The sequence below is a fragment of the Papaver somniferum genome, unplaced genomic scaffold, assembly GCF_003573695.1.
Source record: "Papaver somniferum cultivar HN1 unplaced genomic scaffold, ASM357369v1 unplaced-scaffold_133, whole genome shotgun sequence".
Classification (NCBI taxonomy): Eukaryota; Viridiplantae; Streptophyta; class Magnoliopsida; order Ranunculales; family Papaveraceae; genus Papaver; species Papaver somniferum.
Window position 1 is genome coordinate 13,391,831 of NW_020622492.1, and position 72,089 is coordinate 13,463,919.

Sequence of the window (72,089 nt, forward strand, 5' to 3'; positions counted from 1 at the left end):
TCTCAGAAAAAACCACTTCCAGTCAAGGATGTAATTTGAGACATTTTTCAAGAAAAATCTTACATAAGACTTATCTTCGTAGATCAAAGAACTCAACAAGAGATATTCATCACAGAAAGAAAGAAGACTAGAAACTCTTGGAAGTGGATGCCAAAGAAGACTATGGAGCTAAACATAAAGGAGTATGACAAATTTTCAACTTCGTCAATACATAAGGTAATACCTAAATATCTTGATGATAGTCATTTCTATGATAAGTTTGGGTTGTCCACCAAAAAGAGTAAGATCCTTAAGAGAACAGACAAAGGAAAATTCTCTACTAAGATGGATGAGAATAATCTGTTTCAACTTTCAACCAAATACTTAGTAGTTTGGCTGAATACACTGTCTCATAAAGTGCCCAAACAATTTTTTGATGAGTTCAGTGTATATTGCACAATGGTTTTAAAACTTGAAAGATCTATGGAAATATTCACAGAAAGGCACTTTCTTAAAACTTTAATATTGATAAAATTTCGGTTTTTCATATTAAAGGAGAATATTTGATTTCCATAATCGATGACCAAGTTTTTGAAACTATTGGTTTATAAAACTTCGGTAATCTTTAAGAAAAATTCTTGTATTCCTCTGGAACAAAGAATCATGTACAATACAGATTACCATGCAAAACTTTCTGCAAGGGTTTCGAAAAGGTATGCTGAAAAGATATCATGTGATCCTTTCGGGTTTCAGAATTTCAAAGGGAATGGAACCATCTCCTACATGAATGTGAATCATTCATCTCACAAGATGGTCCGAACTTGTGCTGAAACTAAGTTGGAAGTATTAATGTTGAAACGTAGTCTTGAAAAATCTTTACTTGTTCAAGCTCATATCCTCAAACAACTAGATTTACTCTCCAAAAGAGTAAACGAAGAGGAACCCAACTTCCACAAGGTTGAGGAATTATTCTTCAATCAAGGATCTCTTCAAGGAATTCGGAGAATTATTCATATCAAGCGAAATAGATCCCAAGATCATGAAGGGTTCTAATTACAACAAAATAGACATTAGTTTTTGATTATTTCAATTATTGTATAAGGTCTATTTCTGAATAAAACTATCTATTATTTGTTGAATAAAATTATTATCTTATAATTTTTCTTGTGATAGTTTTTCCGATTACATAGCATGTGCTTTAATGCTTTATATTATTGCTATATTTTCATGGAATGATTGATTTCGGTGTTCTTAACCTTAATATTCGATCTCATATGTGTGAACCCTTATGGTTTATGTGGCTTTTTGATTTTGATGGATTAAGTTCTAACCCATGTTGGTAGGCTTTATCAAAGGATCACAAGGTGTTCCGATTTAGAGTCATATGTAAAAAGTCACAATGTGTTGAATCAATTTGTTTACATGAGTTTTGTTTAAAATAAACAAATGTGTTTCGGGTTTTTAACTTTTCCTATTGGCACGCATTAGTTAAAACCGATTCAACCTTTCTCTGGTAATGGCTGCTTTTTGTTGTTGTTCTTTTGTTCTTGCGAGAGGATGACAACATAATGAGGGAGAGTTCTAACTTGAACTTGTGCTTAATGATATATCTTTCTGAGGAGAAGAGGATGCGGAATCTGAGGTAACGAATTTTTTAGTTAATTGTTTTCCTGTTTAAGAAAAGCCTGATTTTATATCATATATTTTTCTTTTGCTTAATAAAATTCGGTACAATTGATGTTTATTCCATTATGTGTCTGTATGTGATTTAATTATCTCCGGTCAAGAAAATTTGGTTTGATATTTTTCATTATTGCTTGGTATCAATTGTTTTTGGCTTAACGAAATTTTGGTGCAATTGCTTACGGTTAAGAGAAATAATTGTGCAAGTCAATTTATTTGGTTTCTATGTATTGTTTATGGCTTAAAAAATACATGATCATTTGTTTAGTCCAATTCGATTCCGGATAAGAGAAACTAAGTTAATTCTGATCTTACTTAGACTTATACAAGTAAAGGATTCAGTTATTCAAGTCTAATCGAATGCCTTAACAAGAAATACTAGTTAACTAACCTAGTACTTGTCTTGTCTAAAGTGTAAGGTCTAAGTTTTTGTCTGAATAATTAGAGCCTGATGAGAAAAATAAAGTTAATTCTGATCTTTATTTTGGTCTTATCGAAATAAGAAATTGTATTTGTGTAATCGGTTTAGCAAGGGAACTAAGTTTCTTAGTCAATTTATTAAACTATTAGGGAAAATTTCTTCCGGAAATTGTTTCCTTGATAACATATTAAACCAAATTACTTGTAGTTTTGGTTTTGATATTGGTTATCTAAAATGGTATGTGAAACCTTCGTGCTTAACTCTTATAGGTTGTACAATTATTTTAGGTTTGTAAGATCCTTTAGGTTTGACCTTTATTTGCTCGAACCTTTGTCATTTTGTGACAAAAAGGGGGAGAAATATATGGAGTAAACAAGTGATTTGTAATCACTAAGGAAAGGACAATTGTGCTTAAACGTTATATCTAACGAAAGAGTAAAGCATTGACTAACGGGAAGCAACATATCATATTGCTATTGTAGTTATCTTGACTACAAAAGGGGAATAACAAAGATGTTCTGATTGAAAATCTACCTATCTTTCCTTTAGGGGGAGTATTAGCTTTATTATTCAAATGTCAACAACGACATTTATGGATTGAATATATGCAAGGTATGGTGTTGCTGAAACTTAGAATCAAGCGTATGTGTAATGAATTCTTGTAATTTTTTTATCTATATTTATTAAGAGTTTTGTCACTAAAATTGACAAAGGGGGAGATTGTTAGAGCATAGCTCGGTTGAACCCACCAAGCGTTGGTATGTCAAGATTGGTTTTCATATTTTAGTGAATCAAAACTCAATTAAAGAGTCGCTTGATTATGTAACTAGAGACAACTTCGTATAGGTTAGACTAGAATGACTAGGATTATGAGACATACAAGTATTACTCGAAGACTTGAAGAATGTGAAGAAGTAACAAGCTACAATGATGACATCATCCTTCCTCTTGAGGTTAGTAATATTTTGACTTGAACTGTTTCATTCCTAACATATCTGTCAAGTTGTGCTATATTGAAAACATAACTGCGAAGCTGTGAATGATTATACTCTAGTAGTGAGAAATGATTACATGATCATAGTGTTAAGGAATTAGAATACGAAGTATAACGCTTATCTTTTGAACTTCGTATATAAGACATCGACATAATCGTATGAATGCTATTATAATTATGTGTACGGGTAAAGGTGAAGATTTCGTCCTAGGAAACAATGTTTACATTTGTTTAAAGGAAGTACATTCATGAACTTATTTTATGAATCGAAAGGGAAATCTCTAGGCTTATTGGTATTGTTATTCATTGCATATCTTTGGATTACCAATATGTGTGAGGTAGTAGAACCGATCATAATTTGTTATTTATCTTGGTAAAACTAGTCACAGTGCCTGACTTATGTATTGGTATGACTTTTATCAGTGTAACCGATCCTAAGTAATCACTTAAGATGGTATTATCGATATTTGTAATTGGTGTAACCGATTCTAGTAATTGGTATGACCAATCAAAAAAGAGTTGTGTAGTCGATCCTTGTAATTGGCGTAACCGGTCCTGGTAATTGGTGTAATCGATCCTAGTGACTTGTGTAACCGATCACAAGTAATACCATGAGAATATGGTAACCTGTCCTTGTAATTAACGTAACCGATCCTGGTAACTGATGTAACCGGTCCCAGTAACCATATTAAGGTAGAACCGATGCTTGTGTTTGGTAGAACCGTAAACCCATGATTAGTGTATTGATATTCGATCAATCACACATTTGTTCTTGGAATACAGGTGAACCAATTCTAAAATTGTTTGGAAGTGTGGTATAATCGATTCCAAGATTGTAAATATGAAAAAGGATTTACAAAGAAAAGATGTCGACATACTTTGAACATTTTTAGTAACTCTTATCTTTTATTGTTCAAAGATATTCCTTAATTACTCAAGGAGATCCAGGACCGAAATAAATTGGGAATCTTTTAATTAAGGTTGTTAGTTTTATATGCTTTTAATTACCATCAATTAAATGCATATCTCTGGAAAATAAAAAATTGGTAATATGCATTTACTAATTAGAGATTTTCTAGTGAGATTTCAGAAATATTGGACAAAGCATTTCCAGGAATTATGAAAACCGATTTGGGAATTTATTGCATATCTTAAGAATAATTCGGTTTTGGAAATTCCTTGGTGTCCAAACATCCTTGGTCTATAAATACCCAAGTTTGCATTTCGAGCAAACTATCCTAAGAGCCAGGCAAACTTAATCTTTTTGTTGTTTCTGGCGGAGCCGTCTATTCGGAGAGGAAAGTACCCTAATTAGGCGAAATCTCTTACAAACGCTCGTTTAAAGACTTCTGTGGGATCAAGAAGCGATCTACGAGTACCGTTGGATAATTGCAGTTTTATTTTAGTTTTCGATTGATTTGATTGACTAACGGTTGTTGAACTTTGATTGCACCTAGTTTGTTTATTCTTGAGATTCTTCTCTTCTGATATAAGATTCATTCAAACTAGACCGAAGTGTCGACGGGATCTTTATAACTGTTTGTAGATCTAAAGACGTCTTGTGACAATCCATTGTTAACAGACTTCATTCTTTGTGTGATTGATCACAAGAGATTCAAGTGGTGTTGTGCATATGTTTATTGAAGATTAAAGAAGATTTGAAGACAAAGAAGATTTCTGATTTGGTTTTTATATCTTTGGGTGTGCACAAACCTTGATCGACTGGGATCCAACTAGAATCAGATTTATTCGATTGATTAGTTGTGTAAGTCGGCATCACCTTATAGTTTTTTGTTTGATTCTATATTGATTGATTGCAAATCTAAACTCTTCTACTTCAGTATTTGTTGGATAGATTGATCTAACTAGGCAAAGGAGTTTATTGGTTAAAGAGAAAAGCCTTTGATTATGACTTAAGAAATCGTCATATGAAAGAATCAAGAGAGTTGTTACCAAACAGATTTGTTGTTCCTTTACTGTTTGGAATACGATCCAAAGGAATTGTTCCAGTGCGTGCACTTATTGAATGTCGGAAGCGCAGGGATACTGAAGAAACCAGGTGAACTATAGGTTTAGTTGCTTGGTCTCAACCATACGAAGTTTGTTAGATTTTGTATAGTGGCTTAATTCTGAGAGTATTCAATTTCGGACTAGGTCCCGGGGGTTTTCTGCATTTGCGGTTTCCTCGTTAACAAAATCTTGCTGTGTCATTTACTTTTATTTTCCGCAATTATAATTGATGTTATTATAATTTAAAGTAAATTACACAAACGTTAACTCTGTATTACTTGATAGTGATCTTATAGAGTTTGGTTAAGTCTGAACCTATGATTAAGTAATCACAGTTTGATTGTTGTATTTTCTCGATCTCGTATCCATAGACGATCACACAAAGTGTGAATACCGATTTGTAGTATTGTCCCGACTTTGTGCATAGACAATCACTTTCAGTAAGAGGACTTATCCGTTGATAATTTAAAGATTGTGGTGTATTTGGGTACCCTCGTCTTTTCAAACACATATTTCGAGAAATATATAAACGAGATAAACTCAACTCAAAGTATCAAATTGTATAATATAAAATTCTATATATATGACTTAGTCTCATTAGAAGATGGAATAAAATAGATTTCTGAGTGATATATAAGTTTTAATCACCACATACATTTTGTTTATGAAGTTCCTTCAAGCTCTCCTCATTAGATCTTCGTCATCAATCGATGAACGTCATGAAGTCTAAAGCTCAACTACACATTCTATCATAATCCGAGACATAGCTATAAGTAAACTAGAAATCAATACTATAGTTTTGATCAACTAAACTTGACAAACAAGCTTGAGATAACAACGCTTGCGAGTTCGAATGAGCACTGTTCTAACAACTTTGATCATAATGTTATGACCAAGTCTAATCACTAGAGTGTCATAAATATAGATTCCCATGTTATATTTTAAGTATAAAGCGACTTGAAAGATAGATTAGGAATGGAAACAAGTCAAGTCAGTTTTACTAACCTCAATTGGAAGGATGATGTCTTCGTTGTGGTCGTTACCTCTTCGCATTCTTCAGACTAATACTTGTAAGTTTCAACATTCCTAGACTTTCTAGTCTAACCTAAACGAAGTTGACTCTAGTAATTAATCAAGCGACTCTAGATGAGTTTTGATAATAAAATATGACAACCATACTTGACATACCAACCCTTGGTGGGTTCAATTGTGTTAAAGCCTTACAAGGTTCAAGAGAGGTAAGAAGCGCGACTGTAACTGAATCACATATGGTAGATTCGGTCTCAACTATATTCCAATACGAAATATGATAGTAAGATAGGTTCCATAGAGGCTTAATACAGTTTGGTGTTGAAATCTGGACGAGGTCCCGGGATTTTTCTTCAGTTGCGGCTTTCTCGTTAATGAAACTTTTGGTGTCTTGTGTTTTTTCTTTTCCGCATTATGTTTTTTATCTTTATAATTGGATTTATGCAAGTTGTACATATTCAATATTAGTAGATACGTCCATCTAATTATGATCGATTACGAGACTAGTTTCTTGTATAATTCGTATATTGAGGGATAAATAACAAGTTTTATTTTTTGGCAGAATTCCGGTTTGATCATTTGGATACTGAAAATGCAGAGGATACCAACTTGTTGATGGTAGATTTTTGACGAAGGTCATATTCGTAAAATCACATCGGAAATTATTTATCATTGATCAATATCGGAATCATAAGAAATTTACTTCTTCACAAGGAGTGAATTTCAGTTCTATAACATCATGATGATAATAATAATAATATATGACGGCGATATTAGGGTTTCTAAGGAAAAACTTTTATAATATTCCATATATTTCATGATTAAAGCTGAAAGACTCATCGCATTTTGTTGAAGTCAAAATTCATCTCTAGATAATGACCCAAATTAATATTCATAATAAATATGATGCTGATCACATCATATCTGAAGCTATCAAAGGTTCCTAGACATGCGGCATGCTAGTGCATACCAACCAATTAATTAATTATAATGTTGAATTCATCAGTTGAACTCCTAGAAAAAATAGGTTAATTAAACCCTAATATTCAATCACTTAGATCCTTGGATTTTCTCTGCTGAATTCCATGGAATAGTAATGAATATTCACCTTTCGGGCATTTAGGGAACCCCGAGTAAGCCTCGAGCAAGAGGCACGAGTGTATTTAGTAATAATTCTCAAAGGAGCATCCAAAAACATGGAAAAACTAGGATTAGAAATCTGATCAAAGAAGGAAAGGGAAAACACGGCTAGCCGGCCGACCACGACTAGAATAAAATAGATTTCTGAGTGATATATAAGTTTTAATCACCACATACCTTTTGTTGATGAAGTTCCTTCAAGCTCTCCTCATTAGATCCTCGTCTTCAATCGATGAACGTCATGAAGTCTAAAGCTCAACTGCACATTCTATCATAATCCGGGACATAGCTATAAGTAAACTAGAAATCAACACTATAGTTTTGATCAACTAAACTTGACAAACAAGCTTGAGATAACAACGCTTGCGAGTTCGAAGGAGCACTGTTCTAACAACTTTGATCATTATGTTATGACCAAGTCTAATCACTAGAGTGTCATAAATATAGATTCCCATGTTATATTTTAACTATAAAGCGACTTGAAAGATAGATTAGGAATGGAAACAAGTCAAGTCAGTTTTACTAACCTCAATTGGAAGGATGATGTCTTCGTTGTAGTCGTTACCTCTTCGCATTCTTCAGACTAGTACTTGTAAGTTTCAACATTCCTAGACTTTCTAGTCTAACCTAAACGAAGTTGACTCTATTAATTAATCAAGCGACTCTAGATGAGTTTTGATAATAAAATATGACAACCATACTTGACATACCAACCCTTGGTGGGTTCAATTGTGTTAAAGCCTTACAAGGTTCAAGAGAGGTAAGAAGCGCGACTGTAACTGAATCACATAGGGTAGATTCGGTCTCAACTATATTCCAATACGAAATATGATAGTAAGATAGGTTCCGTAGAGGCTTAATACAGTTTGGTGTTGAAATCTGGACGAGGTCCCGGGATTTTTCTTCAGTTGCGGCTTTCTCGTTAATGAAACTTTTGGTGTCTTGTGTTTTTTCTTTTCCGCATTATGTTTTTTATCTTTATAATTGGATTTATGCAAGTTGTACATATTCAATATTAGTAGATACGTCCATCTAATTGTGATCGATTACGAGACTAGTTTCTTGTATAATTCGTATCTTGAGGGATAAATAACAAGTTTTATTTTTTGGCAGAATTCCGGTTTGATCATTTGGATACTGAAAATGCAGAGGATACCAACTTGTTGATGGTATATTTTGACGAAGGTCATATTCATAAAATCACATAGGAAATTATTTATCATTGATCAATATCGGAATCATAAGAAATTTACTTCTTCACAAGGAGTGAATTTCAGTTCTATAACATCATGATAATAATAATAATATATGACGGCGATATTAGGGTTTCTAAGAAAAACTTTTATAATATTCCATATATTTCATGATTAAAGCTGAAAGACTCATCGCATTTTGTTGAAGTCAAAATTCATCTCTAGATAATGACCCAAATTAATATTCATAATAAATATGATGCTGATCACATCATATCTGAAGCTATCAAAGGTTCCTAGACATGCGGCATGCTAGTGCATAACAACCAATTAATTAATTATAATGTTGAATTCATCAGTTGAACTCCTAGAAAAAATAGGTTAATTAAACCCTAATATTCAATCACTTAGATCCTTGGATTTTCTCTGCTGAATTCCATGGAATAGTAATGAATATTCACCTTTCGGGTATTTAGGGAACCCCGAGTAAGCCTCGAGCAAGAGGCACGAGTGTATTTAGTAATAATTTTCAAAGGAGCATCCAAAAACATGGAAAAACTAGGATTGGAAATCTGATCAAAGAAGGAAAGGGAAAACACGGCTAGCCGGCCGACCACGGCTAGAATAAAATAGATTTCTGAGTGATATATAAGTTTTAATCACCACATACCTTTTGTTGATGAAGTTCCTTCAATCTCTCCTCATTAGATTTCGTCTTCAATCGATGAACGTCATGAAGTCTAAAGCTCAACTGCACATTCTATCATAATCCGAGACATAGCTATAAGTAAACTAGAAATCAATATTATAGTTTTGATCAACTAAACTTGACAAACAAGCTTGAGATAACAATGCTTGCGAGTTCCAATGAGCACTGTTCTAACAACTTTGATCATAATGTTATGACCAAGTCTAATCACTAGAGTGTCATAAATATAGATTCCCATGTTATATTTTAAGTATAAAGCGACTTGAAAGATAGATTAGGAATGGAAACAAGTCAAGTCAGTTTTACTAACCTCAATTGGAAGGATGATGTCTTCGTTGTAGTCGTTACCTCTTCGCATTCTTCAGACTAATACTTGTAAGTTTCAACATTCCTAGACTTTCTAGTCTAACCTAAACGAAGTTGACTCTATTAATTAATCAAGCGACTCTAGATGAGTTTTGATAATAAAATATGACAACCATACTTGACATACCAACCCTTGGTGGGTTCAATTGTGTTAAAGCCTTACAAGGTTCAAGAGAGGTAAGAAGCGCGACTGTAACTGAATCACATAGGGTAGATTCGGTCTCAACTATATTCCAATACGAAATATGATAGTAAGATAGGTTCCGTAGAGGCTTAATACAGTTTGGTGTTGAAATATGGACGAGGTCCCGGGATTTTTCTTCAGTTGCGGCTTTCTCGTTAATGAAACTTTTGGTGTCTTGTGTTTTTTCTTTTCCGCATTATGTTTTTTATCTTTATAATTGGATTTATGCAAGTTGTACATATTCAATATTAGTAGATACGTCCATCTAATTGTGATCGATTACGAGACTAGTTTCTTGTATAATTCGTATCTTGAGGGATAAATAACAAGTTTTATTTTTTGGCAGAATTCCGGTTTGATCATTTGGATACTGAAAATGCAGAGGACACCAACTTGTTGATGGTATATTTTTGACGAAGGTCATATTCATAAAATCACATCACAAATTATTTATCATTGATCAATATCGGAATCATAAGAAATTTACTTCTTCACAAGGAGTGAATTTCAGTTCTATAACATCATGATAATAATAATAATATATGACGGCGATATTAGGGTTTCTAAGGAAAAACTTTTATAATATTCCATATATTTCATGATTAAAGCTGAAAGACTCATCGCATTTTGTTGAAGTCAAAATTCATCTCTAGATAATGACCCAAATTAATATTCATAATAAATATGATGCTGATCACATCATATCTGAAGCTATCAAAGGTTCCTAGACATGCGGCATGCTAGTGCATAACAACCAATTAATTATATTGTTGAATTCATCAGTTGAACTCCTAGAAAAAATAGGTTAATTAAACCCTAATATTCAATCACTTAGATCCTTGGATTTTCTCTGCTGAATTCCATGGAATAGTAATGAATATTCACCTTTCGGGTATTTAGGGAACCCCGAGTAAGCCTCGAGCAAGAGGCACGAGTGTATTTAGTAATAATTTTCAAAGGAGCATCCAAAAACATGGAAAAACTAGGATTGGAAATCTGATCAAAGAAGGAAAGGGAAAACACGGCTAGCCGGCCGACCACGGCTAGAATAAAATAGATTTCTGAGTGATATATAAGTTTTAATCACCACATACCTTTTGTTGATGAAGTTCCTTCAAGCTCTCCTCATTAGATCTTCGTCTTCAATCGATGAACGTCATGAAGTCTAAAGCTCAACTGCACATTCTATCATAATCCGAGACATAGATATAAGTAAACTAGAAATCAATACTATAGTTTTGATCAACTAAACTTGACAAACAAGCTTGAGATAACAACGCTTGCGAGTTCGAATGAGCACTGTTCTAACAACTTTGATCATAATGTTATGACCAAGTCTAATCACTAGAGTGTCATAAATATAGATTCCCATGTTATATTTTAAGTATAAAGCGACTTGAAAGATAGATTAGGAATGGAAACAAGTCAAGTCAGTTTTACTAACCTCAATTGGAAGGATGATGTCTTCGTTGTAGTCGTTACCTCTTTGCATTCTTCAGACTAATACTTGTAAGTTTCAACATTCCTAGACTTTCTAGTCTAACCTAAACGAAGTTGACTCTATTAATTAATCAAGCGACTCTAGATGAGTTTTGATAATAAAATATGACAACCATACTTGACATACCAACCCTTGGTGGGTTCAATTGTGTTAAAGCCTTACAAGGTTCAAGAGAGGTAAGAAGCGCGACTGTAACTGAATCACATAGGGTAGATTCGGTCTCAACTATATTCCAATACGAAATATGATAGTAAGATAGGTTCCGTAGAGGCTTAATACAGTTTGGTGTTGAAATCTGGACGAGGTCCCGGGATTTTTCTTCAGTTGCGGCTTTCTCGTTAATGAAACTTTTGGTGTCTTGTGTTTTTTCTTTTCCGCATTATGTTTTTTATCTTTATAATTGGATTTATGCAAGTTGTACATATTCAATATTAGTAGATACGTCCATCTAATTGTGATCGATTACGAGACTAGTTTCTTGTATAATTCGTATCTTGAGGGATAAATAACAAGTTTTATTTTTTGGCAGAATTCCGGTTTGATCATTTGGATACTGAAAATGCAGAGGATACCAACTTGTTGATGGTATATTTTTGACGAAGGTCATATTCATAAAATCACATAGGAAATTATTTATCATTGATCAATATCGGAATCATAAGAAATTTACTTCTTCACAAGGAGTGAATTTCAGTTCTATAACATCATGATAATAATAATAATATATGACGGCGATATTAGGGTTTCTAAGGAAAAACTTTTATAATATTCCATATATTTCATGATTAAAGCTGAAAGACTCATCACATTTTGTTGAAGTCAAAATTCATCTCTAGATAATGACCCAAATTAATATTCATAATAAATATGATGCTGATCACATCATATCTGAAGCTATCAAAGGTTCCTAGACATGCGGCATGCTAGTGCATAACAACCAATTAATTAATTATAATGTTGAATTCATCAGTTGAACTCCTAGAAAAAATAGGTTAATTAAACCCTAATATTCAATCACTTAGATCCTTGGATTTTCTCTGCTGAATTCCATGGAATAGTAATGAATATTCACCTTTCGGGTATTTAGGGAACCCCGAGTAAGCCTCGAGCAAGAGGCACGAGTGTATTTAGTAATAATTTTCAAAGGAGCATCCAAAAACATGGAAAAACTAGGATTGGAAATCTGATCAAAGAAGGAAAGGGAAAACACGGCTAGCCGGCCGACCACGGCTAGAATAAAATAGATTTCTGAGTGATATATAAGTTTTAATCACCACATACCTTTTGTTGATGAAGTTCCTTCAATCTCTCCTCATTAGATTTCGTCTTCAATCGATGAACGTCATGAAGTCTAAAGCTCAACTGCACATTCTATCATAATCCGAGACATAGCTATAAGTAAACTAGAAATCAATATTATAGTTTTGATCAACTAAACTTGACAAACAAGCTTGAGATAACAACGCTTGCGAGTTCCAATGAGCACTGTTCTAACAACTTTGATCATAATGTTATGACCAAGTCTAATCACTAGAGTGTCATAAATATAGATTCCCATGTTATATTTTAAGTATAAAGCGACTTGAAAGATAGATTAGGAATGGAAACAAGTCAAGTCATTTTTACTAACCTCAACTGGAAGGATGATGTCTTCGTTGTATTCGTTACCTCTTCGCATTCTTCAGACTAATACTTGTAAGTTTCAACATTCCTAGACTTTCTAGTCTAACCTAAACGAAGTTGACTCTAGTAATTAATCAAGCGACTTTAGATGAGTTTTGATAATAAAATATGACAACCATACTTGACATACCAACCCTTAGTGGGTTCAATTGTGTTAAAGCCTTACAAGGTTCAAGAGAGGTAAGAAGCGCGATTGTAACTGAATCACATAGGGTAGATTCGATCTCAACTATATTCCAATACGAAATATGATAGTAAGATAGGTTCCGTAGAGGCTTAATACAGTTTGGTGTTGAAATATGGACGAGGTCCCGGGATTTTTCTTCAGTTGCGGCTTTCTCGTTAATGAAACTTTTGGTGTCTTGTGTTTTTTCTTTTCCGCATTATGTTTTTTATCTTTATAATTGGATTTATGCAAGTTGTACATATTCAATATTAGTAGATACGTCCATCTAATTGTGATCGATTACGAGACTAGTTTCTTGTATAATTCGTATCTTGAGGGATAAATAACAAGTTTTATTTTTTGGCAGAATTCCGGTTTGATCATTTGGATACTGAAAATGCAGAGGACACCAACTTGTTGATGGTATATTTTTGACGAAGGTCATATTCATAAAATCACATCAGAAATTATTTATCATTGATCAATATCGGAATCATAAGAAATTTACTTCTTCACAAGGAGTGAATTTCAGTTCTATAACATCATGATAATAATAATAATATATGACGGCGATATTAGGGTTTCTAAGGAAAAACTTTTATAATATTCCATATATTTCATGATTAAAGCTGAAAGACTCATCGCATTTTGTTGAAGTCAAAATTCATCTCTAGATAATGACCCAAATTAATATTCATAATAAATATGATGCTGATCACATCATATCTGAAGCTATCAAAGGTTCCTAGACATGCGGCATGCTAGTGCATAACAACCAAATTAAATATTGTTGAATTCATCAGTTGAACTCCTAGAAAAAATAGGTTAATTAAACCCTAATATTCAATCACTTAGATCCTTGGATTTTCTCTGCTGAATTCCATGGAATAGTAATGAATATTCACCTTTCGGGTATTTAGGGAACCCCGAGTAAGCCTCGAGCAAGAGGCACGAGTGTATTTAGTAATAATTTTCAAAGGAGCATCCAAAAACATGGAAAAACTAGGATTGGAAATCTGATCAAAGAAGGAAAGGGAAAACACGGCTAGCCGGCCGACCACGGCTAGAATAAAATAGATTTCTGAGTGATATATAAGTTTTAATCACCACATACCTTTTGTTGATGAAGTTCCTTCAAGCTCTCCTCATTAGATCTTCGTCTTCAATCGATGAACGTCATGAAGTCTAAAGCTCAACTGCACATTCTATCATAATCCGAGACATAGATATAAGTAAACTAGAAATCAATACTATAGTTTTGATCAACTAAACTTGACAAACAAGCTTGAGATAACAACGCTTGCGAGTTCGAATGAGCACTGTTCTAACAACTTTGATCATAATGTTATGACCAAGTCTAATCACTAGAGTGTCATAAATATAGATTCCCATGTTATATTTTAAGTATAAAGCGACTTGAAAGATAGATTAGGAATGGAAACAAGTCAAGTCAGTTTTACTAACCTCAATTGGAAGGATGATGTCTTCGTTGTAGTCGTTACCTCTTTGCATTCTTCAGACTAATACTTGTAAGTTTCAACATTCCTAGACTTTCTAGTCTAACCTAAACGAAGTTGACTCTATTAATTAATCAAGCGACTCTAGATGAGTTTTGATAATAAAATATGACAACCATACTTGACATACCAACCCTTGGTGGGTTCAATTGTGTTAAAGCCTTACAAGGTTCAAGAGAGGTAAGAAGCGCGACTGTAACTGAATCACATAGGGTAGATTCGGTCTCAACTATATTCCAATACGAAATATGATAGTAAGATAGGTTCCGTAGAGGCTTAATACAGTTTGGTGTTGAAATCTAGACGAGGTCCCGGGATTTTTCTTCAGTTGCGGCTTTCTCGTTAATGAAACTTTTGGTGTCTTGTGTTTTTTCTTTTCCGCATTATGTTTTTATCTTTATAATTGGATTTATGCAAGTTGTACATATTCAATATTAGTAGATACGTCCATCTAATTGTGATCGATTACGAGACTAGTTTCTTGTATAATTCGTATCTTGAGGGATAAATAACAAGTTTTATTTTTTGGCAGAATTCCGGTTTGATCATTTGGATACTGAAAATGCAGAGGATACCAACTTGTTGATGGTATATTTTTGACGAAGGTCATATTCATAAAATCACATAGGAAATTATTTATCATTGATCAATATCGGAATCATAAGAAATTTACTTCTTCACAAGGAGTGAATTTCAGTTCTATAACATCATGATAATAATAATAATATATGACGGCGATATTAGGGTTTCTAAGGAAAAACTTTTATAATATTCCATATATTTCATGATTAAAGCTGAAAGACTCATCACATTTTGTTGAAGTCAAAATTCATCTCTAGATAATGACCCAAATTAATATTCATAATAAATATGATGCTGATCACATCATATCTGAAGCTATCAAAGGTTCCTAGACATGCGGCATGCTAGTGCATAACAACCAATTAATTAATTATAATGTTGAATTCATCAGTTGAACTCCTAGAAAAAATAGGTTAATTAAACCCTAATATTCAATCACTTAGATCCTTGGATTTTCTCTGCTGAATTCCATGGAATAGTAATGAATATTCACCTTTCGGGTATTTAGGGAACCCCGAGTAAGCCTCGAGCAAGAGGCACGAGTGTATTTAGTAATAATTTTCAAAGGAGCATCCAAAAACATGGAAAAACTAGGATTGGAAATCTGATCAAAGAAGGAAAGGGAAAACACGGCTAGCCGGCCGACCACGGCTAGAATAAAATAGATTTCTGAGTGATATATAAGTTTTAATCACCACATACCTTTTGTTGATGAAGTTCCTTCAATCTCTCCTCATTAGATTTCGTCTTCAATCGATGAACGTCATGAAGTCTAAAGCTCAACTGCACATTCTATCATAATCCGAGACATAGCTATAAGTAAACTAGAAATCAATATTATAGTTTTGATCAACTAAACTTGACAAACAAGCTTGAGATAACAACGCTTGCGAGTTCCAATGAGCACTGTTCTAACAACTTTGATCATAATGTTATGACCAAGTCTAATCACTAGAGTGTCATAAATATAGATTCCCATGTTATATTTTAAGTATAAAGCGACTTGAAAGATAGATTAGGAATGGAAACAAGTCAAGTCATTTTTACTAACCTCAACTGGAAGGATGATGTCTTCGTTGTATTCGTTACCTCTTCGCATTCTTCAGACTAATACTTGTAAGTTTCAACATTCCTAGACTTTCTAGTCTAACCTAAACGAAGTTGACTCTAGTAATTAATCAAGCGACTTTAGATGAGTTTTGATAATAAAATATGACAACCATACTTGACATACCAACCCTTAGTGGGTTCAATTGTGTTAAAGCCTTACAAGGTTCAAGAGAGGTAAGAAGCGCGATTGTAACTGAATCACATAGGGTAGATTCGATCTCAACTATATTCCAATACGAAATATGATAGTAAGATAGGTTCCAGTAGAGGCTTAATACAGTTGGTGTTGAAATATGACGGAGTGGTCCGGGATTTTTCAGTTGCGGCTTTCTCGTTAATGAAACTTTTGGGTCTTGTGTTTTTCTTTTCCGCATATGTTTTTTATCTTTATAATTGGATTTATGCAAGTTGTACATATTCAATATTAGTAGATACGTCCATCTAATTGTGATCGATTACGAGACTAGTTTCTTGTATAATTCGTATCTTGAGGGATAAATAACAAGTTTTATTTTTTGGCAGAATTCCGGTTTGATCATTTGGATACTGAAAATGCAGAGGACACCAACTTGTTGATGGTATATTTTTGACGAAGGTCATATTCATAAAATCACATCAGAAATTATTTATCATTGATCAATATCGGAATCATAAGAAATTTACTTCTTCACAAGGAGTGAATTTCAGTTCTATAACATCATGATAATAATAATAATATATGACGGCGATATTAGGGTTTCTAAGGAAAAACTTTTATAATATTCCATATATTTCATGATTAAAGCTGAAAGACTCATCGCATTTTGTTGAAGTCAAAATTCATCTCTAGATAATGACCCAAATTAATATTCATAATAAATATGATGCTGATCACATCATATCTGAAGCTATCAAAGGTTCCTAGACATGCGGCATGCTAGTGCATAACAACCAATTAATTAATTATATTGTTGAATTCATCAGTTGAACTCCTAGAAAAAATAGGTTAATTAAACCCTAATATTCAATCACTTAGATCCTTGGATTTTCTCTGCTGAATTCCATGGAATAGTAATGAATATTCACCTTTCGGGTATTTAGGGAACCCCGAGTAAGCCTCGAGCAAGAGGCACGAGTGTATTTAGTAATAATTTTCAAAGGAGCATCCAAAAACATGGAAAAACTAGGATTGGAAATCTGATCAAAGAAGGAAAGGGAAAACACGGCTAGCCGGCCGACCACGGCTAGAATAAAATAGATTTCTGAGTGATATATAAGTTTTAATCACCACATACCTTTTGTTGATGAAGTTCCTTCAAGCTCTCCTCATTAGATCTTCGTCTTCAATCGATGAACGTCATGAAGTCTAAAGCTCAACTGCACATTTTATCATAATCCGAGACATAGATATAAGTAAACTAGAAATCAATACTATAGTTTTGATCAACTAAACTTGACAAACAAGCTTGAGATAACAACGCTTGCGAGTTCGAATGAGCACTGTTCTAACAACTTTGATCATAATGTTATGACCAAGTCTAATCACTAGAGTGTCATAAATATAGATTCCCATGTTATATTTTAAGTATAAAGCGACTTGAAAGATAGATTAGGAATGGAAACAAGTCAAGTCAGTTTTACTAACCTCAATTGGAAGGATGATGTCTTCGTTGTAGTCGTTACCTCTTTGCATTCTTCAGACTAATACTTGTAAGTTTCAACATTCCTAGACTTTCTAGTCTAACCTAAATGAAGTTGACTCTATTAATTAATCAAGCGACTCTAGATGAGTTTTGATAATAAAATATGACAACCATACTTGACATACCAACCCTTGGTGGGTTCAATTGTGTTAAAGCCTTACAAGGTTCAAGAGAGGTAAGAAGCGCGACTGTAACTGAATCACATAGGGTAGATTCGGTCTCAACTATATTCCAATACGAAATATGATAGTAAGATAGGTTCCGTAGAGGCTTAATACAGTTTGGTGTTGAAATCTGGACGAGGTCCCGGGATTTTTCTTCAGTTGCGGCTTTCTCGTTAATGAAACTTTTGGTGTCTTGTGTTTTTTCTTTTCCGCATTATGTTTTTTATCTTTATAATTGGATTTATGCAAGTTGTACATATTCAATATTAGTAGATACGTCCATCTAATTGTGATCGATTACGAGACTAGTTTCTTGTATAATTCGTATCTTGAGGGATAAATAACAAGTTTTATTTTTTGGCAGAATTCCGGTTTGATCATTTGGATACTGAAAATGCAGAGGATACCAACTTGTTGATGGTATATTTTTGACGAAGGTCATATTCATAAAATCACATAGGAAATTATTTATCATTGATCAATATCGGAATCATAAGAAATTTACTTCTTCACAAGGAGTGAATTTCAGTTCTATAACATCATGATAATAATAATAATATATGACGGCGATATTAGGGTTTCTAAGGAAAAACTTTTATAATATTCCATATATTTCATGATTAAAGCTGAAAGACTCATCGCATTTTGTTGAAGTCAAAATTCATCTCTAGATAATGACCCAAATTAATATTCATAATAAATATGATGCTGATCACATCATATCTGAAGCTATCAAAGGTTCCTAGACATGCGGCATGCTAGTGCATAACAACCAATTAATTAATTATAATGTTGAATTCATCAGTTGAACTCCTAGAAAAAATAGGTTAATTAAACCCTAATATTCAATCACTTAGATCCTTGGATTTTCTCTGCTGAATTCCATGGAATAGTAATGAATATTCACCTTTCGGGTATTTAGGGAACCCCGAGTAAGCCTCGAGCAAGAGGCACGAGTGTATTTAGTAATAATTTTCAAAGGAGCATCCAAAAACATGGAAAAACTAGGATTGAAAATCTGATCAAAGAAGGAAAGGGAAAACACGGCTAGCCGGCCGACCACGGCTAGAATAAAATAGATTTCTGAGTGATATATAAGTTTTAATCACCACATACCTTTTGTTGATGAAGTTCCTTCAACCTCTCCTCATTAGATCTTCGTCTTCAATCGATGAACGTCATGAAGTCTAAGCTCAACTGCACATTCTATCATAATCCGAGACATAGCTATAAGTAAACTAGAAATCAATACTATAGTTTTGATCAACTAAACTTGACAAACAAGCTTGAGATAACAACGCTTGCGAGTTCGAATGAGCACTGTTCTAACAACTTTGATCATAATGTTATGACCAAGTCTAATCACTAGAGTGTCATAAATATAGATTCCCGTGTTATATTTTAAGTATAAAGCGACTTGAAAGATAGATTAGGAATGGAAACAAGTCAAGTCAGTTTTACTAACCTCAATTGGAAGGATGATGTCTTCGTTGTAGTCGTTACCTCTTCGCATTCTTCAGACTAATACTTGTAAGTTTCAACATTCCTAGACTTTCTAGTCTAACCTAAACGAAGTTGACTCTAGTATTTAATCAAGCGACTCTAGATGAGTTTTGATAATAAAATTTGACAACCATACTTGACATACCAACCCTTGGTGGGTTCAATTGTGTTAAAGCCTTACAAGGTTCAAGAGAGGTAAGAAGCGCGACTGTAACTGAATCACATAGAGTAGATTCGGTCTCAACTATATTCCAATACGAAATATGATAGTAAGATAGGTTCCGTAGAGGCTTAATACAGTTTGGTGTTCAAATCTGGACGAGGTCCCGGGATTTTTCTTTAGTTGCGGTTTTCTCGTTAATGAAACTTTTGGTGTCTTGTGTTTTTTCTTTTCCGCATTATATTGTTTATCTTTATAATTGGATTTATGCAAGTTGTACATATTCAATATTAGTAGATACGTCCATCTAATTTTGATCGATTACGAGACTAGTTTCTTGTATAATTCGTATCTTGAGGGATAAATAACAAGTTTTATTTTTTGGCAGAATTCCAGTTTGATCATTTGGATACTGAAAATGCAGAGGATACCAACTTGTTGATGGTAGATTTTTGACGAAGGTCATATTCGTAAAATCACATCAGAAATTATTTATCATTGATCAATATCGGAATCATAAGAAATTTACTTCTTCACAAGGAGTGAATTTCAGTTCTATAACATCATGATGATGATAATAATAATAATATATGACGGCGATATTAGGGTTTATGAGGAAATTTTTTTATAATATTCCATATATTTCATGATTAAAGCTGAAAGACTCCTCGCATTTTGTTGAAGTCAAAATTCATCTCTAGTTCATGACCCAAATTAATATTCATAATAAATATGATGCTGATCACATCATATCTGAAGATATCAAAGGTTCCTAGACATGCGGCATGCTAGTGCATAGCAACCAATTAATTAATTCTAATGTTGAATTCATCAGTTGAACTCCTAGAAAAAATAGGTTAATTAAACCCTAATATTCAATCAGTTAGATCCTTGGATTTTCTCTACTGAATTCCATGGAATAGTAATGAATATTCACCTTTCGGGCATTTAGGGAAACCCGAGTAAGCCTCGAGCAAGAGGCACGAGTGTATTTAGTAATAATGCTCAAAGGAGCATCCAAAAACATGGAAAAACTAGGATTGGAAATCTGATCAAAGAAGGAAAGGGAAAACACGGCTAGCCGGCCGACCATGTTTCCAGTTCTATCCCCCCCTCCCCCAATCTTTTCCTTATTTTATTATTATTGTTATTATTGGATAAATACTATTATTACAAGAAACTAGTTGGAAGCCTAACAAGCTAAGCTCCAACAACGCACTACTACATTACTTTAACAGGTTGACGTGTTAGCCTATCAGCGCGCGTCATGAGGAACCAGCCAAGGGAGCCGAAGCGGATATGGAGGCCGATTATGTCGCAAGGGGGGAAGCTAACTCTACCTTCCATGTCAAATTCTGCAATATTGCTCCATCGGGGACTCGAACCTGAGACTTCCTGGAGCGCATCAAATGTTTGTGGAACGGGGATGGCCAGCTGAGCTAGCTACCCGTTCAAGGTTTATTATTATAATAATATTATTATCATCATTTTAAGATTTTACTCTTTCAAGGTTTCCTCTTTCGATAAAAACTCCTGAAACTTCCATACTTCTCCATAAACCATGTGGTTAGCAAAGCAAGTGGTCCCGCAACCATCATGACTTGTCTTTCTACCATCATGAAAAATATTAAAATAATATTTTTTTTAAATATTTTTAATAGCAGTCCTTCCAGAGTTTCAGTCAAACTCAAATTCTTCATACAAGGATGAAATAATGATCATGGACCATCAAAAAATACCAAAATTCTCAAGATTGGTTCGCGGACAGCATGGAGACACGGGCATGCCACCATGACCGACCATGGTCAGTCCTTTAGCTTGCAAAATCCGGTCCCACCTCTTTTGATGATTTTTGACCTAATTGATCATTCAGAGTCCATATTTGATTTAAACTCCTTCATGCAACTGGAAAGGGTCATCCACACACCATCAGATGGTCCCACGACCACCAATCATGAATTTATTTCGTCATTCAACCCGATCCATGTTTATAATCTCTTCCCGTCATTCGACTGACTCATGACACATGGATCGGGTTTTTTTTTTGCTTAATCATGAATCTTATTATTGAACAAATCTCAAATTACATGTATAAAAAGCAAGACAAGACATTTTCAAGGCAAAACCAAATGAAACTGAGCCCAAAGAGCACAAGCCCAATAAGAATTACAGACATACCAATTAAAATCTGAAGTACATATCCATTTCATTTTCCAGCTTCCCTAGAAAAGTTGGCTTCTCTTCATAATACAGTACTACACCTCTATTCAACATCACCCCTTTCTTGGCCATCTTGTCTGCAGAAAAATTAGTTTCTCTATAGAAATGTCTCAAGGTAATTGTAGGTATTGAATTCTTAATCTTTTCCCATCTACTCAACACTATCCATGGTACTCTATTATTTTAGAAAGCCACTAATACAACATTTGAATCCATACTAAAACATACCTCCATAAATTGTTGAGTAACAGCCCATTCACCTGCAACAACCAAAGCTATTACTTCAGCTAAGTAATTTGTAGCAATCCCCAGTCATTCTGAAGCAGCACCAATACAATCTCCATAATTCTTTCTGGCTAAGAAACCCAAGCCTACCATCCCTAAATTCCCTTTGGATGCTCCATCACATCATATTAGAATTTGGTTTAGAACTGGCAGTTTAAAGAAACATTGCTTCACCTATGTAGTGTAAGATTCAATACCTGAGATACCAAAGAACGGAAGAATCTGCAGCTCATACATATTTCCCCACATTACACTTGTCATTCTGACACTGTAATCTTTTGTAAATCTTATAATTCTCTGTTTAAAGGTCTCAACATTTGGTGTCACAGCTTCATATATGACAGCATTTCTGGTAAACCAAATTTCCACCATAACATTAAATGCACAATTAAACCACGCTTCCTTGATGACATAACTTTTTCCTTTGGTAATATTCAGCATTTCTTCAAAACTTCTTGGTCTTGAACATTGAAAAATCCCACTCAACCAATGCCATATGTGTTCACTAAATTCATAAGAACATAGTATATATTCCATTATGTCTTGATTTTTCCCACAAATGTAACATTTAGAGACTGTAAGAAAACCTTTTTTCCTAACTGTTTCCTCAGTTGCACAAGCACCCCTTAAAATTTTCCACAAATTACTAGAATTATAAGGATGAATGCAAGGTTTCCATACCTGATGAGCCCAAGGCACCATTGTGTGTTTTTTCCTCACCAATTGAGCAACACTTGCAACTGTAAAGGTACCAGTCAAGTCATTTGCCCATATTCTCTGATCCTTCACATCCCTCAAAACTGTAACTCACTTATTTCAAAATATTGCAACATAGGTTTTGCAATGTGCCATACACCATTTTAAATCATATCTTTCACCTTTAAATCACCAATGTGCAAGACATAATCATCTTCAACATATCTGTCAATTAAAGCATAGTCCTTAATCCATTTGTCCTTCCAAACTTAAATGTTTTGCTCATCTCCCACAATCCATCTACTGCCCTCATGTATCTCAGATATCACCCATTTAAGATCAGACCAAATAGAAGATTGTTTATAATATTTGACCCATTCACCATATTTGTTCTTGTATTTAGCTCTCATAAACAAGGTCCATTCTACATCTTCATTTTCATTTTTCCATAGTAATTTCATTAATAGTGCTTTGTTCATGACTTCAAGCCTTCTGAGGCCTAAACCACCTTCCTCCATCGGAGGATTCACTTCATCCCATTTAACAGTCACTAACTTCTTCCCTGCTGGATCTCCAGACTATAAGAAATTTCTTATAATTCTCTCACAAGCTTGAATAACAGACTTATGCCATTTATAAACAGACATAATGTAAATGGGCATGATACATAAGACAAATTTGATAAGAGTCAACCTTGTAGAAAAGGCTAGTAGATTTCCCATCCACCTAGCCAACATTTTCTGCATCATCTCAACTGTCCCCCATACTTGATGTGTTTTAACTCTCCCTGGATTAAGGAAAACTCCCAAATACTTGTCATAAAATGTTGACAGTTTCATCTATAAAAACTCTACAATTGCATGTTGTCTAGTAACTGAAACACACAGCTCCCTCCCCCCCTCCACACACACACAAAGCACTTTCTTTTAGCTTTATTCACTTCTTGACCAGAAGACATTTGGTATTTCATTAAAAAAAACAAAGTGTTTTTTTATTACCAATGCAGAAAATAAAAATATCGTCAACAAACATTAGGTGTGTTGGTTGACAGCCCCATCTACATACCATTGCTTGAATTTTACCTATCTGCACCAACTTTATAATATTTCTACTTAGAACCTCCTCTGCCAGCACAAAAAGGATTGGTGATAATGGATCACCCTGCCTCAATCCCCTTCCAACATCAAAAAAAGCCACATGGACCACCATTTACAAGAACAAAGATTCCAGCTGATTTAATTATCTTCCATAACTATTGGATTCCAAGTTCAGAAAAACCAAATCTTCTTAACACTTCAAACAAAAAATCCCAGCTCAATGAATCATAAGATTGAGTGATATCTACTTTAAGACCTACATTTCCTCCCCTTCTCTTTATTTCAAGCTCATTCACTAACTCAGATTCTAACACAATCTTCTCCTATATATTAACTACAACAAATTCAGTAATTTGTAACACTGAATTGTGACACTAATAGCTGTAACGAAACATGTTACAAATATTAGTGTAACAAAGCACTAAAAGTGTGACATTAAATCATAATTTAATATTTATAATTATGTCACATTTTTAACTGTGACTTTCAAGTGGATCCGAAAAGTGTGTATTTTTTTTTTCTTTTTTTCTCAATAATACTAAAAGTTAAATTTTTATAGATAAAAAACCTGAAACTATCCATAGTCCCCACGTTTTTCCCCACTCTTCGTTTCTTCCTTGGCAACTGTACATGTGTAGAAAAAAAATCAACTTCCCTTCTCTGCAACTCCAAGGTTTCTCAATCTCCCTGTAAGTTTAACCGATCTCTCTCTTTATATGTTGTCGATCTTTATAAAGCGTCTGGTAATTAGTTTTTTTTTTTCTGGGAAAAATTATAAGATTTAATTTCTAGGGTTCATGATGTTGATAGAATTAATTTTGTTTTCATACTAAATCGAGGCTTTTAATTTAACTAGGATTCCACCACTCTTCAGATGGTTAGCAGAGATAAATCCAATGATAATACAAGATGCAATCGAATAAGAATCTGTTGAAATTGAAGGAATTTCAAAAACCTAATCCTAATAAACTTGAATACGATAATCTTTACCTTGATATCAATAGTATTAAGATCTAAATTCTAATGTAATACTTGTCTTTTGGTTACAAATCATTATTATTCTAATGTAATTCTAATGTAATATTAGAGTTTTCGTTTATTGTGCCAATTCGAGCATCCATGGTTAAGCCCCAGTTTTACTCTTGTTTCAGGATTGATCAGTGGGGTTCTTCTTTTTAAGCTGTGGAGGACGCTGATATGTGCTGTTATCTCCTTGCAAATCCCCAAATTTTCACTAAATTTGTTTTCCTTTCAAGTCACTTGAGTTGTAGCAAGGAACTGCAATCTCCTAGCAATTGAATTGTCCAATTGGCATATTACAGGTTGTGCTGAACTATAGGATTGTTCTGGTGGATGAAAGCTGGCGGATTAAGTTTTAGAGGGTGAGAGATAATGATTTCTTGAAGATTCCAGGGCGCTGGATGCTGAAGGTTGAAGATTCCAGGGCGTTGGATGCTGAAGGAAATATTGATCCCAATCGTTATAAATCTGTTTGGATCACCAACCTTCACATTTCTATTCGAGATGACCGCTATTCTTGTTTGTGCCTGCAAAATTTGGGTAAAGCAACAATGAAGCGTGAAAACGAGATTGGTACATTGGTGATCCAAATTTTAGTGATATTACTCATCCATGTTTCCATCCTGAACACCGGGTTTGCAAATTTTGATGCTTTCTTGAAATAATTATGTTCATACAAGATCGAAAATTGTTTAGCTGAACTTTTACTTGTTTTATATATATATGTATTTTAAATGTTTAGATCGGTAGGTTTTTTGGCTACTGGTGAGCATTTTCAGATCTAGTTTTTGTAATCAACGTTAATATTGGAATATACATATGTACACAGTAATGATTTTCCTCATATGTCCACACTGGAAATTATTGTGTAGATGGTGCGGCTCAAGGGAAAAGATGAATCAGCAATGGTCTAGACGTTTCAAAGCTGATGGAGACGTTTCAAAGATGCTGGAGATGCACAAGAAGCAGTAAGTGTTTTTGCATATACAATAGTAGCAATTAGATTTACACTCAAAATTGATGCAATTTGATTATGTTATCCTAACCATTTCTATGCATGAAAATAATCAATAATAACACTGCGACTTATGTTCCGAGAGAGGATTTTTTTTTTGGGGAGAAATGGGCTGACAATTGGCCGCTCGATCTCTATGCTTACAGAACTTAAACGGATAAGCACAGTGAAGCTAGATTTTTAATATAAAAGTTCGCATTTTGAGTTTCCTCATATCCTTCCTGGACAGCATATGGGCTATAATCATATTGAAGAAAACAAAAGAGTTTCCTTTTTATAATTATTTGGATGCAGTTCACATTCCCGAAATGTCATCACTGTGATTTCTTATGGGTATGACGTGTGGCTTAAAACAAGATGGGAAATGTACTTTGATTGTGTTACCTGGTTGCATCCACAAAGTGACGAAACTGAAAACATGCAATTATATTATTATGCAAAATATTTTTATGATTATTGCTTTGTATACGGTATTCGTGAACTGTCTTTTTGCTGTAACCGAGCAGGCAGAAGAAGAAAAGCTGCTGCGAGTAGAGTTTGTGGAGTAAGGAAGGTAGCTTTCCCCCAAAAAAAGTTCACAAGTCTGTGATTCAAATAATATCACCCCTGGACCTGAATTTATGCATGTTTTTTCAACTCAGACTAAAGAATGATCCTGAGTGGAGATCAGTCAAGGTATGTCTTATGTCTGTTTTCTACTTTCCCATGCATGTATCTCTCTTATTATTAGAATTATTGCCTAACATAAATTAGTCAATATCAAATTATTTTCTAGTAAGTTATTTCTTTTTGTAGGTTGTCTAACGTTCTTGGTGACAAAATTATGTTTTGCATTCGCTGGCAAAACACTTCCTGGTTTTGATCCAAATACCCGTCCATACTTGTATGGTTCGGTAAGTATTTTCTGTTCATAATTGTAAAGATTGATTTCGTTTGATGGGAACATTTTTTGGGGCATTGTTTTTATTTTGAAATTCATGCATTTGTTGCTAGGCATCTGCTCTGCTTATAATGTGCTTTTTTGCTAATACAAACACTTGCTATATAATGTTGCTATGTTGCAGGATAAAGATTTGATTATGCTGCATTGGCTACGTATGAACTGCATTTCTTTATTGTTAGAAGAGAGGTTAGTATGAAAAATGATAACATGCATCAGTTTTTGTTTCTTTGCATGCATTTTTTTATGCATGAGGGTAGCCATATCTGGTCAGAAGATTGTGCTCTGCCTTTTTGCTGTAATTTAGTATTTTGGGCTCACTTATCATTTGTTTTTTAATAACACATTTGGTCATTTTACTCTGTGTAGGACGTTCATAGTAAAGAATTAACAGAAGGTGCTGAAGATAGTGTGGCCAGAAGGGTTTAGGTGGGCATATATGGGAAAGTTGATAAGTGCAGAGTGATGGATGTAAGGAGTAGCTGGTTATGATATTAGACGTTTTATTTAAAAATGTATATTGCAATTTTGGTTTTCTGACAACTTGTTTGTAGAATGTATCGTTTTTTTGTTTTGAAGAATGTATCGTTTTTTAATGTAACAACTCATCTAAAATTTTAATGCAATACGTTTTTTTATATTACTTGCATATGGAAGGTGCGAATTTGGATTTAGAAAAATGTTTCTTGGGTGGTTAAGGGCAAGGAAGGTGTAGGCGCCCCCTAACGGGAGAATATAAATATATTTTTTTTGTCAATTGCTGCCAAATATGTTACACTAATGTGTAATATCTTTGTTACAGAAATTAGTGTAACTTTAATTAATTTAAGTCACACTTATTAGTGTGACCGCTAATGTGTAACAAAAGAATAACACCATCTTTATTACACTTATATGTGTCACATTAAATAAGAAGTCACACATATTTGTGTAACAAAAAGTCTGATTTGGTAATGAATGCACCCTGTTGAATAGAAACCATTCTCCCAATCAAAGTACTAATCCTGGTAGTTATAATTCTTTAATTGTTTTCAAGTTAAAATTAGCTAGGCCAATTGGTCCAAAATGTTCATCTTTCTTGGCACCTTGAACTTTACGAAGAAGGAATAAAAAAATTAGAATTAAACCCTTTTGGTATGAATCTGTTGCTCCAACAATATTGAATAGCTTTCGCTAATTCAATACTAATAGGTGTAGAATACACCGTATTTACTATCTAGAGTTTATGCTTTCTTTGCTATTTTTTCTTGTAAGTTATGTATTTTACGCGTGTTTTTGAGTTATTAGGTACATTGGAGTCGCACGGAGAAAAAGAAGAAGAAATCACCTAAATTGAGCAAAAAGGAAAAAATTATCATTTCACAGGAGAACACTATCTGGAGCTCAGCTAAGGATAAGGGGCAACCCATTTAAGAGTTAAAGCACCCGGTTAGATACTCATGGCACCTATGTATTAAGCTAGCTGTGGATGTCATTGGGCGGCCCATTATAGTACCTAGATCCGGACCCGGTCTTATAGTGAAAAATACTAGAACCCCCTACTATATGGGTTCAACCATATACAAGCCCCACAAAATGGATCTTACACCCTCAACTCCACACTTTCCGTTTTTGATATTTCTAGGCCCAGAATTTTTTTTTTTGGGGCCTGGTTTTCAATTTTCCCGGATTGTTGACGTCATCAGGATTTTTAATAAAAGTAAAAATACCGAAATTAACCTTCCCTATTTATAGACGTTTTATACCTACCAGAAACTGAAAACCAAATCAGATTCAGCTCTTTCTTCTCTCCGCTCTCGTTCAGAAACAGAATTGGAGATTTTTCTTCAGACGAATTCGTGAATTTTGATAGTTTCATACTGATTTTCGTTAATTTGATAGGAAGAAAACGAGAAGAACAACAACATAAACGAGAAGAAGAAGAAAACGAATTTTCTCTCAATTCGTTGAGGTGTATTCGTCTGTTTTTCAGATCTGACGAGATAGTGAAGCTGCATTGATGAACAACAAATAGGTTTGTTCGATTTTAGCTTTTCTGTTGCTTGATTCACTAGTTGTCTCATCGATTTTTTGAATCTCGATCTTCTACTGATTACGATTTTTGTTCTGTTTTGAATTTGTTGAGTCTGAGAAGAGGAAGAAGACAGTTGGGAATACATAAATCAAAATAGGTACGAATTTTGATTTCGATTTAGTTTTCAAATTCAATTGATTTTGATTTTACCGTTTCGATCTATTTTTGTCACTTTTGATACTTACACATGTTTTTGTTGATGCTTACACATGTTTGTTTGATACTGAGAAGAGGAACAAAATAAACATTGTTTCAGAAGAAAGAAAACAACAAATCTAGGTAAGAATTTTATGTTGTTTTTTATTTCAGATCTGTTTTCAATTTTTTTTTTGAATTATTTTGTTGTTCTTTCATGTGCGATCTGTTAATTTGTTGTTTTACTTTTTGTTGATACTGAGAGAAGTATGAAGAAACAATTTTGTTTCAAAAAAACAACTTCAAATTGATTTGTATCATGCTGTTTTTTTTGTTACAATATGTGTAACTTGAGGTTACACATATATATCATGTTGTATTTTAGGCATGCTTAAAGAAGATGCAGATGTTTTTTAGTTGCAGCATGTGTAAATTTATTTTACACATATATATCCTCTTTGTATTTTTAAGCATGTGTGAGGAAGATGCAGATGTTTTTTTAGTTACAACATGTGTAATTTTAGTTTACACATATATATCCTGTTGTATTTTAAGAATGTGTAAGTTGAAGTTACATATATATGTCCTGTAACATGTTTTATTTGTAAACAATTGTATCATCTGTATCTTTTACTTATATTTAGCTTGCCGCATAGAATATACTTCTCACGAGGGGGCAACGCCCCCGAGTGAATTGCGTTCGTTTTCAAATTTTGATATTCTTATTGTGTATTTGATATTTTCAGGTTGTCATGGCTGTTGTTAGTTGCATTGCTGTTGTTCGCTACTTTTCTGATTTCATTACCCTGCGTGTTAATACTGATATCAAACTTGATGATTTTAAGGAACAAGTTTGCAAGGAATGGAAGCAGTTTACTCCACTTGGTATTACTTTCTTCTTTCGAGAAAGTGGGAAAGATTTTCCGCTTGACTGTGATTTTTCTTTGCAAGCTCTTATATCTATCACAAATAGTAAACATAAGACCAGTGTTGATATTTTCTTGCAAAATGTTCCTCGTGTGGCCTCTTCCTCTAGCTCTAGGGAAGATTCTTCTATTTCTAATGGGTCTAGTAGTACGTCTTCGTCCACAAACAATCTTACTGTTGCAATGTATTTGGAAGATAAAAGTAAGCCAGCGAAACCTTTGTTATCGGATGGTTGGCCCAAGGTTCTTGGTGATATTGGCCATGTGTTTGTTGAAGGAGTTAAGCAAGTCAGGGTTGCTTTTACCAAGTATCGTCTTCGCACTGGTTTCCAAATGATTGTAACTCACAATGAGCGTTCTAGGTTCACGGCTAAGTGTGCAGATGAAAAATGCGGCTGGAAATTCCATGCAGCTTCTATCGATGAAAGGAACGAAATGTTTCAGGTAGGTTTTCCGTGTTCTGTCATCTAATGCTTAGCATATGTTATGTTTTGTTACAGTATGTGTAACTTTGGTTTACACATGATATTTTTGGCACCATATTGTGTTTTGGTTGAATTGTTTATATTTTGTATGAATCTCTTCAGGTCAGGTCTTATAACCCTGAGCACATTTGTGGTGCTGGTGGACGCAACTTGAACCAAACTTACTCCACCAGCTTCTCGTCTAGTTTGATTGAGGAAGAAGTTCGCAAAAATCCTCACAAGAATCCCAAGCAAATTGCTGCTGATTTCCAGACCAACTATGGGATCAACATGGAGTACTACCAGGCATATAATGCTAGGGAAAAGGTTTATGATACGATTTATGGCGACGATGTCAAGTCCTACTCGCACTTGGTATGGTATATTGATGCTATAAGGGAAACCAACCCTGGTAGTGTGATAAAGTTTGAACGTGAAAATAAACAGTTCCAGCGGATTTTCATCGCATTTGCTGCATGCATCAAAGGGTACCGGTTTTGTCGTCCAATGGTATACTTGGATACTACTTTCCTTACTGGTACATTCAAAGGTTGCTTGATGGCAGCTACTGGGATCAATGGTGGTAAAGGTATGTTTTTTCTATGTGTTTTTTTTTATGAACAACTTCAGTTGACAAATAACTAACAGTTACACATGTGTAACTCTCAGTTACACATTACTTTACTCAGTGTGTAACTAAGAAAACAGCATCTGTAACCTTAAGTTACATATTTGTTTTAGCATGTGTAACCTTAAGTTACATATTTGTTTTAGCATGTGTGAAACTTATTATTCTTTCGATTCTGCACAATTTTTTTTGTAGGATTTTCCCCCTTGCTTTTGCACTAGTCGATTCTGAGACGATCGACAACTGGGAGTGGTTTTTAAGGAATTTGAAAGAAGTTGTTGGTGATGGGAGTCCAATCACCTTCCTTTCGGATCGCCATGAAGGACTCTTTCAAGGTGTTCCACTTGTTTATCCAGATGGGTTCCACAGCTTCTGCTACTATCATTTGACGAAGAATATACCCATCACTGCAACAGATCCTAGGTACTCACTTGTGATGGACCATTTCCGAGAGGCGACATACGCACTCTCACCTGAAAACCATGCGAAAGCCATACAGAAGATTAGAGATTTGAACTGCGATTGGGTGGCTGATTACATCGAGACAATCCCACCTGAAGCATATGCGAATGCCTATTTCAAAGGTTGTCGGTATGGACGAACATCTAGTACTCTAGCAGAATCAGTCAATAGCTGGGTTCTGGTTCACAAGAAGATGCCTGCATCTGCTCTTCTTGATCAGGTTAATTGAGTGTGTGTGTGTTTTGTTGTTTTGTTGTCTTTTTATTTCATGTTTTGTCACTTTATGCATTGATGAGTTTTTTTCTCCTTTTCAGATTAGGAGGAAAATAATGTGTTTGATGGCGGAGCGTCGTGAAATTGGTGCTAATATGATGACTCCATTAACCCCTGAGTATGAAGAAAAGCTTGTGGCTCTTCAAGATGAAGGTTTGGCTTGGGAAGTATTGGTTGCTAGTCCTACCGTGTTTGAAGTTATTAGTGAAAGGTCTCACATGGTGGACCTCGAACACGAGACTTGCACCTGTCAAAGGTTTGGTTTCTTATGCTTTTTTCTTCTCTTTGTATGTTCTTTTTTTTAAGAATGTGTATATCCACTTTACATTAGATATATGCATGTGTTAATAATAGTTACAAATTTATTTTGCAAGTGTAACTTAAAGATACACATCCTGTACATGCACCTGTAGCTAGCTAATTTTGAGTGTTTTATGATTTGTATGTGCAACTAACTGATTTTTGATTTGTTTTTTGTTTTCTTCCAGGTGGCGCGTATATGGTTTTCCTTGTGCTCATGCTCTTGCAGCCATACGCAAGATTAAACGTGAGGCTATTGATTTCATTTCACCGTATTTTACAAGCGACTATTTTAGGAAGACTTATATGCATGCCATCCAGCCGATTCCCAACTACAACAGGCCTGTTGAATATCATCCAGACGACACCGTCAACCCACCTACCGTGAAGAAGCAACCAGGTAGACCACCAGGGAAAAGGATTATAAGTAAACACGAGAAGAAGGTGAAGAGGAAAGTTCATTGCAGCAACTGCAAGGAAACAGGTCACAACAAGGCAGGTTGCAGGAATCCTCGGAAGTTCACACCCCACTAGCTTGAGCCTAACAAAATTCATTTCTGCAACTAATGATTTGATTGTTATTTATCTTTGATTATTTGTTTTTTTAGTTTTCTTCATGTTGGTTTTCATGGACCAAACGTTTTTATTTTTCTTCAACGTTGATTATGTGTAAGGATGATTCATTCAGATTTTATATTTTGTCAGTTCACAGTTGAAATATTTTATTCTATTTTTGATTTATTGTATACGTCTGATCAGTGGTCAAATGCTTTCTGTAACTTTTGTTTACACTCAAATATATGGATGTGTAACCGGAAGTTACACTGCTGTGATGCATGTGTAACATTAGCTTACACATGATAAATGCTGGTGTAACTTTATTTTGATTTATTGGGCAATCCGATCAATGGCTTGTGTAACTTCAGTTTACACTCAAATATATGGATGTGTAACATTAGCTTACACATGATAAATGTATATGTAAACTCAGGTTACACTTTCTGCATCAAATTAAGATGTGTAGTTACTTAACCTGTTGCATACTTTCTGAAACCTGTACACACAGCAGTAGTAGTTCTAACAAGATAAAAGTTTTTAATTCAAAGAATTTCAACCCAAAAATATTTTGCAAAACTAAGAACTGCTAAAATCTACTAACTGACGAAATTTAAAAGTTTCTAACAACATATTTTCCAAGTCTAACATCTGTTTGTGGCTAACAACATATTTGCGAGTATAGATTTTTTCTAATCCTAATGACTGCTTTACACATCTCTAGATGGATCCGAAAGAATCTTGTATAGCATGCTTCCTCTCATGCGGTTCAGCTTGTCAGTCCACCATAGCATCATAGTTGAGGTTAATTTTTTGTCAAGTGGTTTATTCTTCATCCTGATCTTCATGTAATTGCATACACATGGAAGACAGTCAGGAATTGTACCTTGTGGGGGCGCATTGAGATTCTTGGCATTTTCATTCATCCCAAGAGCAAAAGGACAGCGGAGTCTCAGTTCTGTAGTAATTGCAAATGCATATTTCTTGGCTTGAAGAAGGTGTTCACCCTTGAGTTCCTTAACGTTTGACGAGTTCATGTAGGACCAAGGATTAGAGCTCCTCAAGTCATACTCCAGCAGTTTGTAGTGTGTGTTGTTGTTGCACATTGGGGCGAAAAGTCTGACTGCATCGTTCTTGTACTTGACATACTCCTTCGCAAGCTTCGGAATCCAAAATTTCTTGAATTCTTCGTAATCCTTCAAGTAAGAGATCTGCAAAAACCATTTGGAATGTCAAACTCACATTTTTAATCAAAAGTTACAAATGAACAAGTGATTATGTAAACAGAAGTTACACATAGGGCCTTGGGTTTTACACTGGAAAAAAAATCTTGAGTATGTTATCATAATCTTACAACATATACTACACATTATAAATGCAATAAGATTTTAAATATATCGAAGTACTTACGTATGCTTTTGGCGACAGGAATATCGCCTTGTCATACTTGCTGTTAGAGTTCATCTTCGTCCTCAATCTGCTAATGTAGAAGTCGATGAATTCTGACTCCAAGAAGGATTCTTTCTTTGTAAGCTGTATCATTAGTTCTCCAGATATATCAAACAGCTCGCTACCATCTTCTTTGCGTTCCATCCAAGTAATGTCTCTGCATTACAAAGAAGTAAACTATTATCAATCAAGATAACAGAATCAAGTAGTAAAATACAACAATCAATAACAGAATCAAGCCTACTTGGAGTCAAGCTACTTACGTTTTCGGATGAGTATTGAAATATTCAAGCACTTTATTCTTTTTCTCGCCTTCCAGCCTTTCGATAACTTCTGAACCTTTCACATCGTTTCTCATTGTTCCATCATCTTCTTCAGCAACCTCAGCCATTCTATCTTCTTCTACTTCTGGAACTGCGGCCATTTCTTCTTCATTAGCTGTCTTCTTAATCCTCTTTGAATTTCTTTGATATTGTTTCAGATCTTGTGTTGGGATTTTTCTATTCCTCAGCACACGTTGTTGTATGAATGATGGTTGCCTTTCTCTTATTGTATTCGCAGCTTCCTTCAGTAACTCTCCTGCAGGTTTTGGAGTTTTTTCTAATCCAAGGCTAAAAACGTTTTCCTGCGTTGTAGCTGCGCAAACAAATATAGGCAGAATCTCAGTAAAATTAGCACATGTATGTAACTTAAAGTTACACAAGCCAAAATAATAATGTACTGTATGTAACCTCAAGCTACACATGCCTTTTACAATGTGTAACTTGAAGTTACACTTCCATTACAAACAAAACACACTGTATGTAACCTCAAGCTACACATGCCTTTTACAATGTGTAACTTGAAGTTACACTTCCATTACAAACAAAACATAGAACGGAAGAGTGGTTACCAGTTGAGGTAGGTTCTGCATTCTCCGTCACTGCGGGTCCATGTTCAGTTTTGTTAATGTTGCTGACGATCTCATCTATCATTTCACTCACTTCAACATTCGTCATATCATCGGGGTTAGCTCCTAGTTGCACCAACCTGTAGGTCTGAGCATTGTCAGGCTGTGTTTGCGGTGTTGTAGCAGTTATCACCATGGAGTCCTCAAACTGTGTTGAAGCAGAACTGTCATCAAAAGTTCCAGGAGTTGGCTGAGTTGGAGCAGTCATAACCAAACCGTCACCAACAGTTGCAGGTGTATCCTCATTGACTTTTGCAGTAACATCATCACCTACGGCTTTTGCAGCTACATCATCACCTGCCCCATCCACAACTCCACCATCTGCAGCTTTCTTCTGTGCCTCATCCGTAACAGGTGTCTCTTCAACATCTTTCTTCTGCTCCTCATCAACATTATTTGTAGGAGTGGGCTTTTGCTTTGCGACAGGCCTTTTCTTTGGTGGAGTCTTGCAAGTTGTCACACTCTTCATACTCGAACTATATGTCCTGAGTGGTCTTTTGTGCCCCTCTGCAGCAGTTTGAGCTTGCAGAATTGTTGGCGTATTTCCAGCTGCAAGGCTCATACATGGAACTGCACAAGTATTGAAACGAGAATTAGGATGATGATGATGTTAAATTTTTTTAATAAAATTTCAAGAAGAATATATCATGTGTAATCGACTGGCTTGGATAACTAATATGTGTAACTTCATGTTACACATGAATATGGCATGGATACCTAGTGTAACATGGAGTTACACATGCATCTAACTAGTGTAACCAGAAGTTACACATGCATGTGGCATGTGTAACTAGGGATTACACATCCATATGATCAGTTTACTCAACATTTATTAAGTCTAATCAAGTTAAACAAGCAAGTTAAAAATGAACAAGTAAAATATGAAATTAAAAAGGTTCAAAGACCTTAGTGTCAACTAATTGGGTACCTCTATCAAGTTAAAGAAGCATATTAAAAATGAACAACTACTTACATTCTTCATGGAAGGAAGTTTCCGCGTCATCTTTCTCTTTCTCTTGCTCAGTACTTCCATCTCCTTGTTGCTCTGTCTCAACTAATTGTAACTCTTCTTCTTCATGCTCAGTAGCTCCATGCTCAGTACCTCCATGTACATCATCTTCATGTTGCATAAACTCTTCCTGGGTCACTTTGTAAGGATCAATACCCATTGCTTGCATAATTTGGCAACTAAATTTGTGAACCTTGAATTCCGCTGTTCCTGAAAGGTCCCCTTCTGATATCCCTTCTCTTGCAATTGCATACACTGCTTTAAGCATTGCTTGCTTTTCTTGCAGTTGCTCTTTCAGATGGCTATTCTCAATAGTTTGCGCTTTCAGCCAACTTTGCAGGTCGTCCTTGCTGGGTACCACGGTTGATATACCCAGCTGCTTCTCAAGCTGTGAAAACTCAGCCACAAAGCTAGGAGTTGGCTGCAATTAACAGATGGAGAGGTTAAAAAGAGATTGCAAAAAACAGTTGAACATTCTAAATATACATTTTTCGGTTGTATGTGTAACTTAAAGTTACATAAGCACATTTTATATGTGTAACCTATAGTTACATAAGCACATTAGATATATCTAATGTAAAGTGGATATGTGTAACTAAAGGTTACACATATATCTAATGTAAAGTGGATATACATATAAAATGTGTAACCTATAGTTACATAAGCACAGGATATATATACAAACAGGATATATATGTTACATAACCTATAGTTGCATTCACTTGTGTTATCTTTTGCATGTGTAACTATAAATTACACAAGCACATTTAAATGTGTAACTTATAGCTACACATGACAATTTTGATTACATCAAAGTTTTATCTAAATTACATTACCATAAATTTACAAAACCTAAACCAACTGACATATAACACTTACCGAAAACTGTGTCATGTCTGTTTTCCAAATGTAATCAGAAATCTGGTATATATCCCATCTCCCAACCCTCGGGATATCTTCCTCGTGGTTCTCAACTTTCGGGATTAATCCTGCTGGCGTGTGTTCAGCAAACAATAACTGCAACATATAAATTTTAATTAGTCGATTGAACAAAAATATCCATCACGTAACACTAAAACTGCTGGAATAGAAATTACACACAAGCTTTTTACCAGTAGGTATTGCACACAAGCCTTCACATTTGACAAACAACTAAGATTAGTATGAATCTCTTCAAACAAGTGCTCGTGTATTAAATCAGGCCACGACACCTTGAGCACCGTATCATAAGTTTCAACGATACTAAGATATTTCGCGTTCACTCCATTGGCATTTTTGTCGCCAAAAAACAATACACAGCAAAGATAAAGACCTATCAGGCAAACTAGATCCTTTTCATCAACTTTCTTTCTTTTCCCACTTTTTCTCCTTTTTGCCATAAGTTGTTTTATCTTCTCTAAAATGTTTGTCTTAGTCACCGTCGTCTGATGCTTTGTAGATTTGATATCGGTGAAGTATTTGCTGTATAAAACATTGTCAGTCAAATCACTAGGACAATAGTACTTTAACAGCTTCTGACCCTTTCTGCTTCCAATCCTCTGCATGCAAAATATACCAGCCAGCTTTGCCGGTGTAGACTCTATAATCTTATCATCAGCAAACTTGAATGAACATGGTGTCTCACAATCCATGTCAAAGCAGTTCAAGAGCTTCAAGACGCCGTGTTTGTTGGTAGTTATCTGTCTTGTTGTAGTTGGTACAGTTGTATCATAGTCATCGTAATACATCATTACGAGTTCTCCGTAAGCAGCTCTCCTAAGATATCTATGAGCCCTATCAGTCAGTCCTATAGGCTTTATCACCTTTACTAAATCCTTTACTGCATTCAACGACTGCCTTAGGTTTCCTGTACACATCACACACAAAAATAGCATGAGTCAGTATGTTGTGTACTTATCAAATACACTCGTTTTTAACTACAAAATGAAAATCATGTTACAAACTATGTGTATTTTCCAAGTACACAAACTGAATCATTTTATTCTGTGTTGTGTAACCTTAACTTACATGCATATGAAGGTTTAAAGGGGTCATTTTTTTATGTCCAACTATAACTTACAAACACAATACAGTCATAGGTTATATTTTTGCATGTGTAACTTTTAGTTATCTAGGCAATTGCCAAATCAGTTATGTTATTATGCATGTGTAACTTGTAGTTACACAGTCAATTGGCAAGTCAGTGATTAGATTTTCAATGTGTATCTTATAGTTACACAGCCACTTTGCAAGTCATTGGTAACATCTTGAATGTGTAACTCACAGTTAAGATGTGTAACTACAAGTTACACAGCCACTTCTGCAAGGCTCATTTGTATATGTAACTACAAGTTACACACTCAATATACAAACCACAACATAGTGGTGAGATTTTGAATGTGTAACTTAAAGTTACACAGGCCCTTGTTTGCGTAGTTATACATTCAAAAGCATCACTTACATTAGAAACTTTTAAATTTCTTCAGTTAGTAGATTTTAACTACAAGTTACACACTCAATCCTAGACATTCTACAAGGTGTAACTTTAACTTACACATGCATATTAATGAGTAACTTTAATTTACACAACCAATTTTCTATGCGTAACTACAAGTTACACATCCTAAACACAACCAATTTTTTATGTGCAACTACTAGTTACACATCCCTAGGCAAGTCAGTGGTGACAGATTCACTTGGTATGTGTAACTATAAGTTACACAATCAATATACAAACCACAACACAGTCAGTGGTTACATTTTGAGTGTGTAACTTATAGTTACACATGTCCTTGTCTGTGTAATTACATATTCACAAGCATTATATGAGAAATAAACATGAGACCATGACAACAATAGTTTTCACAACTTAGTACCTGTAATTGTATCATCTTTTCTAGGGGGATTCATTTTTCCTTTCACCATTTTTATTCCAAAAGAAATTTGATTCTGAATCTGCAGTTGATGTAGTAATAAAATCAAGTTAGTTGATTGCAATTCAACTTAGAGTTTCTAGGGTTTTCAAACAGTAACATCTCAGAAATGAAATCCACTAAATCAATCAGTTATATCACATCCATGACTTACCTTTGTTTCTATTTAATCAGTTATTTCATGGATTTTATGCACAAACGATTGTTCTCCTTCTCCGATCTGTAAAATTATCAGTCAGAATGAGTTATGTTTGTTGTAATCTCATTACAAACCCTAGTTCAGAAATTTTCGACCCACGAATCAGTAACAACAAGAATCAAAACTAACAGCTTCAAATCAAAACTTACCTAGTGATTAATCGTCGGAGTATTTCATCAACAGGAATCAGTAACAACGGCGATTTAGGTTTTGAATCTGAAACTGAATCTGAATCTGAAACTGTTTCTTTTGATTTTTTTTGGTTTTTGAATCTGAAACTTTTTCGATCTGTTTCTCTGATTTAGGGGTTAGCAAATGATGAATAGTTTTTGATCTCGATCTTTGTTTTGGAACAGATTTCAGGAAGATTTCTTGATTTTTTGGGTTTTTTTCTAGATTTCTTTCTGTTTCAGGTGAGTGAGATTTGTTTTCTCTCTCCTTGGAAATGAAATAATGGCGTCTGAACGAGAAAAAGGTAGGTGACGCCTCTTATATACTTGAGGCTAATTTAGTCTTTTTGCTTTTATTAAATTTATTTTTTAATTCAGGGCCTACTAATAAAACTCTTTTATTTAGGGGTCTCATATTATGGATTATCCATGGATTGGGCCTGAGCCTAATTTCCCGGTTCTTATACTCGAAACCTAAACTTAGAGAAATCATTTTCTCTGTTAAAACAGTCCCTGAAATTGAGACGAGAAAAGCAGCAGCAGCTGTTGTTTACTGCCGAGAGAATAGATCGAGAAGCCAACAAAGAGATCGAGAGTTAATGAGCTCTGCTGACTGAATCGAGAGACAAAGAAGGTGATTAAATGGCTGAAGATGGTGATGAATGTTACTGCTGTGATGTAGATTTAGGGTTCTCTGTGTATGATTGGTGTTCTTGGAGATTAGAAGGGGGATCTGGTGGCTGTGATAATGAATAGGTAATGTTCATATTTCGATTTGGTTCGAGATGGGTTATGTTGGTATGATTTTGGGATTAAAAAGATTGAATCTGGCAGAGAGATTAATAGAAGAAGCTGCTGCTGGAATCGGTTTGGATCGAGAAAAAGTGAAGAAATTAAGGGGGATCTGTGGGTTTTCTTGAAATCAACAGATGAGAAGAAATAAGGGTCTGGTGGTGATATGAAGATCTGAAGCTGTATGGTGTCAATGGGTTTTCGGTGGAAGATGAAGTGAAGAACGAGATGGGTTTTGCTGTTGGATTGAAGGTTCAAATCGAGAATTTGTAAAGAAATTGGAGGTGTTGGGAGGCGATGGATTTGGATATGAGATATGAATAAATGGGTTCGAGTGAAGAAGGGAAACTGGGGTCTGAATTGCAGTTGCAGGAGATGGAATTGGTGGTGATTTCTGGTGAAGGTTTACACTCGGATTGGAGTTTGGCCGTAGTACTGAAGCGTAGAAGAATTGATAAAATGGGAATGGTTGTTTGTTGCAGGGAAGTGAAGCTGCAGAATGGAGGGTATGGCATACATGGAAGATGATGAACCTGTTGCTGCTCAGCAGTAATGGGTGTGCTTAAATAATTAGATGTATGCTAGGATTTGTTACAGGGAGAAGAAATTGAAATCAAAGAACAGAAAGAGAGAGAGCCGAGGCTTATGATTGAGTCGTTGCTGCTGTTGATTCAGAAGTTGAACCTGAACATGAACGAAACAAAGAAGAAGAGAAAACAGGTGGTGCTGCAGGAGAAAGAAGGGGTTTGCTACAGATGAATATCTAGATGTATGTTAGGAATTCTTGCAGGAATGAAGCAAAAAGAGGCCGGAATTTGGCCTGGGAAATGTCGGAGAAACAAACCAGACTCTGTCGGATTTTAATGCCGACGATTCAACTCGTTACCGGCCGATGACCGATCCAGCCATATACCTCTGCTGAGTAAGACCAGTTAGACGAGTAAGATGCTAACTCGGTGTCTGACTTCCCCTTTCTTTGACCCAGTTGACTAACAGAAGACCGTTAGGTCAGCTGTTAACTTTAACGTCCTCTGACGGAATATTCCGTGACTGAGAAGAAGATTCTGGCCATCGGCAGCACTATTCCGGGGCCGTTTCAGTCCGGATTCCGGTGAACCTAAGGATATTTCCGGTGACCAAAATGTGCAGAATTTGTGAAGTGTAGACTTGGAATTTGATGTGGAGTTGGGTTTGGATTTGGAAAGAGAAGATGGAAGATGTGAGAAAGGCTTGGATTTGGAAGTTGAGTTACAAAGGGAAAGGGATTCTATTCCTAAGAAGAGTTGAAGCAAATTGAAGCCTATAAATAGAGAAGTTCTATACACACTTAGACACCTCTACACACACAACACTTGTGTTTTTGGTTGCTCTTTTAAAATTCTTCTTTTAATTATTTGTGTGAACTTTAAAAATTCTACCTTTAATTATTTGTGTGAATTTCAAAAACATGAGTAGCTAATTTTCTTATTGATTGAGGATGAATTCCTAGTTCTTAACATGATTTGAGTTTTTGTTTTAAAATCTACCTTGAAGTTTTTCACATGATTATCATTTGTTTTTACTAATAGGAATGTTTATACATTCATGGTTGATTGATAGATTGTTTAGAGTGCACGCTAAATTTATTTGTTAATTTGATCTAAAGCTAGTGAAAGTTAGGGGATAAGTAATCATTTCTTGACTCTTACACAAGTAGCAAACACGAGACCTTGCAGAGGGATTTCGTGGAGCAATTCTGTGTGAAAACAACGCTAGAAAGTGGACCAAACGAACCGAGTTTAACTACTAGTACTAAACCTAAATTCATAAATCTTAACGCGTTCGGGGAATTACATCTTGTAAGCGAACCTCAAGGTGGTTCTTTTGAATAGAATCTGATAACTAAGCGGACCTGTTACTCAGTGAAATAAGGAGTTTTGAGGTTAGCTAAGCGAACCTGCTATTCTACGGTTGGTGATAATATGTGACTAATAACATGTGGATGAAAAACATAACTTCAATCATTGTTTTGCAACGAAGAAGAATTCCTTGATCTTGTATCTCTTATTGATTTCAACTTTATCTTTTTTTTAATTGCTTTATTTATTTTATTTTGCTTTATAAAAAACAACCCCCCTTTTTGTGACAATTAAACAACTAAAACTCTTGCTCCTCGTGGGAACGAACTTGACTACACTATATTACTTGTTAATTAGGTGGAAAAACATTAATTAATTTGTTGTGGTTACGACACGCATCAAATTTTGGCGCCGCTGCCGGGGAGCAGCGGAGTAGCTTTAGTTGTTTTTATTTTCGTTTCTTTTTTTTTAATTTTGTTTTCTAAATTTTTTATTTCAGGTACCAGTTTTCCATGTACGGTGGACAAGAGCAAGCATATTACAATAATCAATACGGTTTTCAACCTCAACATTATGTCAACTTCCAACCATCCTTAGGATACAAACTTTATGGATATTCTCACACATATCAACAACCTTATGACGGGTATGTAAGTGAACAATCACTAGGAGGTGAGGATAGTTATGCTTCTAAATCTATGCGTTATCTCCTCGGTGTAAGGCAACCTAGTTTGAGGGAACTTGAGAGAAGGTTTTATAAATTGATCGATGAAGGCCTAGCATCGGATGGAGAAATTCTTGAAGCTAAAAGAGCTTTAAGAATGGAGCGTGAAAAACGTTATTATATGGGTTTCGATGATGATTTTGAACCTTATGAAAATTATTGTAACAAGGATAAAGTTATTCCAACTCCGGATCATAATAACGATCCTTCACTTATTCAAAAGGAGGAGATTGGGTGTGACTTACCTATTGTTATAAACGGTGTAACACCCTCACAAGATCTTACAATTTATACCGATGAAAATCATTTTAGTGAATGGCCCGATTCTGATGATGAGAATGTTGAAGAGATGATGCTAGAGGATGAAACCAAATTCATTGATTTCGTGGAAGACCCAATTGAACTTGCCAATGATTTTAATGATGCCGAGACTTTGGTGAAGGTAGAAAATAATGAAGAATGGTTGCAAGATTTGATAGAGGACCACGATATACAAGAGGTAAGTAATTCACTTGAATTTTCTAAGGATGAAGAGGATTACGTAATACAAGAGTTTTTGCAAGGTTTGTCTAACTCTTTGCATATTGATTCTTCTCCTTTACCTCTTATTGGTTTGAATGTATGTGCTTCGAAAATATTTTTGGATGATTTTGTTTCTCGATATCCACCATTGGAAACATTTGATGCTAACATTATGCAGGTTTGCCAAAAGGAAACCATGGAAGTTCCCAAATTCTATGTTCTTTATACACTTCCGAGTGTGGACAAGAATAAGTGTGGGGGAAGTTTCTATCGAGCGATAATTTCACTATTGTTTTCTTGTGCTAATATTTGTATGAAGCTATTGTTTTCAAAACAGGTACTATGGGTGGATCCCCAAATTTTCTGATTGTTAGTATATGGGGAGTGAATCTTACAAGAGCCAAGTCGGGCCGTCGACTTTAAAACAAGCGCTTCATGGGAGGCAACCCATAGGTTTTGTATTTCTTATCCTTTTGCTTTTTATTTTCTTTTTGTTTCGTTTATTTATTTTTCTTGTTCCATATCATGTTAGGATTTCCAACCTTGACTTTACTAGGAGGATTCAATTACATTGAGGACAATGTAAGGTTTAAGTGTGGGGGAGTGGTTAAGCATATTAAAAAAAAAAATTGCATAAAACCTCCTACTTGTAGAGATTTTAGAGTCACTAGCATAATTCTAGGTATGTTTACATAGAGAATTCTGACCGATATAACTGAACTTCGAAGTGTTAGGGAACTATGTTCGGATTTCTTGCTTGTTAGAGTGTTAAATAATGGATTTAATCATGCCGGTGATGCAGATTAGGAGCAGGGAGACATGCATTATTAGATTTGTTGATCAATCATTAGTGGAGACTACCCTATTTATATCATGCGAGGCACCGACCAGATTTCTTATAAATAACTAAACAGCTTTATTTTGAGTGTGTGTCACCGTACGTTAATTCCGGGTAGAATGGTGAGATACCCAACCTCCCACCAATAGAAGCACTACTCTTTGATCTCTTGAGTACTAATTTTGTCAATCATGAGGGTGACGTCTATAGATGAAAGCCTCCTTCTTGTAGTTCGATTTGCAGTTAGCACCATTCTCTCTCTCGACAACAACGGGTCCATAGAAACACCATCATCATCAACAAGAGAGCGACATCAAAATCTACAAGGAAAGTTGAAAAAGTTCAAGGTTTACAAGCAACGGAACAAGAAAAGAGTAAAATTCATATCAAGTAAAGCAACATATAATGAGCGGATTTTTACATATACATGTTGAAGACTTATTTACAAGAGCAAAGAAAAGCAAAAGGTGAGAATTATTGAAGTTTATGATTTCGAGACGATACAAGTTGTGAAGAATCAAGCGGTAAAGTATTTTTCCCATGACTATGGTTTGTTTTTATTTTCACTTTGTTTTGTATTTTATTTCTCTTGTCTCTAAAAAAAAGTAAAATAAAATTAAAAAAAAAAGTAAAATAAAAAAAAATGATGGCAAGAGAAAATTTTGTTTTTTATTTAATAAGCCGTGGGGAAGAAAAAATCTATAAGGAAGTTTCAAGCGACAAGGATTTAAGGTAAAGAGTTACAAATTGTCAAGGAATTACGAAGTTCGAGCATTTATCATCAATAGTTGAAGACGAAGACCAAGAAGATGAAGACGAGGAGTGGAAGACGTTTCTATTGGATGTCGTGAGAGTGGTGTTATCATCATTGGCGATCGGATGTGAAGGTGAGTAAGTAATCTCATCCTCGATAATAGTGGTTGATTTCCTTTCTTAGAGATCGTCAGAAAAATGGTTTTTCAAAACGTTAAAAGATGTGGGTTTTTTAAATATTTCAGAAGTTGTCCTTCCCACCATTCAACGTGTTGCAGGAATTCTCTCTTCATTCCTACCTGCACACATGTGAGAACCATAAAAGTACGTCTTTTGAGTGCAATTTCATAAAACCCTTTCTGGTGAGGCAGAAGTCGAGGCGAAATGCTTATTGATCGCTTCTCAAACACGCATTCTCTCATTATGGTGTGGTTATTTCTCACTCAACATTTAAGAATGAGAACATGTTCTTTGGTATTTCTAACTTCTTATTACTAGCATGCAGAAACTCTATGCCCTCATAACTCTTTAGATGCTAGGGACGCTGGAAAGCTTAGAAATTGGAGTAGGTTTTATTTGATTTGCTCGAGGACTAGCAAAGTCTAAGTGTGGGGGAATTTGATAGGTGTAGAATACACCGTATTTACTATCTAGAGTTTATGCTTTCTTTGCTATTTTTTCTTGTAAATTATGTATTTTACGCGTGTTTTTGAGTTATTAGGTACATTGGAGTCGCACGGATGAAAAGAAGAAGAAATCACCTAAATTGAGCAAAAAGGAAAAAATTATCATTTCACAGGAGAACACTATCTGGAGCTCAGCTAAGGATAAGGGGCAACCCATTTAAGAGTTAAAGCACCCGGTTAGATACTCATGACACCTATGTATTAAGCTAGCTAGGGATGTCATTGGGCGTCCCATTATAGTACCCAGATCCGGACCCAGTGCTTATACTCTAAACCTAAACTCAGAGAAATCATTTTCTCTGTTAAAACAATCCCTGAAATTGAGACGAGAAAAGCAGCAACATCTGCGGTTTACTGCCGAGAGAATAGATCGAGAAGCCAACAAAGAGATCGAGAGTTAATGAGCTCTGCTGACTGAATCGAGAGACAAAGAAGGTGATTAAATGGCTGAAGATGGTGATGAATGTTACTGCTGTGATGTAGATTTAGGGTTCTCTGTGTATGATTGGTGTTCTTGGAGATTAGAAGGGGGATCTGGTGGCTGTGATAATGAATAGGTAATGTTCATATTTCGATTTGGTTCGAGATGGGTTATGTTGGTATGATTTTGGGATTAAAAAGATTGAATCTGACAGAGAGATTAATAGAAGAAGCTGCTGCTGGAATCGGTTTGGATCGAGAAAAAGTGAAGAAATTAAGGGGGATCTGTGGGTTTTCTTGAAATCAACAGATGAGAAGAAATAAGGGTCTGGTGGTGATATGAAGATCTGAAGCTGTTTGGTGTCAATGGGTTTTCGGTGGAAGATGAAGTGAAGAACAATATGGGTTCTGCTGTTATATTGAAGGTTCAAATCTAGAATTTGTAAAGAAATTGGAGGTGTTGAGAGGCGATGGATTTGGATCTGAGATATGAATAAATGGGTTCGAGTGAAGAAGGGAAACCACGGTCTGAATTGCAGTTGCAGTAGATGGAATTGGTGGTGATTTCTGGTGAAGGTTTACACTCGGATTGGAGTTTGTCCGTAGTACTGAAGCGTAGAAGAATTGATAAAATGGGAATGGTTGTTTGTTGCAGGGAAGTGAAGCTGCAGAATGGAGGGTATTGCATACATGGAAGATGATGAACCTGTTGCTGCTCAACAGTAATGGGTGTGCTTAAATAATATCATTTGTTAGATGTATGCTAGGATTTTTTACAGGGAGAAGAAATTGAAATTAAAGAAAGAGAGAGAGCCGAGGCTTATGATTGAGTCGTTGCTGCTGTTGATTCAGAAGTTGAACCTGAACATGAACGAAACAAAGAAGAAGAGAGAACAGGTGGTGCTGCAGGAGAAAGAAGGGGTTCGCTACAGATGAATATCTAGATGTATGTTAGGAATTCTTGCAGGAATGAAGCAGAAAGAGGCCGGAATTTGGCCTGGGAAATGTCGGAGAAACAAACCAGACTCCGTCGGATTTTAATGCCGACGATTCAACTCGTTACCGGCCGATGACCGATCCAGCCATATACCTCTGCTGAGTAAGACCAGTTAGCCGAGTAAGATGCGAACTCGGTGTCTGACTTCCCCTTTCTTTGACCCGGTTGACTAACAGAAGACCGTAGGTCAGCTGTTAACTTTAACGTCCTCTGACGGAATATTCCGTGACCGAGAAGAAGATTCTGGCCATCGGCAGCACTATTCCGGTGTCGTTTCAGTCCGGGTCCCGGTGAACCTAAGGATATTTCCGGCGACCAAAATGTGCAGAATTTGTGAAGACTAGACTTGGAATTTGATGTGGAGTTGGTCTTGGATTTGGAAAGAGAAGATGAAAGATGTGAGAAAGGCTTGGATTTAGAAGTTGAGTTACAAAGGGAAAGGGATTCTATTCCTAAGAAGAGTTGAAGCAAGTTGAAGCCTATAAATAGAGAAGTTATCTACACACTTAGACACCTCTACACACACAACACTTGTGTTTTTGCTTGTTCTTTCAAAATTCTTCTTTTAATTATTTGTGTGAACTTTAAAAATTCTTCCTTTAATTATTTGTGTGAATTTCAAAAATATGAGTAGCTAATTTTCTTATTGATTGAGGATGAATTCCTAGTTCTTAACATGATTTGAGTTTTTGTTTTAAAATCTACTTTGAAGTTTTTCACATGATTATCGTTTATTTTTACTAATAGGAATGTTTATACATTCATGGTTGATTGATAGATTGTTTAGAGTGCACGCTAAATTTATTTGTGAATTTGATCTAAAGCTAGTGAAAGTTAGGGGATAAGTAATCGTTTATTGACTCTTTACACAAGTAGCAAACACGAGACCTTGCGGAGGGATTCCGTGGAGCAATTGTGTGTGAAAACAACGCTAGAAAGCGGAACAAGCGGACTTGTTACTCAGTGAAATAAGGATTTTTGGGGTTAGCTAAGCGAACCTGCTATCCTACGGTTGGTGATAATCTGTGACTAATAACATGTGGATTAAAAACATAACTTGAATCATTGTTTTGTAACGAAGAAGGATTCCTTGATCTTGTCTCTCTTATTGATTTCAACTTTATCTTTTTAATTGCTTTGTTTATTTTCTTTTTCTTTATAAAACAAACCCCCCTTTTTTGTGACAATTAAACAACTAAAACTCTTGCTCCTCGTGGGAACGAACTTGACTACACTATATTACTTGTTAATTAGGTGGAAAAACGTTAGTTAATTTGTTGTGGTTACGACACCCATCAAGTACCCACCACCTCCCAAGAAAATCTATAAAAACTTCCTGGAAAACCATCAGGTCCTGGGACACTATTAGCATCCATTCCAAAAACTGCACACTTAATCTCTTCTTGAGAAGGAGTAGCATCCAGAAAAACATTATCTTCCTCATTCAATATATAGGGTATAGTATCAAAAAGTTCTTCAACAAAAACTACATCCTTTTCTTCAAACTTCTTTTTATAATGAGATACTAAAACATCAGCAATTTGATCCTGAGCTGTTATCATATTACCCTCTTCATTTTCCAATTCTGTAATATAATTATAAGCCTTCCTAATTCTCATTGTTGTGTGAAAGAAAGCAGTATTAGCTCCACCTTCTTTGACCCATTTAACTTTAGCTTTTTCTCCCAGCAATTTATTGTATTGTTGAGAAGAAAGTTCATGCTTTCCCCTTGCTATGACTAACTTGTCAAGTAACTCAATGTTTTCAGGCTCAACATCATACTCCAAAGAAGCAGCTAGAACTTTCTTCTCAGTGGTATTCACTTTAATTATGAGATCTCCAAACACCTCCGAGTTCCACTGTTTGAGTATAACTTTCAATCTTTTTAATTTACTTATAAAATGAAAAGCAGGATTTCCAATACACTCCTGCAACCATGAATCTTGAATTAGCTTGATAAAACCAGGATGAGTAGTCCACACAAATTGGTACTTAAAAGTTATACTAGTTGGTCTGGAAATATTAACAACACCATATAGCAGAGCACCATGATCTGATGTACCTCTAACACCCACCTTATAACACCAACCATTATACTTCTCCAACCATTTAATATTGTAAAATTGAAAAGGCGGGGGACTAACAACCACACCCAATATTTCATTTAGGAAATCTGTAGGGACTAACTCCAATATAATTCTGAGAACACCAACTAATAAAGCGAGCTCAATCAAGAAATATATCCAAGAGTTATATCGCTGCTTCTCAATGTAATCAGCAAATCAAACAGATAGAAATCCGTGACCTTGATATTATAAGAAGCAACTTGAACGGTCCAAAGACCAATGTTCAAGTGTCAATCAATTTATATCAACAGCCAAAGGTTGGATTATCTAATTTATTTAACTACGCCAAACCTGTGATATTTCAATTATATAAACAAATATAATGCAGAAAGGAAATAACACAGACACCAGAAGTTTTGTTAACAAGGAAACCGCAAATGCTAAAAAAAAACCCGGGACCTAGTCCATATTTGAACACCACACTGTATTAAGCCGCTACAGACACTAGCCTACTCCAAGTTAACTTCGGACTGGAATGTAGTTGAGCCCTAACCAATCTCACACATCAAGGTACAGTCGCGTTCCTTACGCCTCTGAATCCCAACAAGACTCTGCGCACTTGATTCCCTTAGCTGATCTCACCATAACTAAGAGTTGCTACGACCCAAAGTCGAAGACTTTATAAACCAATCTGTCTCACACAGAAAAGTTTATTGACTAGATAAATCTGTCTCCCACATAAATACCCACTAGTTTTGTTCCGTGTTTTGATAAATCAAGGTGAACATGAACCAATTGATACACCTGACTTATATTCCCGAAGAACAGCCTAGTAATATCAATCACCTTACAATAATCTTAATCATATGGTAGCGAAACAAGACACGTGGAATCACAAACGATGAGACGAAGATGTTTGTGACTACTTTTTATCTTGCTTATAGGAGATTAAATCTCGAGAAAACCTTAGAGAAGATAGTAATCAATACGATAGAATACATCAAGATCAGAACACGCAACTATAGAGAAAATAGCTGGGTCTGGCTTCACAATCCCAATGAAGTCTTCAAGTCGTTAACCTACAGGGTTTATGAAAAAACCTAAGGTTAAAGGAGAATCGACTCTAGTCGCAACTAGTATCACACATGAGGTGTAGGGATTAGGTTTCCCAGTTGCTAGAGTTCTCCTTATATAGTCTTCAAATCAGGGTTTGCAATCAATGTTACCTTGGTAACAAAGCATTCAATATTCACCGTTACATGAAAACCTGATTAGACTCAAGCTAATATCTTTTAACCGTTAGATCGAACTTAGCTTGTTACACACAAATGAAAAGTGACTCCATTTAGATATGAGTAACCGTACCTAAACGTGTGCACCTTGTTGGCTCAACATCAGTTAACCGAAGTTAGCCATAGGAACACTTTCATATCAACCTTATTCATCTTAACCAAAATTAGTTCAAATGACTCAAATGAAACTAGTTCTAGAGTTGTTCAATTTTGTATATTCTCATAGAAGTATACAAGACACAACTGAAGCAAAATCGATTTTGATTCACTCGAATCACTTCATGAACATTATAGCCACGGTTTGCAAAAGATTGCATTCCTTAATATATAAATGTATTAGTTCATGAACAAACCGATTTTAGAACATAACCTACTCAAGTATGCAAACGGGTACGCATACCTAAGTGGCCGGACTTAGTTTGGGTTCGCCAGTATGCAAACGGGTACGCATACCTCCAAACTCAGTTGAATTTACGGACATGAACTTTACACAAGTACGCATACGGGTATGCATACTAAGTTCCCGGACTTTCATTAAACCAACCAGTACGCATACAGGTATGCATACTATGGTTCCCGGACTTGGAATAACTTGCAACAGTTAGCATACAAGTACGCATACTATGCTATATCCAATCATGGTTAATTGTTCTAAACTCCCATTTCAATCACTGAAACATTCTTAGAAGACGACAATAGCTGTCTCACACAAACTATTAGCTTCAAAGCAATTTTCAAGTGATCGAATGATCAATGTGAAACATTCTGAGTCTACATCAAATGACTGTCTCACACAAATGATGTAAGATGTTAGCAAGCGATTTTCACATAATCATCTTTTGACTACCGTCAAGAATATAAGATGAACTTGATTAAAGCGAAATCTTACCAACACATATTTCGAGATATATGTAGCGAGGTAAACTCAGCTCAAAATATCAAATGTGTATAATTGAAGTCTATATAGCTATACGACTTTTGTTGCAAATAGGAGATAGAGTAGATTGACTTTTGAGTGATATATGAGTTCAAGTCTTCACATACCTTTTGTTGATGAAGTTCCTCAAGCTCCCTTTAGTAGTTCTTCGTCTTCAATCGATGAACGCCGTGAAGTCTAATTCTCAACTACACTTACTATCCTAATCCAAGACTTAGCTATAAGTAGACTAGAAATCAAGACTTATAGTTTTGTCAACTAAACTTGACAACAAGATTGAGATAGCAACGCTTGCGATTTTGACCGAGCAGTGCTCTAACAATCTTCCCCTTTGTCAATTTTAGTGACAAAACTATCGATACATATGGATTACAAAATAAATAAACTTTGTAGATTCTCATCCAAATGCTTGATTTCCTTGGTTCTTCAACATTACTCGAAATCTTCGTCACTTCCAAGTACTCCAGTGATCCTGAACGTGTTCAACTAAGCATCATAGTTGTTGAAGACCCTCAGCTATAACAAGATGTTTTCGTATTGTTATACAGTGTTATAGTATAATTACACAACATCAAAGTCCAATTGTATCACAACTTTGACAACAATACTATGGTGATATGTATCACTCCCCCTTAGTCAATACTTCATCTCACATGAAAACCACTCCTCCTTACATAATGATCCGTAAACAATATGTAGTTGTAGTGTGAACTACACATTAATTCTCCCCCTTTTTGTCAATATAAATTGGAAAAGGTACGAAAACTAGTGGGATCATAATGAAATTCTCATAGAGATTCTTCATGACTAAAATAAAATATATCAACTTTGTTTCAATGATTTCACATAGTCGAAACTTAGTGTATTCATCAAGGAGTTTATAAAGATACAAGAAAACTCCTACAATATTCCACAGCCACACTCCCCACAAAGATTTGGAAATTAAGCACAAGTTCAAATAATAACTCTCCCCCATATAATGTCATTCCCGAAAGAACAACAAGAGCGACCTTACTTTTGCAAGAAAAGAATGATTTATTTGTATATTTTAATCCCTAACAGAGTTGTTATCTACGTAGAAACAAATGCTAAATTAAAACAACACTACACTGACGTTCTAAGCCTTGATTTCCCAATAGATATAAATGAGTCCAGGGGCAAAAGGCTATACAACTAATGAACCAAAAAAACAACAATAGACTGTCGTAAGTGTTGAAACGTAGCAATATCTAAAGGTTTGGTGAGAATATCAGCCAATTTTTGTTCGGAAGGCACAAATTCCATATTGATAATACCATATTCATAGAGTTCTCTAATAAAATGATACCTTATGTTAATATGCTTAGTTCTTGAGTGCTCAACAGGATTCTCAGTGATGCGAACCACACTTGAGTTATCACAAAAGATCTTCATTACACTAGTGTCAATTCCATAATCAGCAAGCATTTGTTTCATCCATAGAAGTTGAGTATAACACGAACCTGCAACAATGTATTCTGCTTCGCATGTAGACATGGATTCTGAGTTATGTTTCTTGCTATGACAGGATTCAACCCAACATAGTAAAATCCCCCTGAAGTACTCTTTATGTCTTCTACACATCCTTCCCAATCTGCATTTGAATATGCAGTAAGATCAGTGTTAGTATCAAAAGTATAAGATAGACCATACCCGATAGTGTGTTGGATATATCGCATGATCCTCTTTGCAGCTGCAAGATGAGAATCCTTTGGATCAGCCTGAAATCTAGCACAACAACCAACACTAAAAGCAATATCAGGTCTAGTAGTTTTAAGATATAAGAGGCTTCCAATGATAGCTCGATAAAGCTTTTGATCCATATTTACTCCTTTCTCATCTCGATGTAATTTACCAGTAGTGGGCACAGGTGTCAGTTTTGGAGTTGACTTATCAAGACCGAATTTTGTCACAAGATCTTTAGCATTTTTTGTTTGTTTGAGGTAAGTAAATTCCATCCTTATGTTGTTGAATCTGTAGTCCTAGAAGGAATTTTAATTCATCAATTGCTCATTTCAAACTCCTTACCAAGAGAAACTTGAAAATATTTTGCAAGTTTCTCAGAAGTCGATCCACAGATGATATGATCTACATAAACTTGAGCAATGACAATATCTTTCCCACTCCACTTTGTAAACAAAGTTTTATCAACTCCACCTCTCGAAAAACCTTTCCTGAGAAGAGAAGTAGTTAGTTTTTCAAACCAGGCACGAGGTGCTTGTTTCAACCCATAAAATTCCTTTTTGAGCTTAAGGATATGATCTGGGAAATCAGGATTTTCAAATCCCTTCAGTTGAGCTACATAGATCTCTTCCTTTATACTTCCGTTTAGGAACGCGGACTTTATGTCCATTTGAAACAGCTTAACCTTAAGAAAACAAGCACGAGATGATAGCAACTGAATGGACTCAAGGCGTTCTACAAGAGCAAAGGTTTCTTCAAAGTCGATACCTTCAATCTGTGAATATCCCTGAGCGATAAGTCTGGCTTTTTTTCTGACAATGGTGCCAAATTCATCAGAACTTTTCTTGAATATCCATCTGATACCAACAATATTGACATTGGAGGGATAAGGTACGAGCTCCCATACATCTTGTCTTTGAAATTGATTTAAATCTCCATGCATTGCATTCAACCAAAAGGGATCGCTAAGAGCTTCATCAATATTTCTAGGTTCTACTTGCGAAAGACAACAACCAAAATTGCAAATATTTTGAATTTCTCCTATTGTCTTAGCTATAGAATCTTTTCCCCCAATAATACTATTAGTATCATGATTCCTTTGAAACTAGAGGTGTCGTGGAGGAACACATTCTTGTTCAACAAGAATAGCCTAATCAGTGCTCTTCTCCTCATTACCGGAAGTATCAGGATCAACGACTATTGGAACAACTTCAACTGATTCTGGGATTTCCTTGACTTTCTCAATTGTCGCAGTTGGAGGAAATTCAGCAAGAGGGCTCTCATGAAGAAAATTGCTCAGATGATCAATGATGACATTTGCAGATTCTATCATAACTTGGGTTCTGAGATTAAATACTCGAAAACCACGACTATCAGATGCATAACCAAGAAAAATACCCTCATCGCTTTTAGAATCAAATTTTCCTTTCTGTTATCGATCTTTCAGAATGTAGCACTTACTTCCGAATACTCTGAGATAATGTAGGTTGGGATTCCTACCGTACCACAACTTATAAGGAGTGTTTAGGGTTTTTGACCGTAGGTATACACGGTTGATCTAATAACATTCCGCGAAAACAGCTTCCCCCGAAAACCTTAACGGTAGGCTTTTCTTATGGAGTATTACCCTGACCATCTCCTGAATGTTCTTATTCTTACTTTCTGCAACTCCATTAGCTTGAGGAGTAATGGGTGGTGAATATTGTTGAATAATCCCCAGTTTATCACAAAATTCAAACACTTTAGTGTCCGTGCATTTGAGTAACAGTTCTTCTCGCCCTGGTCCTTATATCATCTATGACACGCAAGATAGATCCTACTTGCATTGTCAAGAAGTAACTGCGTTTTGGGTCCTTGGTGACAACAATGTGACCATACATTTTCCACAATTTCTCATACATATCATCATACCCTAAGGGAATGCTAAATCCACCAACTGATGTGTGATACGAGAGTGACTCGCCAAATGGAGGATTACAAAAACTCCCTGCATTAGGGTATTCATGCACTATTATTATGCGGTTCTAAATTATTGGAACAACTTCAACAGTTGTGGGAACAGTTTCTTGTATTGTTGGAGCAGCTTCTTCCATTATGGGTCCGGTTTCTTCTACCTCTGAAGTGGTAATGACTAGAGCATCGTTCTCTTCAAAAACTTCAGTAGCAACATTTTCATGACCCCGAAGTGCAGAGCCGATAATACCACCACCTTGATTTTCCGTATTGTTCAAATCATCATCATTGGTTCCATTATTCTCAACTTCGGCATTTACATCTAATACGAAGATTACATGAGATTAAAGCATGGAAACCAAAGGCAATCATAAAATTCAGCATGTAAGTGAACTAAAATATCTAAGTTCTTTACTATACATCCAATACAAGATCAAATAGTGTGAAAGTCATAAAACATGTTTTTCAACAAGTTCGCCTGAAGAGATTTTACACTGCCCTGTATAAGACGACGAACTGGGAGCAATTGGTAAGGAATCTAAGGTTAATTTATATACTATTCTCTTCGTATGGATGTTCTCTATAACATATTAAATTTTCATAGCAATTGGATAAACGAGCAAATAGATGTGGCCAAAACATTGGACTACATGCCAGCTGAAAATTTTCTGAAGGTCTCCTGGAAGTTTACTCTTTCGCAGATTTCGGCCCCTAAACATGCTCAAAACTCAAAAATCTTCTTTGAAAAAGCTTGAAAATTTCCTGGGCATGAGAAACATGAGTAGATCGTGAAATTCTGACATCGGACGAAGATTCTACAACATTTTTGCTAAAAGACTGAGTTCTGAAATTTTCTGATGACATATTTTACTAAAATTTTTCATTCATTCATATGGATTCTCATTCATTTGCTCACAAATCAACAATATTATACTTATACGAAGAGAATACAAAAATGAATGCTTACTTGGGGGGTTTCCTAATCATTCGAGGGATTAACAAGGTCGTCATCAACATTGGTAGCACCATTACCTTTATTCGGTCCCGGTTCTTGAAGGTTCTCTTTCTCACCACCATTCGAAGACGAATGAACAACATGGTGTCATGTACCTGGTTATACATGACAATATTGGGTGATAGAATTAAGGATAAACCTATTTTGATTCGTGAGAATCAAGCCTAGAGAAGAAGAAGATATCTGATTCAGAGAATCAGCCTTAGCAGAGGAAAAACAAATTATATTTTCATTAAATTGGATAACCTCTCTTACACAGATTCACTAGCCTTATATAGCTAGGTTAGGAGAATGGAAAATATTTAGGCACCATTACAATTGATAAAATCCAAGTCCAACTAACAACTAAACTAATAACCAACTTGAATATGATATGTGAACCCCCTCCAACACCAGTACATGACATTCTGCTCCCCTTGGAAGCATCCTTGTACTTAAGGATGAGAGTCGCAAAAATTAACTTTGAGAGATAGGTAGCCGATTGTGACAACTGCATGAGCAATTCAGGAGGATCAAGGATTGTGGTATGTGTACGAGCACCCCCTCCAACACCAGTACATGACATTGTAGTGTTAGATCTTTCTAAACACATGAGAAGCCCAATAATCATAATTCTAATGAATAACCTGGTGAGATTCTTACGCACTTCAAATCCAGGCCCAACAACCAACTGTCGCCAATGACTACCCTTATCCGCAGTTGAACTTGACTTTGTAGTGCTATTTACCAAAAAACAAGCGACTCTATTATCTGCACAACTGCTGGCTTGGTATGCACTCTTAGCAATAGTCCTTAAGACCACAATACTGGTCCTGCTTCTTTTGGGCTCACAAATAACTTCAACGAGAAAGTTGCGAAGCACTACACACATCCACCCTCTGGTCGCATCAATTTTATAGCGAGCCTCCTGTAGCTTTACAACAACTGCGGTACTGATCCACATAGATATGCACACTTGTGCATAAGCAAACTCAGCATCCACATTTGTTGCTAAGTATCTCCTCAAGAAGACCCACATCAAGGATACCATGAACATTAGCATAGTTGGATATTGACTCCTCATGAGCCTGAATTGAATGACTCTTAACCCGCCATAAAGCTCTAACTGGAGACAACCCATAGTTGGTGGATACACTAGCGACAAAAGTCGATTGCAGCACCATGATATATGTCGAGCATAACTCAAGGACAGAAAACCAGTCATGGCAGAATTCTCATTTCCATGTGCACGAGTATTATTATCACCACTGTTCCACTCAACTTCTATGTAAAACGGAGCAACGCCAAGGCTCTTAGAGTGAGAAGTCCATTTTTTGTCAAAGATGACAAATGAGAAGTAAACTGTCATTGTAACACCTCGCACACTCCATAACCCTGGAGGAACTAATCTAAATTTCCACCTCAGGTATCCGTAAGAGCATACATCACCATTAACCAGAACAAGCATCACTCTGATTTTCACTACCAGAAACTCTTCCCAACCGGAACAATAATCGTTATGACTGCAAACTTTAGATCTAGGTCCTTCTGGTAGCCAAGTAAAAATCCAAGTGAAAACATCACCACTTGCTATACACCACAAACCGAGATGAAGCAGGCATAATCCGATTCCCCGATGCAAAGACACCTCACACAGCTTGCGGGCACGAAGAGAAAGAAACACACACCTACATCTAACATTCTTTGGGAGAATCTTCGACTCACTAACATACTGCTTTACAGCAACACAGACGTACAAAGATTTTTGTGAACCACCTCCCAACTGCAATATTAGAGAATCAAAGAAACTTCATCTACTGAGATATAGTTGATCAACTAACTCTATCACGGTACCAGCTTCATTGGTACCTGTCACTTGAAGTATCAATATGGACCATAAAATTGTACCATACTGCAATCTTTCCTCCTAGAACTTGTAAACAACACCAGTCTCAACCCTTTTCACGAACCGAAATGTGGTCAAGATCTCACATAGCAACCTTAATGGGTATTTCAAGTTTGAAAACAAGTGCATAGACAAAGTTTCCACTATAATTTGTCAGTACCCTGAAGCTATTACACATCTTTCCACGGTCAAATAACGTACAAGCATAATAAATTTAAAGACACAAACAGTCCTTGCAAGGTAACTTGCTGTTGAATAACATCCTAGAGCTTGCAAGTTCATTTGATAAAGAAGCACGAATGTGCAGTTGACATGAACTATGAGATAGAATAACTGAAGTATTGCACGGATGTGGCTGTATATTTCTAGACAAACCAATCTTAAGTTGTAAGAATTTCTCATTCCTACTGCCAGTAAGTGTCCATTTACCACGATCAAATACTCTACCAGGAAAGTTGAAACAAGAGTGAAAAGATTTCTTACTACACAATTGGTGGCTGACAACATTTTTGCTCTTCAAACAAAAAATATCCATTTGAAGAATTTTAACAAATATCTGCCAAGAAGTACAACCAACTCTACCATTACCTAACATAGCAACAATTCGAGCGCTAAACCATGAATCTGACCAGTACCCATGTTCAAAATTCCACTCCTGAACATCTTCCTCAAAAAAATTATCCAAAACATACCAAAACACAGAATCACACAAAGCAAAACGAGAAGTCCCTGTCATATGTTTAAACTCTTTTCCATGATCGAATATGATGCGAGAAGAATCGGGAATAATGTTAAAACACTCACCAATTTCGATCTGATTTATCCTGGTGAAGTCCTTAATATCGGTCTTTGCAATTTCATTAAGTGGAAAATTCACACAATCAACTGAACCATCCTTGTATTTAACAGCGCCAGCGGAAATTGAGCTAACTTTCTGAGATTTAACCCTATTGAGGAGTTGAGAAGAAGAATCGAGCTGAATAGAAGTAGGAATTTATTTTGCTTCTTCCGATGTAACAACATTGAAGTCTTCAGAATCAGAAGGTTGAGCAACATAAGTATAAATTAGGTCGCCAATTCCAATTGATTTAGTAGGATCGTCCTCCACCGATGACTTTGAAGTAATTTTTAAAGCTCCTACTGGATCTCCACGACTGCAGTTCTTCTTACCAAAATATGAATCCATTACTGAATAGAAAACTTCTTTGGTGAGTGATCGCAGTCGTATGCGTCAAAAATAATTTCACTTTCTCACTCAACTAAAATAAATAAAGTATGTGATAAGAAAGAGTTCGTTTCCACAGAGAGGCAATTGTTGTTATGCAATTTTCAGATTCTTAAGTAACCAAGGGGGTATTTGTTTATCAATGCAATAAAAAGAAATTGAAAGCAATAAAATATGAAAATAATCAATAAGAGGAAGATAGTGGCCACGTGATAGTATCATTCACAAACATGTATTTTCATCAATGACTAGAATTTGTATTTTAATCTCTCATTTACTAAAAGTACTTGGATACCTTGATCGCAAGTATATCCCGCTAATTCCCTGATTTCATCACAACCACATTAAAAGATGTATATGTGAATTATTCCTAGAAAGCAACCTAAAGTGTAAAAGCACAATTAAGTTTAACTCCCTAAAAGCACTAAGTTCTATGGAATCAGACTAATCAAGGCAATAAAACGTGTAAAAGCACTAATTCGATTTAACCAAGGTTATGATTCACTTGTGACTAGTAGGATATATCACTACAAGCACTACCCACAATTATGCTACTTAGAATCAGGGATAAACAACTTTTTCGTATTGAAAACCCTAATATAGGTTTACAAATGAATGCAAATCGGATTGATTCCGGACTCAACCAAACAAACAATCAAATCATATGACAATATAAACCATGAATCATAAAAAATAAATTATTGAGACAAAACTAATGCATTGAATCAAATATCATGTTGAGAAATCAACTTTATCCTGTAACCAATATTATGTGTTTAGATACTCATAGCTTTTGAGTTCACCATAATCATTTTCATAAAATAAACAAATGAAAAATATACGAAAGCAAACCCTAGTAGAATCGCCGCTCTCTCCAAAAGCTCCCAGTAGAAAATACGTGATTCTCAAGTTGTGGAAAACTTTTCCTTTTTTGTAGCTTTTTTTCAACTTCTAAAATTAGGTTCAGTCTCCAAAAGCCCATATCCAATGTGGTCCACCAAGCTCATGTGTGTGAATAACCCATGTAAAATTCTTGCCAAAAAGTAGTCACCGGAAGTCTGTCAGTGCCATTTCAGCTTCCCAGTATAACAACAACAAAGATTTCCAATCATTACAACCACCATGCTTCAGTTCAATACCATTTCCTAAACATACATTTAGGTTTACAGGCCATTCTTCACTGTATTGCAGCACCTCATTGCACCTGCAACTCCAATTCCTTGCCTCATATCACCACCAATTCCTACAACCACTGCCATTCCCGTCATTCCTCATTAGCTCTCAGCTGTAACTTTATTGCAGAAGCAACAATTCTGCATTCAACCATTCACCAAAACCCAAGTCATAGCAACCCTGTAACCTAAGCATTCATCTAATATTTCAACTTCATTCCTGACTCCGCATTAATCCCGACATTTCCACAACACATCAAGCCACAACACCTGCAATTGCTCTACAACTTTATTTCGGCACCGTTAAGCCAGGTACCAACAACAGCTAGCTCGTACAGCTCCTTGAACCTTCATAGCTTCACCATCTCAAAGAACCCATCACAGGATACAACATAGCTCAGCTGCATCTTCATCTCGGCTCAATAAACTGTCGATCCAACATGACCTTCTCTGGATCAATCCACACCCACAACAACTAATTATTCCATTCATTTTTCATCTGCAAGCCTAAGCATTCCTCCATACCTGCATCTCAATCTGAACCTTGTCTGGATTACACCTGCAACCTTCATCTCATCTGCTGCAATGCAACTTTCCTGCAAGGCCAACTCACCCCTGTACAATGAACTTAGCTCATACCAACTGACATCAGTATATCCTTATAATTGCATCTCCAGCTTGCCAGTTTGCACCACCGGCTTGCATCTTCTCAACCACAGCTTCCAATCTCAGTACAATCAACCACCATCTCAGACTCCATCTTTATCCCAGTTCATGTACATTAACATCACAACCTGCAATTTCCTGTACTTGCATTTTATCGAGCTCTAGTTATCAGCACCATCTTGACTGCAAGCCCGCCTACAACATCTTCTCTTGCTATCATATGTTTCATGCTCTTTTACCAATTTCTCCTCCACTGTAAATGATTCCATCTCTTACTGTTGCATCCTCTCCATTCTGCCACTACCATCAAAAATTTGAATCAGTTCAGTTGCAACTTTAGATTCTATGTGCAACATCAATCTGTAGCCATCAGCTCCATCTTCTCTTCCATCCATCCCCTCTCCAACAGCGGCATAAACAACTTTCAATTCCATATTCTATAAACCTATTTCTTCACAGCTTCAATTAATCATCATCGGCTTCAGAATTCATCAAAACCCCTTCAATATCTCTGGTTAATTTTCAGTAACTACCTCATATTCAATCTCAGATTTCATTTCTTCCATTTCTGTCAAAATCCTTCTTAAATTCAATGCAAGAGAACTTCAATTCTTGACTAAAACCTCAATCTAATAAATCCCCATATGTAATTCCTTCTTTACCTACCAATTCTCCCATTGCTATAAACAAAGCGCCATTAGATCAACAGTATCCACAATTTTCTCGATCTGATGTCTCTTTTACTCTTCTTATCTGCGTCGGCCTCATCTAACAGCCGTCTACGCTTCTCTTCTTCTCTCGATCAACATCACAATCTCACCAGATTCTCTCCTGAATTTCATCTTACTATTTCTCGGACTCTAACAGCCGCCATGGGTTCTCTAACATTCAGGTGAGTATGAAGGAGAGAAAATGATTATTCTCTGAATTCTAGGTTTGTAGGAAATTAATGTGGATATATCCACCCAGGTGAAGTAGATAAGAGTTGTTCAGATCATTTGGCCTGTCAGTTTCAGGAAACTGACTGCTTATCTTGTTTTCTTGCTTAATTGTCAGTTGCGGGACTGATAGCTCATTATTTGCCCGTGACTTGGCCTTTTTGCTCTTTACGCTCCAAATGGACGTTTTCTCCTTCTTTTGCTCCAAATGACTCCACAGTACCTAAAATACAAAACTAAATATAAGAGATGCAATTCACAAGGATAATAGCAAAGAAAGGATAAATACTAAGGGTGCACACGGTACGGTTCGGCCTGGTTCTTGCCGAGGCCGAGTACATGTACCTTCCTAGCCTCGGTTTCTATTTTCTGGACCAGTACATGTACCCTGTACCTCGGTTCCTGGTACCATTCGGGACCAGTACGGTACCAGGGACGGTTCCGGTACTAGTCTCGGTACTTAATTTTTTCAATCCATTTTCTGTTAAAATGAAAAAAAAAAGTATAAATCTTCTAGTGCTTATAATTAAGTATCTCTGTTTTATTAACATATGAGAATTTGTGATGTGGATCACCCTTAGCAATTGTATGATGTTCCAGTATCTAAGAATATAAATAATGAATTTAAGTATCCATGATTTTTCTGTCTTCGTTAACCAGTATGGCCAAAATACATTTGCTTTGTTTCTGTTTCTTTGGATTTATCAGGTAGAACTTCTCCATTTTTTTATTGCTAGTGATAGTTCGAACTTATATTTGATTCATACATTGCCTACACCGAACTTGGAAAATGTCGTAATCCACTTTCCTTGTTCTACTTTCATAGATACTTCTCAGTGTTCACCACATGGTTTCGCAAGTCTCATCATGCCCTAGAATATTTTCCTTATTCTTCTTCATCCACAACAGTAGCCCCAGAATGATTCTACCCGCTCATATTCTGCACTCTAGACTGCTTTCAGTTTTGCCGCTGTTTGCTTCATCTGTTCATCCTACTGTGAAGCAAATGATCCCGTGATGATCAGATGGTAACCCCTAATCAAATAATTAAGGAATCAAAAAATTGGAAAAGAAAAGAGGTGGTGTTTCGTGAATTAGTGTTCCTTCTCAGAGACAGGAGCTGCAAAGAAGAAGGAGAGAAAAAAAAAATGAGAAACCCTATGTCCCTATCTAATTTTTCTATATATACCACATAAGATTAAACCCCTAAATCTAACGGTTAATATTAGTCGGTACAAACGGGACAGGATGGTACGGGACATGGATAGGACCGTGTACCTGTACCCCCTAGATGCCGGTTCTCAACTTTTGGACCGGTACCTGTACCCCCTTCCTCGGTTCAGTACAAAAATAGGTACGGTTCCGCCGGTTCCGGGACGGTCCGGCTCGCTTCCTGTGCACCCTTAATAAATACTAGATATAAAATTAGGTGTTTTAGACACCTATCAAATTCCCCCACACTTAAACTTTGCTAGTCCTCGAGCAAATCAAATAAAACAATTCTAAAACATACATACAACTCCGTGTCGTCGAGGCTACGGTCACACTTAGCACGTATAGCAAGCATTTGAACCCCTAGGTGTCCCTAGTGGACGAGTTATAGTCTCGTGAGGTCTTACTAGAGGTATACCCAGAAAAACTATTTTACCAACTTACTAGTTCTCCGAAATGATAGCATCCAACGCGATAAGAAGACATAGAGATTCTGCACACTAGTCATAAGAAGTTAGACACATATATGAACACAATCTCATCCTTAAAAGTTGAGAGAGAAATAACCATCCCTTATCGAAAGAAATTCAGGTTCGGAGTGATCGAAAGTCTCGACTCTGCCTCACAAGAAAGGGTTTTATGAAGTTGCTCTCAATAATATATAGATTTTTATGGGTCACACATGTGTCCAGGTAGGAATGAAGAGAGAACCCTGAGACACGTTTGAATGGTGGGAAGGTGAAAAAGCCTCCGAATTGTTTTGAAAACCCACATCTTTTATTCATTTTGAAAACCCTTTTTTCTGACGATCTCTAAGAAAGGAAATCAACCACTTAACGAAGGTGGGAATATGCTTACTTACCTTGTTATCCGATCAACATGCAGTTAGCACCACTCTCACATCATCCATAGAAACGTCTTCGGTCTTCAATCCTTGTCTTCATCTTCGTCTTCGGTCTTCAACTCTTGATGATAACTCTTGAACTTCATAGAAACTTGACAATGTGATTCTTTCCTCTAATTCCTTGTTGCTTGAAACTTCATTATGGATATTTCTTGTTCCATTGGCTTTATTGAATGAATATAAAACCAAAAACGAACTAAACAAACAAAAATATGATGCAAAGGATTTTTCTTGTCTCTTTTTTTTTGAGACAAGAAAAATAAAATAAATACAAAACAAAAACAAAATAAACCACAACAAAAAATTAAAAAAATAATGAACCTAATGAAATTTTCTCTTGTTTTTTTTACAAGGGACCTAGCATAGTGATAAATTTGTCCCAAGTTTTTTTTTTCTTTTTTTGACAAGAGAAAATAAAATACAAACTAACAAATGAGAATAAAGATAAAACAAAAATGCAAGTACAAAGGCCATGGTGTAAGTAATTTACCACTTGATTCTTCACAACGTGTATTGTCTCGATATCATAAATTTCTTGAACTCTCATCTTGATAATCTTCGCTCTTATACATACGTCTTCAACTCGTAAGAATTATTCTCCTTGTCTTGTTGCTTTACTTGAATATGAAATCTGCTCATTTATGTACCGTTGCTTGTAAACCTTGAACGTCTTCAACTTTCCTTTAAATTTGTGATGCTCCTCTTGTTGGTGTAGAGAGAGATAAAGTGGATGGTGCTAACTGCGAACAAGATTACAAGTGGTATGTAAGTTAGAAATTCGATGCCACCATCATGATTGATAAAATAACACTCAAAAGATCAAAATAGTGCTTCTATTGGTGGGAGGTTGAGTAGCTCACCATTCTACCCGGAGTTTACGTACGGTGACACGCACTTTAAAAGCACAAATTTAGACAGGTACAAAGAAGTGAAGGTCGGTGTCTCTCATGATGTAACATAGGTAGTCCACTATAGGGGACCAAAACTCTAATACCGAATTCAGTCTGCCCCTCATTTGCCACTGGCATGGTTAAATCCAACTTTAACTCTCATACAAGTAAGAAACCCGATCATGTTCTCTGTCATCTCTAAGTTCAGTCACTTTTATGAGAATCTCGATGTAAACTTAGCGACATGTATACTATGTGACTCTAAACTAACTACAAGTTGGAGTTTTTTATTCACTAATTTACAAAAAAGTTAAAAATTTGAAAAATTTACCATGCAAATGCTTAACCACTCCCCCACACTTAAACTTTACATTGTCCTCAATGTAAATTGAGTCATCCAAAGTAAGTCAAGGTGGGAAATCTCACATGATAATGTGACAAGAATTCAGAAAAAGCAAATGCAAGACAAGAAAAACTAAAAACAAGACAAGAAATACTCATCCTATGGGTTGCCTCCCATTTAGCGCTTGGTTTAAAGTCGTCATCTCGACTATCTCCTTGCTTTCTAAGCCTCCTCCAGAGGGAGTGCATCCACAAACTTAACTCCTTTCACAACTTCAGAAGTGAAGTTCTCATAATATGGTTTCAACAGGTGCCCATTCACTTTAAGTTCCATGCATGTAGCTATGCTACGAATTTCTACTACACCAGGAGAAAACACATTAGTAACAATAAAAGGTCCGATCCAACGTGACCTTAATTTACCCGGAAACAATTGCAAGAGAGAATTAAACAAAAGCACTTTCTGCCCAATGCATAATTGTTTATTTTTGATCATACTATCATGAAATGCTTTCGTCTTTTCCTTGTAAATACGTGAGCTTTCAAATGCATCATTACGAATCTCTTCTATCTCTTGGAGTTGAAACTTCCTTTGCTTTCCAGCACCATCCAACTCCATATTGCATTGCTTAATAGCCCAAAACGCCTTATGCTCAATTTCAACGGGTAAGTGACAAGGTTTACCGTAAACAATCCTAAAGGGAGACATCCCAATAGGTGTCTTGTATGCGGTTCTATAAGCCCACAAAGCATCATTGAGTCTCGAACTCCAATCCTTCCTTGTTGGATTCACCGTCTTCTCTAGGATAGACTTCACTTCTCGGTTGGAAACCTCTTCTTGTCCATTTGATTGGGGTTGATATGGTGTTGCAATCCTATGCGACACATTGTACTTCTTTAACAAGTTTTCCAAGAACTGTTTTGAAGTGTGAACCCCCATCGCTAATTATGGCTCTTGGAATTCCAAACCTTGCAAAAATATTATCTTGCACAAAATCTGAAACCACTTTAGAATCATTAGTAGGGGTGGCCTTAGCTTCCACCCATTTCGAGACATAATCAACGACAAGCAAGAGAAAATAATTCCCATTAGAATTGACAAAAGGGCCCATAAAATCAATTCCCCATTGTTTGAGGGTGAAAACGGTTTCTGCTGATTTTGGTAATTTCGGGTGTGTGGGTGAGAAACGAATTTAAACCCTAAACAATATGCTGCAAGGGAGTACTTTAGATTCGAGAGATCGATCTGTACAAATCCGGCCTAAACCAAGAAATGGTCGTTCCAGACTTGCTTCGGTCACAAAGTGAAGGAGAAGGGTTGGTTTTGGGGAGGGAAGCGAAGAAAGTGTTGAGACCAGAATAGTTGATTCTGGAAGAGTAGTTGTTTCACGACTTGTATCAGAAAGTGGGAAGCTAACAGATGAAAGCTAGCAAATGTTTTCTGAGTGTTGTATCCTCCTGACCTGAACCTGTCGTTCGGTGGAAATAGGTAATGCCTATTTATACAAGTCGAACTGAAATGTACTCTGGTCTCATTAAGAAATGGAAAACGGGTGGGCAAATGGGAGGAGGTGGTAACCGGTAACGCTTGGAATTGATGTTCCATAAAATAAAGTGTTTCACCATTACTCCCTGTATTTACTAACCCCCTCATCCTTATGACACTTTCTTATAACGAGCGTAATGTACGCCGCACGCTGTAAACCACCAAACCAATACCCAATGATCATCCCCCAGTTTGTGACATGTGTTGATGTCTCGAGTGTTTTCGTGGAAAATATGCAGCATGTTGTTGTTGTCTGGCAAGTTGATCTTGGGAGACTTGCCGGCTCGGTGGTGACCTTCAACGGTCGATATTTTGCATCTTAAGAGGAAGGTAGCCGTTGATTATTGCAACCTTTCTTTTGGTAGCCAGTGGCATGAAAGTATGATCAGTATGGCTTTAATATGGCCCAGTTTAGGCGCGGCCAAAAGTTAGGGTTTTGGCTTTGTGTAGGCGCGACCAAACTAGGGCCAAAGGTTTCCACGTGTTAGCTGGTAACCTTGGACGGCTAAGGTCTGCATCTTAGATGAAGAAGTGGACGTTGATTGTTGGAGGCCTTCGTTTTGGTAGCCGCATAGGGAAGGCCGGAATGGTATGGCTCGGCAAGGTTGTTGATGCCATTGGCACATGTGGCATGGCATGCCTTGGCGCGGTTTGGCGTGGCCAAAACTAGGGTTTTGGGCCAAAGGTTACCATGCGTTGTTTGGCGACCTTAGACGGCTAGGATTTGCATCTAGGATGGAAGGGTGGTCGTTGATCGTCGCACGCCTTCGTTTTGGTAGCGGCATGGGGAAGGACGGCATGGTATGGCGCAACAAAAGGTTGGCATGCCATTGGCACATGTGGCATGACATGCCTTGGCGCGGTTTGGCATGGCCAAAACTAGGGTTTTGGGCCAAAGGTTACCATGCGTTGTTTGGCAACCTTGGACGGCTAGGATTTGCATCTAGGATGGAAGGGTGGTCGTTGATCGTCGCACGCCTTCGTTTTGGTAGCCGCATGGGGAAGGTCGACATGGTATGGCGCGGCAAGGTGGTTGGCATGCCATTGGCACATGTGGCATGGCATGCCTTGGTGCGGTTTGGCGTGGCCAAAACTAGGGTTTTGGGCCAAAGGTTACCATGCGTTTTCTGGCGACCTTGTACGGCTAGGATTTGCATCCAGGATGGAAGGGTGGCCGTTGATCGTCGCACGCCTTCGTTTTGGTAGCTGCATGGGGAAGGCCGGCATGGAATGGCGCGGCAAGGTGGTTGGCATGCCATTGGCACATGTGGCATGGTATTCCTTTGCGCGGTTTGGCGTGGCCAAAACTAGGGTTTTTGGTCCAAAGGTTACCATGCGTTATTTGGCGACCTTGGACGGCTAGGATTTGCATTTAGGATGGAAGGGTGGTCGTTGATCGCCGCACGCCTTCGTTTTGGTAGCCGCATAGGGAAGGCCGGCATGGTGGGGCCAAGGGTTTGGCATGTCATTGGCGCATGGTGCGACTAGCATGGTTTGGGACAAGTCAAGGTGCGGTTGGATTGGCATGGTGGGGCCAAGGTTTTGGCATGCCATTGGTGCATGGTGCGGCTAGCATGGTTGGCATGCCTTGGCGCGGAGATGTGGATGGCATGGTTTGCCATTGTCACAGTGGTGCGGATGGCATGGTTGGTATGCCTTGGCACGGAGATGTGGCAGGCATGGTTTGACATTGGCACAGTGGTGCGGCTGGCATGGTTGGAATGCCTTGGCGCGGAGATGTGGCTGGCATGGTTTGCCATTGGCACAGTGGTGCGGCTGGCATGGTTGGCATGCCTTGGCGCGGAGATGTGGCTGCCATGGTTTTCCATTGGCACAGTGGTGCGGCTGGCATGGTTGGCATGCCTTGGGGCGGTAGCATGAGAATTAGGGTTTGGTATGTACATAGATGATGTCGGTCAATACTAAGGGTTCTTCCGTGGAACATGACACATGTATATAAAAAAAAGATACCCTGGTAATTCTTACGTAGGTATGTTGAATGATTCAATAAATGCGCTAGTGGTTATAGTGACGTCATGTCAGATGTAAGGTTTTACAATTTTAATCCTAAGCTAAAAACCACCATCAACACCCATATATCAAAAACCTCAACAAATTGAATAATAGATTGTGGCATTTGATTTCGGGCACCTAGATTGCATGTTCTTTGGCACCTATCACAATTTTTATAAAATATATATGCATCCTTGAACAAGGTTGGCCAATAGAAACCGCTTTCAAGTACCTTGTGAGCGGTTCTCTTACTCCCAAAATGTCCTCCACAAGCATATGAGTGACAAAAAGACAAGATAGAGTTAAACTCGGATTCGGGAACGCACCTTCGTATTACTTGGTCACTGCAATGTTTCCATAAGTATGGATCATGCCATATGTATTGGTTTCCTAACTTCTTAAGTTTGTCCCTCTCATCACGAGACAAGTTCTTTGGGATTTTTTTAGATACCAAGTAATTCACAATGTCAGCATACCATGGTTCTCCAAAGGAAATTGAGAATAGTTGCTCATCCGGGAAGCTTTCACGCAATGGGATTGCTTCCTTCTCAACAACAAGACAACTCAAATGATCCGCAACGGTGTTCTCAATTCCTTTCTTGTCCTTGATTTCAATATCGAACTCTTGCAAGAGTAAAATCCATCGTATGAGCCTCGGTTTCGCTTCTCTTCTTCATTAGCAATTACCTAAGTGCTGCATGATCAGAAAAGACAACAACTTTTGTACCAATTAGATAAGAGCGAAACTTTTCCAAAGCAAAAACAATAGCTAACAACTCTTTTTCAGTGATTGTGTAGTTTTGTTGGGCCTCATTTAACATTCTAGAAGCATAATAAATATCATGAGGTATCTTCCTCACACGTTGCCCAAGCACCGCACCAACCGCATAGTCACTTGCATCACACATGAGCTCAAAAGGCTTGCTCCAATCCGGTGGTTTAATGATAGGGGCTGAAATCAAAAGTTCTTTCAAACGATTGAATGCCGCCATACACTTTTCATCAAAGTTAAAAACCACATCTTTTTGCAATAAGTTGCAAAGTGGTGATGCTATCTTGGAAAATTCCTTGATAAATCTACGATAAAAACTTGCGTGACCAAGAAAAAAGTGTATCTCCATCACCGTAGTGAGAGGGATTAAAGCACGAATAAGGTCTATTTTAGATTTATCGACCTCCAAGCCTTTAGAAGATATTATATGGCCTAAAACTATGCCATGAGTTACCATAAAGTGGCACTTCTCCCAATTCAGCACAAGGTTTTTTTCAACACATCGTTCACGGATTAAAGACAAGTTGTTCAAGCAAAGGTAAAATGAATCACCAAAGACACTAAAGTCGTCCATGAACACTTTAATTATGTTTTCAACATATTCTGAAAAAATACTTACCATACACCTTTGAAAGTTAGCTGGAGCATTGCAGAAGCCAAAAGGCATCTTTCTATAAGCAAAAGAACCGAAAGGACAAGCGAAAGTGGTTTTCTCTTGATCCTCTGGTGCTATCACAATCTGATTGTAACCTGAATAGCCATCAAGGAAGTAATAGTAAGAGTGTCCAGCTAAACGTTCAAGCATTTGATCAATAAAAGGGAATGGAAAATGATCCTTCCTAGTGGTGGCATTCAATTTCCTGTAATCAATACAAACCCTCCAACCGGTTTGCACACGAGTTGGGAAAAGTTCATTCTTATCATTCTCCACCACCGTCACGCCTGATTTCTTTGGTACTACTTGTACCGGTCTCACCCACTTGTTATCGGATATGGGGTAGATAACACCCACGTCCAAAAGCTTTAGTATCTCCTTTTTCACAACTTCCATCATGTGGGGGTTCAAACGACGTTGCGCTTCCCTTGTAGGCTTTGCATCGTCCTCCAAAAGGATTTTGTGCATACAAACGGCAGGGCTTATACCCTTGATATCAGCAATTGTCCATCCTATGGCCGTTTTATACTTCCTTAGAACCCTTAGAAGTTTTTGCTCCTGTAATTCACTAAGCTCGTTAGAAACAATCACAGGTAAATCTTCCTTGTCACCCAAGTACAAGTACTTTAAGTGATCGGGAAGAGGTTTCAATTCTAACTTTGGAGATTTAACAGTGGAAGGTACAAGCTTTTCATCACTGCATGTTAAAGAAATAAAAGAGATACTATGAGTTTCCGAGCATCCTGTAGTGAATTAAGATCACCAAGGGCTTCCTTGACTTCATTACCACACTCTACACCATTATCCATGGATGTGGTTAAAATGATTTCCAAAGCATCACTACTGTTCAATTCAAACATTTGTTGTGCCAATGTATCCATCACATCAATGGAGAAACAAGAGTGGACATCACTAGGATATCTCATCGTCTCGAAAATGTTGAAACGTATTTTCTCCATCAAACTCCATAATTAGCGTTCCCTTGTCCACATCAATAATGGTTTTCGCCGTTTTCATGAAGGGACGCCAAAGTAGCAATGGAAGAGATGAGTCCGGTGAACCTTCGTTCATCTCTAAGACACAAAAGTCAGATGGAAATACAAGTTGATTAACCTGCACAAGAACATCCTCAACAATACCCATTGGGTAGACATTAGAGTGATCGGCTAATTGCAACACAATTCTAGACTTTTCAAGAGGACCAAGATCAAGTGAATTATACATTGATGCAGGTATAACATTAATGGATGCACCTAAATCCAACATAGCTTTGTTAAATGCAGTGTTACCAATTGTGACGGGAATGTCAAAGCTACCGGGATCCTTGCACTTAAGTGGGAGTCTGTGTTGTAAGATTTCCGAAGCATTCTCCCTTACACTTAGAACTTCATTACCTTTGAGACTTTGCTTATTGGTACACAAGTCCTTCAACACCTTTGCATACTTTGGAACTTTCTTAATATCATCAATGAGTGGTATGTTCACATGGATCTTCTTAAGAATGTCTAAAATCTCCTTTTCTAGTTCCTATTTCTTGGACTTTGCAAATCTGCGAGGGAAAGGTAAAGGAGGAACATAAGTAGAAACCGGAGGCTTAGAGTTAGGAATAGGTGCCTCGGGTGTTTGGGGAATTTCATCCTTCTTTTCCTCCAAAACCGGCTCCATGAGGACTTCTTCTTTACCCAAATCAGTAATTCGAGTTACACAAGTTGTGTACCACTTTTCAACGTAATAGGATTGACACCCTCTTTTGGGTTAATAGGTTGAGAAGGGAGTTTCCC

General features: G+C 36.4%; 2 long non-coding RNA genes across 4 annotated transcripts; one reads left to right on the forward strand and one right to left on the reverse strand.

Annotated features, from left to right (window-relative positions):
* Positions 1 to 24,650: 24,650 nt before the first annotated feature.
* Positions 24,651 to 27,670, forward strand: LOC113333523. Of its 3 annotated transcripts, none has more exons than XR_003352106.1 (7): positions 24,651 to 24,763; positions 25,226 to 25,728; positions 25,967 to 26,062; positions 26,616 to 26,784; positions 26,905 to 27,002; positions 27,174 to 27,238; positions 27,419 to 27,670. It is a non-coding gene; the product is annotated as an uncharacterized LOC113333523 (long non-coding RNA). The 3 variants fall into 3 exon arrangements; XR_003352107.1 differs by having other exon boundaries at positions 25,226 to 25,667; XR_003352108.1 differs by having other exon boundaries at positions 25,226 to 25,634.
* A 10,420-nt stretch (positions 27,671 to 38,090) lies between these two features.
* On the reverse strand, positions 38,091 to 39,567 carry LOC113333818. The gene is made up of 4 exons (XR_003352388.1): positions 39,534 to 39,567; positions 39,340 to 39,405; positions 39,129 to 39,207; positions 38,091 to 38,119 (listed from the first exon to the last, which is right to left on the reverse strand). It is a non-coding gene; the product is annotated as an uncharacterized LOC113333818 (long non-coding RNA).
* Positions 39,568 to 72,089: the final 32,522 nt, after the last annotated feature.